The sequence below is a fragment of the Malaclemys terrapin genome, chromosome 21 (assembly GCF_027887155.1).
Source record: "Malaclemys terrapin pileata isolate rMalTer1 chromosome 21, rMalTer1.hap1, whole genome shotgun sequence".
Taxonomy (NCBI): Eukaryota; Metazoa; Chordata; order Testudines; family Emydidae; genus Malaclemys; species Malaclemys terrapin.
This window is the reverse complement of record NC_071525.1, coordinates 3,392,307-3,462,136: the sequence shown is the minus strand read 5'-3', so window position 1 is coordinate 3,462,136 and position 69,830 is coordinate 3,392,307. Positions and strand designations below refer to the sequence as shown.

General features: G+C 52.7%; 3 protein-coding genes and 1 pseudogene across 4 annotated transcripts in view; 1 reads left to right on the top strand and 3 right to left on the bottom strand.

The window, feature by feature from the left end:
• Positions 1-12,671: 12,671 nt before the first annotated feature.
• Positions 12,672-26,807, bottom strand: ETV3 (ETS variant transcription factor 3). The gene is made up of 5 exons (XM_054010728.1): positions 26,701-26,807; positions 24,410-24,472; positions 23,106-23,343; positions 20,290-20,405; positions 12,672-17,540 (listed from the first exon to the last, which is right to left on the bottom strand). Exons 2-5 carry the CDS (start codon positions 24,453-24,455, stop codon positions 16,342-16,344), a joined length of 1,599 nt encoding a protein of 532 aa, XP_053866703.1. The 5' UTR covers positions 24,456-24,472; positions 26,701-26,807; the 3' UTR covers positions 12,672-16,341.
• Positions 26,808-41,954: 15,147 nt separating this feature from the next.
• Positions 41,955-58,387, bottom strand: LOC128827046 (signaling lymphocytic activation molecule-like). The gene is made up of 7 exons (XM_054010744.1): positions 58,306-58,387; positions 51,481-51,822; positions 48,747-49,043; positions 47,522-47,641; positions 46,063-46,157; positions 44,814-44,911; positions 41,955-42,506 (listed from the first exon to the last, which is right to left on the bottom strand). The coding sequence occupies exons 1-6, from the start codon at positions 58,364-58,366 to the stop codon at positions 44,819-44,821; spliced, it is 1,008 nt and encodes a 335-aa protein (XP_053866719.1). The 5' UTR covers positions 58,367-58,387; the 3' UTR covers positions 41,955-42,506; positions 44,814-44,818.
• Positions 58,388-64,209: 5,822 nt separating this feature from the next.
• LOC128827045 (hepatocyte cell adhesion molecule-like) overlaps positions 64,210-69,830 on the bottom strand; it is a 16,330-nt gene continuing 10,709 nt past the window's right edge. The window contains exons 5-7 of one of the 2 annotated variants that reach the window (XM_054010742.1): positions 68,983-69,071; positions 66,572-66,696; positions 64,210-65,168 (exon numbers count right to left, since the gene is read on the bottom strand). In XM_054010742.1, coding sequence (XP_053866717.1) covers positions 66,580-66,696; positions 68,983-69,071 — 206 coding nt within the window. In that variant the 3' untranslated portion in view covers positions 64,210-65,168; positions 66,572-66,579. Of the gene's footprint in view, positions 65,169-66,571; positions 66,697-68,982; positions 69,072-69,476; positions 69,817-69,830 lie in introns of those variants that run through there. The other variant, XM_054010743.1, reaches the window with a different exon arrangement.
• LOC128827576 (U2 spliceosomal RNA) lies at positions 68,257-68,347 on the top strand (annotated as a pseudogene).

The window sequence follows — 69,830 nt, the reverse complement described above, 5'->3', positions numbered from 1 at the left end:
CCCCTAGAGATTCCATTCTCTTTACGCTGAGGCCACGTTCCGCCGGTCCAGCGGCAGCCCGGGGCCGTGAAATAGGTGTACATGCCACAGCAGGACCCTCGGAGTCAATGAGAACCCGGCCTGGGAATCCAACTCTCTGTTCTCGTTTTTACCGATTCCTGGACACCGCTCTGGCAGTCACTTACGCCGCCGCTCGCTCCAGGGCACCTCGACGCTGCCGGGCAGTACGAATAGCCCACCCCAGCCCGAGAGCCAGGGCCACCATGCTTCGAAAGCTTGAGCTGTGAAAAGAAAATAACCAGAGCAGCAAGTCCCTGTCCCCATGGAGCTGCAGGAATCAGATGAATTGTCCGCCCCTTGGACTGCGGGTGCATTTCAGGATTATGGTACCTGAGCTAGGAATTGGGCCAGAGGTGTTTTTAATTACCTTGCATAAGACTGGCTTATACAAGAGGCTTTGACTGGATGAAAGGGGTGGGGTTTTTTTGGTACCTGTAAAGTAGGGCTGCTTGAATGTCAGTGTGACCGCGTTCACACTGGCCCAGAGCTTTGAGCCTTCTAGCCAACTCAGGAGCGACACCTAAACCCAAACTGAGGCCTGAGCCCTGACCAGCCCCTGACCCAGCTGGACAAATCCTGTTATTACTTATCTGGGTCCAGCCCCAGGGGCAGCACTTTGGAAAGGCAGAGAGTCAATTAGGCAGGCAGGGAGATACTGCAGATGGAAGGATAGACAGATAAGAGTGTTGGCGGAAGGACAGATAAAGACACTCTGTGAAGGGTAACTAGCAAGATGGATCCTACAGGAGGCGGGGCGGAGGTAGCGGTGCACTATACTAAACTGCCTAGGAGGCACCAAACACCAGCCCGCTCTGTCCTGGCATCACAGCCCAGCACGGAGGGGAGGCCCTCCGGGGGCAAGCGTGCACTGGAGAACGACACCCCCCCACCCACACACACACACCGCACTCACCCCACAGTGGTGACTCCTACTGTGGGGCTGGGCCCAGCTCCCTGCTCCACTTCTGTTTGGCCCGGCCACTCCTCTGTCCCAGTGGAAGGGTGTCCGGACCAACCCTAACACGGGGCCAGTTCACACTGGTTAATCTGCATCTGATTTCTGAGAGTGCAATTGCACCCATGGACGCCGGCTAAAGCCGCCCCTGGTAGGATGGTCGGAGAGATTCTGTAGCTGGAACAAGAGATTGAAAACGTGGATGAGAGAGAGATTAGAGAGAGAGAGCCAGAAGGATAAAAACTGGTCCCGTCCCTGTGGCTTTATCTCATCCAGGGAAATTTGAACTAAACATGGGGCCTGATTCTCATTTACACGAAAGCTGTCGCGCCCGCCTCTGGCATCGGAAAGGAGCCCTAAAGCGGGGGCCTCTGTAATTTTGCCCTTTCAGAGCAGTGTGCACTGACCAGGGACAGCTGGTGACGGAGTTTTGTTAGACTTGGTCTCTCCACAGACAATGGTGCTGGAATAATGACTCTGGGGAGGGGTGTCGTTTTCACAGACATTTATCCTGGTACAAAGTTACCCTGCTCTCAAGGCACCGACTCCTCGGCCAGGTCCTCCCCTCCCCCTTTCACAGAGCGGGATCGGAGGCACAGAGATGCTAAGAGATTTGCCCAAGATCAGCTTTGGCGAAGCAGGGAACAGAACCCTCCTTCTGAGCCCCATGCCGGCCCATCCTACCTGCTCCAGGTGTACCAGTGATTGGAATCGAACGACCCGCTCCCCCAGAGACACAGGCAGGACTTGTCTTGCTAGCTCCCTCACCATCGCCTGTCTTCCCCTGTCTGCTGCGCGGGGAGGAGGCGATGGGGAGAGCGGTGTGTTTGGGCGGGCAAATGAAAGGCGGGTAACGTTTCCCCTCTCAGGGGAGATCTCTAAATTAATAGCAGGGATGCTGGCTCTTCACCCTCGCCGGGCAGGATCGATCTGCGGTTAGACCAGCTTTCACTCTCGAGCCCTGCCATCCTCCGCTCCGGAAGCTGCCTCCTCCCCCTCCCAGCCCTCTTTACGCAGGACATGGGCAGGGGCCAGGTGGTTCTTTGCTGGCTCCCGGTCAGCCCCGTGTTTAGCAGACAGACAATTCACAGGCCTTGATCTCACCCTCACCCCACTGGATGCGGGGCGGTTAGAAGGGGAAGGTTACTTCCTGAATTACCCCTGCAACTGGGCAGCGGTAGAGGCCATTCAAAAGTGCCAGCCCACCAGCTGCCCACAGACGCGGGGGGCAATTCCAAGCGCCTGTCTGAGGGAGGATGGCTCAGGGCTTGGGGTACTAACTTATGAGATGGGAGACATGGGCTCACTTCCCTGCTCCGCCCCAGACTTCCTGCATGACCCTGGGGGAGTGACTTAGGTGCTCTGTGCCTCAGTTTCCCCAGCTGTATGATGGGGAGGATAGCACTGCCCTGCCTCACCTCGGGGCTGCGATGATGCATATAGCTGAGATCAGGAGGTGCTTAGGGACTATGCTAATGGGGGGCAGATAAGGACCTTCGGCAGACTGATAATCACCCAGCCTAGCAGCGCCAGAGAGGGATTAGAGGTAGATCTAGTCAAAAGTTTTCCATCCCACCTTTTCCCTAAGGAAAACTGTCCCTTTGCTGGATCAAGTTTCCATGGAAACTGTCTATTTCCAATTACATTTTTTAGGTTTCTGTAGGGTGAAAAAAACCTTGAAACTTGCAACGTTTTTCTGCCGGACAGCTTGATTTTTCAACTGCCTCCCAAATCAACATTTTAGTTTTCAACGAAAGCTAAAAAAAAGTCCAAAGAAAAATGTTAATGAGAATGAAAATCATTGTGATGTCACCACATTTGCACGGGTCCAGAGGCATGGGGGTGGGGCAGGAATCCCAATCAACTCTCACGGTCAAGTCCCAACCTGCTTCCCCATCCCTGTGGGATTTAGGAGGGGGGTGAAGATCCCTTGACTCATCATTCAGAGGCCCTGCAGCCTGGTTATATATTTAGGAATAATTCCCCCAGCTCCGCAGACCGAGTCAATACTGAAAGCATAACTCCACCCAATCACTTGTTTTCAAAACATTGCAAAGTTAATCCAATAAATTCTTCACCCAATATGACCCCCTTTGTCTCTGCAGAACTCCAGCTGCCGGCGAAGATGCCACAGATAATTAGCAGCTCCAGAGAGACCATGTAAACATTAGGAATTGCAATACTTCATTACAATTATCTACATCACGGGGCACCTGGCAGCCCGTCATGGACCAGGACCTCAGAGGGGTACGTGCAGTACAAAAAGAAAACAACAAGATTGCAAGCTCTTTGGGGCATGGGCTAAGTACCTATCTTAGCTCCGTCCAGCCCAGTGTCTTGCCTGTGCCAGCACCAGCTACTCGACGGGAAGGCACAAAAAACCCTGCCGTGGTCCTATAGCTGAAAATCTCCCTGCCCCATCACGAGTCCCCTGAGTCACCCAGCCCCTTGTGCGGTTCCTCTTATCATGAGATTAATGAGGCAGCCTGGGAAAGACAATTCCCCAGTAAACATGAACGCTGAGGGCAATAACCACCCCTGGATGACATAAGAAATTAGCGAAAGGGAGGCAGCATCAGAGCGAAACCATCCTGGCCACAGTTGCTCACTGCACGGAGTGAGATGGGTGCCATGCAGGGGTACCAGCAGAGACATGCACATCTCGCAGGGGAACCGTCGGCCTGGGTGTATTTTGCAGCCGGGCTTTCATTAACAACTCCCTAGTAAATACCTTCCCGTTTAACTCCACCTGCTAGGTTAGCGATTGTTCCCTTCATGGCATACAAACAGAAGTTAGATTAAAGCCACAAAACTCTCTTTCGGGAAGGTTGCAACGTAACACACAGGAACCAAAAAAAACCAGACAAGACAGAGGCGCACAACTCACCCCAGTCTTTGTAGACTAACCGCTGCTAGACCTAGGTCGCATGGCTCCCTACAGAGCCCCGAAGCTTGCAAGCAGGACCAGGAAAAACTCCAGAGCATTTAAAACTGAGGGCGTACAATTTTAGCAGTTTTCAATGCACCACAATGATCAGTGCCTAGCAGGTCACTTGCCTCCAGTGGATTACATCTGTATTATGGCAGGACCTCGAGGCTGCGACCAGGAACAGGGCCCAGTTGTGCAGAATGGTGTCTGAAGTTGCCAGGTGTTCCAGGTGCTGAAGTTTTGTAGGATCAGGCCCCTCAAATATTTGGTTCCTTTAGTCTGACCAAGGACCTGTACTTTGTTCCTGCATCCAAAGTTCTTGAAGTTAGCAAGGGCTCAGTGCCCGAAGGATGCATAAATCAGGCCACTAATTTCCAGCCTCCTCCTTGTTTGCTGCCCACAAATCTGCCGCCTTGCTTACGTACTCCTTGCAAAACAGCTTCTTCAGTTTGCGGGAAGACTATTACAAACAATCCAGCTGCTCTGGCCAACAAAACATTTGCGTGAATTACGCTTGGCTGCCTGCTCCTTTCTGAACAATGGGAGAGAACGGGGTTGTCTTGGCCGACTTCCAGTTTGGACATGGAGAAAGCTCTCCTGGCATTTCTGGAGTGGGCATTTTCAAGGCCCTTAAATCCAGGATTAAGGGACCACCCTCCCAGCTCTTTCTTCCATGGGGTTGCACTTCAACCATCGTTTGAGGTGGAAGTAATCTACAGGCTAAGGAACATCTTGGACCTCTTCTGTTTGAAGAAGGCACAAAGGTCTGATCCAACGCTCGCTGAAGCTAATGGAAAGACTCCCATTAACTTCCACGGGCTTTCGGTGGAAAGGTGGCGAGATGCAAACCCAATTCCTACACTTCTGGTCCCCCATTGTGGCATAACGTTGCTGGACTTGTTTAAAGGCGATCGGCTCCAGGAAAGAAAAATTTAAGTTGTGCTTTTTTTTTTTTTAGTTTGTTTATGCTGCTTGTTTATAAAGACCAAAGCGGTTTTCAAGACAGTGAAATAAAATAGAGGGTTTTAACGTTAGAAATTCAGGTCTTGTCTTCTCAATTTTCCTGAAAGACTCTGAATGACTGGAGAAATATACCGTCTTTACTAAGTTAGTGCACCTATAGGTACCAGTAGCTACACCAATATGAATCCCTGTTAAGTTCACAGAGAAGCTAGAGAACAATCTAAATACTCTTGCTGGAAGGTTGCAACGTAACACGACTTTATTTCTTTGAATTCAGAATGGCTACACACAAGAACCCAAAAACAGAGAGGGGGGAAACAGGCTGCACCCTAGGGCAAATAGGCACAATTCATCTCACCTGGCTCTAGGTTAGTTCTCTGCAGACTGACTAATGGCACACTTGGCTAGAGCCCCTATCCCGAAAGCATATCCAGGGAATGTGCGCGCAGGCGCACACACACACACACACAATTCCAAACAGTCCACAAAACACTGCAATCCCCAGTGCCGATACACTGCCCTAAGGTAAGACCTGGCAGCCCCATTTCGTGCCACTGAAGCACTAGTAGAACTACATCAATAGAATTACCCTGGAGCAAACAGCCCTTGTCTAAACAAGCCTATGCTAAGATCAGGCCATCACAACTACCAGCGGAGTACGAGGAGTGATCGAGAGGCAAAAAAAATATTTTATATCTAGACGTAGAAACTCTGGCCCCACTTCTCCATCGCCTTGTGTCCTTTGCAGTCCTTTACCCCAGTGCAGAGCAGGTGTGCAACGCTACCGTGCTGTGGTCACACCAGGTAATGAAGAATCATGCCCTGTATGCAGTTTTTGTGAGCACCTATAGAAATCAGCAGCCTGACAAATAGTTGGCAGGAAAGATCTGTTAGAGATCCAGAGCCCTTGGCCGCAGGGCAGGGCTGTAAGTCCAACACCAGCTCTCTAGTCCTCTGAGGAGACCTCCAGGGAAGCCAAGGAGGTGAGATTTGATATTCCTGTTATTTCTAACAGGACAACAAAAATCTTCCAGGTCCTGGCCTGGGACTCAGGACACCTGGGTTCTTTTCTTGGCTCTGTTGTATAACCTTGGGCAAGTCGCTGCTCTCTGTTCCTCAGTTCCCCATCTATACAATGATAACCACCCTTCTTTGGCTACCGTGTCTATTTGCAGTGAGAATTCTTTGGGGAAGGGGATGTCTCTTGTCTCTCTCTCGGTCTGTGCAGCACTCAGACCAATGGGCCTCGGGATTAGCTAGTGGGTCCAATTGCAGGATCGGGACCCCGATTAGTGCAGTTCTGTTAGAATCATTTCGGCTGATTTTTATCTCAGCAGCTTCCCTTCAAAGGGCCAGACAGGATTTTCAAGAACTTACTCCAGATTTACACCAGGGCAATCAGACTCTGCCCCCGGGTATGTCGTAAGAGATAAGTAGGGCTGCAGAAGAGGATGTCCGGAGACCATCATGATACCTTTATTTCCTAGGGCACTATCGGACTGGAATGATCATTAGCGCTCACATGCGTGAAACTCTCGGTGTATTTTGGAAGGGTCTGTCCCGGCACGCCAGGTGTTGTCTTACAGCCAGATGAAATAAATGCTGGTTAAGGCTACCAAAGCTTCATCCTCCTCTCACCCCATCTCTTTCTTTAATCTGCGGCGTCCGGGAGGTCTATGACAGATGAGAGTTAAAAAACAGAGCGCGCGCGCAGTGGGGAGGGGAGACAGAGAAAGCAATGCAGTGTTCAAATGAGAACTGAGATAAAGCAATTACCTGATCAATACGGGTGAAATTGAGTAATCTAACAGATCAATAACACCATCCACTCTCTCCCCCATGCCCTCCATTGCCAAGCAGAGGGTGCTAACTGCTTTCGTGCTGCTTTGCAATAACCCTCTGGCTTTGACCGAGTGAGGCGGAGGAGCAGGTGGAAAGGGGGGGTTATTCAGTGAACCCAAATCACGACCCATAACACGTATGGGGGAAAAAAACCTTGACGTGGTTTCTGTATCATTATCCCGATTTTGCAAAGGGGGAAGATGAGGTGCAGAGGTAGGCGTGGAACCCAGGTGTCCTTTCTCCCACAGTCCTCTGCTCTCACCATTAGATCACACTCCCCCAGAATCAGGAACAGACCTCAGGAATCCCGATCCCGTGTCTCCCCCCCCAAAGCAGGGAATAGAACCCAGGGATCCAGATTCCCAGACCCCTGTTCTCACCACTAGACCGTGCTCCCTGAACCACACATAGGACCAGGATTTTACCCCCGATCCCCTGCAGCCACTATTAGACAACACGCCCCTCTTAGAGCGGAGACAAGCACCCAGGAGCCCTGACTCCCACCCTGTTCCAACCTCACCACGACTTCCTTTGCCCCACCCAGTCAACTTTTAGACCACCATGCTAAGCCAAACAAGGTGCATCTTCTCCTAACCCCCTAGAGCAACTGCTTGAGTAAGCAAGCTACTTAATGCACTAAGTTTGAATTCCTGGCTCTTGGCTGTGCCAATATCTGGAAAGGAGGGGGGAGCACCGGGCTGGAAAAATCTCAGTTGGTTTAAAAATCTTCAGCTGAGCTCAGTGAAGGGAAAAAGGCTCTTAAATCAGCGGCGTGGTCACCTTGAGGCTCATGAGAACAGCTGGGAGAGCTGGTTAGAAAAAAAAATCATTCCCCCCCCATCCCGAAAATTTTTTAAAATGAAGTTTATTTTGTCAAAATATCCCCTTTTCAATTGAAAAAAGGGAACCAAACCATGTTAGAAAACAGTTTGTGGTTTAAACATTTCAATTTGATTTTAAAAAATGGTTTTTCATTGAAAAAGTGGGAAATTTGGTCCAAAAAGTGCAAGTTTTCTGTCGCTTGCTGTCAAAACGCAGCGATGATGGAAAACTTTTAGCCAGCTCTAACCGCCAACCAGATCTCTGGGGAGCAGGCCGAGTCCAACACCTCGTACTGCAATCAAGGAATGAGAGAGGGGGAAATTAACTTCCTGGGGGGCCTGATTCAGAGAGGTTCTAAGCGCCCAATGCTCAGGCAATGATCTCCACATTACAGGTCGCTACACGCGTTGCTAAAGCATCCATCACCATAATAGAGATCTACATCACACATCTGCACGCACAAAGAAAGCTCCTGGAGAGAACGCAGTTCTCCACCTCCCCGCGGACTTTTGTGTTGGAAAGCATTTTGTCAAAGATTTTGGAAAAAATTAGGATAACACCACACTGCCCTGCCTCACTGGGTGGGGCCGGGGAGAGAGGGGTTGTGAAGATTGTGAGGTGCCCAGACACTATGATAATGGAGGCCAGATAGGTACTTTAGGCCCCATATGCAAGGCAGAGAGAGATTTAAACTACAAACATTTAGATCTAGATTCAGATTTTAAACGCCCAGGGCAATTTTGATGCAGGGCTTTAGCTCCCTTTGCAAACCAGTTTAAGATAAATGGCAGGAAATCAGAGTTATGTAAGGGACCAATTTGACCCACACATTTTAAGCAAAATGTCCCATTTCACGAGCACCACTCACCATGTTGATCTAATTTCACACAAGTGCGTAACACAAACTTACAAGGGTTCACCCTACACTTGGCTCCAATTGTCATTTAGGGTTTGTCTACATTAGGAAATTGACCAGTGAAGCTATATTGGGGTAATAATTATTCTGCTACAGCTCTGCTGGCCAACCTCCCCATGTAGACAAGCTCTTACATTAATGCTCTTTTTAGCAGGCTGCCCATGGAAAGGAGCCTTGAAGTGGCTGCAAATCAGTTACATTAACATTAAGGCCCCTTTGCACCGCTAGAGCACTCTTAATTCAAATAAAGATCAGGCCCTTTGTCTCATTGTGGACCATTGCAATCTTTGTGTCTATTTTATTATTGCCTTTCAGTGCTAAAGAACACTGATTCATACACAACGCAATGCTATTATTGGAAACACTTAAGGTGTTTCAAATATGCATTCTGTTTATATTTGACAGACAGCAAATGCTATTAGGGTTACAAAAACTAATTGATTTGTATAAACCTTTGAGGATTAACCAGAAAAAAGATAGTGCTGTGAGCAGCCCCTATCAAACCCTAATACATATGTCCTTGTAATGAATGGGTATTTAATTAACATGCAATTCCTATGAATTGTGCATTTAAAACCGGAATGTAAGGCCTTTGCCAAACCACGCACGGGCAACAGAAGGACAGGCCGACTGACATTGCCGGGAATTTCTTTGCTTCTTAAGAGAAAATTTTGCATGGGGGCAGCTGGTAAGGGTTGGATTTTAATGACCTGAAATGCAGCATTACGGTTCTATTTGTGCTGAAGCAATTTACAAGAGAATGATAAAGGGGCATTGAAATGTGATCACAGAGAGGCACGGTACTGTGATGTAAGTACAGGGCCAGGAACTCCCAACGTCCCATCCCCTTCTGACACAGATCTCCTCTAGGACCATGAACCAGTCACTGGGCTTGATTCAGTCACTACAAGACTCTTGGACATCACCCCCGACTCCACTTCAAGGCCATTTTCCACGGCTAACGTTTTAAAGATGCGATTTTTAAGCCAGTTTAGGTTTACTTTAAACAAGCTTGAGCTGAGACCACTGCCTGTTGCATCAGCCTGTATTGTCTCATTGTTTCCTTGTGCCCTGTATCAATTTGTCGTCTCTTATATAGAGATTGCAAGTCCTTAGGGGGCACAGATGATCCTTCTGTCCGTGTATGTACAGAGCCTAGCACCATGGGGTCCTGGCGCACAATGGAGGTTGCTAGGCGCCACTGCTTGCTGCACGTCGCTTCGTGGACACTTATTTAGATTTAAACTGGACTTCTGTGTGTTTAAAGTCTATTCGGAACTTCTTTAAGCTAAATCAAAATAAGCTTTCAAATGACAGGCATTGGCTGGAACAGAAAGTGAGTGTGTGCTCATGGAGATATTAAAACTACGAGTGGGTTTAACCCTGGCTCTATTGTACTCTGTCTGCACCAGCCATCCCTTTTACCTTGGCCACATCACACCTGTTGGAAAAAGCCTGCACTCCACAGCCTTCTGTGCCGACGTCCAACATTCGCACTAGCGATACCACTCAGTCTTATCTGGAGGGTGAAAAGGCTTCTGGCTACTGACCATCCAACATCAGGTTCCCAGTGGTGGTGGGCTGAAGCCTATTGCACCAGGAGAATCTCACATCAGTACCATCACTGAGCAATTAAGGCCTCTTCCTGTAACCAAGGAGAGCATTCCATGGATTCCTGCTGCTGGGATCGTTGCTAGCTGTTGGCACAGTCCTAGGCTTAAAAGACACGTTTCATCCTTTTACCTGCCAACCTTGTGGTCATCAAGCTACACCACAGCACGTAACTCATTGTATTCATGGCCGGAAATCTCACCAGGCAAAATTTCAGATAGTCAAATGAAACAGTTAAGAGTTTTCCTTAGAGAGAGTCCACAGCGCAGTTATAGGAATGAGGGGGAAATGCTTGACCATATTACTAGCACCTCAGTGATACAGCTCGTTAGGGCCAGGTGTCATCTGGAGGATACCCCACCTCTTAACATAAGAGCAGCCAAACAGCCAGACTGGGTCAGACCAAAGGTCCATCTAGCCCAGTATCCTGTCTTCTGACAGCGGCCAATGCCAGGTGCCCCAGAGGGAATGAACAGAACAGGTAATCGAGTGATCCATTACCTGTTGCTCATTCCCAGGTTCTGGCAAACAGAGGCTAGGGACACCATACCTGCCCATCCTGGTTAGTAGCCATTGGTGGACCTATCCTCCATGAACTTATCTAGTTCTTTTTTGAACTCTGTTGTAGTCTTGGCCTTCACAACATCCTCTGGCAAAGAGTTCCACAGGTTGACTGTGCGTTGTGTGAAGAAATACTTCCTTTTATTTGTTTTAAACCTGCTGCCTATTAATTTCATTTGGTGACCCCCACTTCCTGATTTACTTTCTGTACACCAGTCATGATTTTATAGACTTCTATCATATCCTCCCTTAGTCTCTTTTCTAAGCTGAAGAGTCCCGATCTTATAAATCTCTCATACAGAAGCCGTTCCACGCCCATAATCATTTTTGTTGCCCTTTTCTGAACCTTTTCCAATTCCAATATATCTTTTTTGAGATGGGGCGACCACATCTGCACGCAGTATTCAAGGTGTGGGCGTACTGTGGATTTATATAGAGGCAATATGATATTTTCTGTCTTATTATCTATCCCTTTCTTAATGACGCCCAACATTGTTTGCTTTTTTGTCTGCCGCTGCACATTGAGTGGATGTCCTCCATTATATGGGCTGCATGTCTAGTCCTTCAGTAGGTCTTTAACAGCTGCTTATCTCTCCCAACTCTATGTCGGTTAGTGTTATTCAGAGTGCAGGGTTAAAACAGCAAACAAAAAATACCCTGTATATGGGAAGGCTTGGACAAAGGTGCTAGAGATGGGCACAAGAACACAATGCACTTAAACCCAAGGATAATTACGACAAGACGATGGGAAGACTGCACTCAAGATGAATTCCTGCCATGCAGCCAACTGCCTCTCGCACCTCTTCAGCCTCGCTCAGAGAGAGCGAGCAGGTTAAAATAGGACATTGGCAACAAACTGCACAATTCCAAAATCAGAGGCGTTCCAGTACACGAATGGCGCCAAAACTTAACTCACCACACGCATCCCGAGAGAAGCCTCCACCTGTACAGTTTGGACAGTCGCCAGTCACTGGAAATTCAGGTTTGAGTTTGCTCGCCAGCTAGGAGAGAGGAGGGGAGCCGAAACACGCCACTGAGGTCACACACTTGAGTTCTCTGGAGAGGGGGGAAAATAGATACAGGGCAAACTCGTTCTGCTGGCGGACATGAGGCGCATCATCAATATGAACAGCCAGAACGCACTGTGCGTCTCCACGAAGCAATGTTCAGAATGACCTGGAAATAACATACAGCCTGCTGGTGTCGGCTGTGAGGAGCAGGCCGCAGTTTAGGGCAAACCAGAGGAACCGCAAGGAGCAGAGCACGAAGCTGCCGGATTACAAAGCTGCACGCGTACCAAGGAGAGAGTAGTCATGGTGACAGTCAGAAGAGGAGGCATATTCAAGGGTTTAAGGGAGCAATGACATGGCTACTGACAGTGCACTGTGGAGAAGGAAATACTGATCTCCATTAGCAGGAGGAGAAAGGAGGGGAGGGTTGTTAGAGAAATGCATGCGACAAGATTCTGTATGCAAGTGGCATTTAAGGAAGCCTGTAAAAATGGTCCTTGGCTAAGGCACAGGACTGGTAATCAGGACACCTGGGTATTACTCATGGCTCTGCCACACAACCACGGTCAATTCACACACACACACACACACACACACACACACACACACACACACACACCCTTGTGCCTCAGTTTCACCATCCCTAAAATGCAGATAGTCATACTGACCTTTTGTAAGAGAACTTTTCCTCTGCAAGTCTCAAAGTGCTATATAACAGCTAGGCATCAGAGTGCCGAGTTCGGTCTGGTGGTTAAATCAATCGACTGGGAAGACCTGGATTCAGTTTTCACTTCTGCTGGAGACTTCTTGTAAGACAACGGTTGAATCACTTAATCTATTTGCTTCCCAGCTTGTAAAATGTGGATGATTCTTCCCCATATCTCACCACGCATGTGAGCATCCATGCATTAGCGTGTCTGAGGCATGAAGATACTCTGCTAATGGGCACCAGAGAGACAGACAATCTGACAAAGCACAAATAAACTAAAAAAAACGTTGTTGACTTATTTAAAAGGTTTATTTAACTTTTTAATTTGAGGTAAAATACTTTTTTTTTCTTTCAACTTCCATAACAAAATACAGAGCTATCAGATACCCCTGGAAAAAAATCTGTATATTATACATATATTTCTATAACATTACATCATATATATATATAATATATATATGCAAACTTTGAAGACTTTATAGAAAGTGGGACAGCTAAAGGCACTGCACAATGGAGAATTTAAAGACTACTTTACATTTTTATGTACATATACACACACTTCATTCTGCTTTCAGTGGACAGCTGGCTCAAGCTAACAGAGTCAGATGTGTATGCATCCATATTAATCCCTGCTGAATCAACTCTAATGAAGTCAAAGAACATGCCTCACGAGAAGTGAATTTTTTTAAAAAAAACTTTCTATCAGTAAATACTTTTTCTCCTTAAAAACACACTAAAATTTAACAGGTTTTTTTTTTTTTTTAAACAATCTGATTAAAAATATTTCAAACCAAGAAATCCTTTTTAAAACCCACCAGGAACCATAAGAGGAAAACAAAAGAAAAAAGTTACTTTAAAAAATAAACACATAATTATAGAATAAATAAAAAAATAAGACAACCAAGCAATGGGTTTAACCTGTCTTGTAGGTGAAGACAGTGACCGCTTGTCACGAGGGTTTTAATGCTTCGAGAGGAGGCCATTCCTTTCTCTTCACCCACACAGTATTGTAGAGAGGTTAAGTTCCCTATGTGGAGCAGGGCAGTATTAGCCAAATACCACCCCTAGCTAGTATAGCCTTGCAAAACCCAACTCGCCCTTCCCTGGGGGATGTGAGGAATAATTTTCATTACTGAGCAGACTGACCCCCAGGGTTTGACAATTTTGCAACACGGAGGGGAGATGCTCGGCTAACATTCCCACCCTCATGCTTTGCCCTGACAACTCTCCCCCCCAAACCTCAGATTACAGCTGGTTGTCTCATTACAGTTCCTTTCCTACAGATTCTCTATGGCTAAACAAAGCGAAAATGGTTTAAAACATTAACATGCTCTTGATTAGTTAATACAGGTGGACGCTGAGATTTCAACCATTTAAACTTTAAAAGTTTAAATATTTGGCACATTGGAATATATATATATTTTATTTAAAATGTATTTATAAGCTTCCTCCTTTAAGCTGCTGCGAGGCAATGTTAAGTCTGGTCAGGAGGAACACCTTTGCAAAGAGGTGTCTTCCGGAGCCAGCTAGGGAACAGGGGAACGCTGCCTAATGGGCTTTGCCGCCCCCTTCTCCAAAGCTGAATACATCACCCCAACGCCGATGTACCCGGCGTTCACTGGTCCATTGTCCTGAGAACCTGAGTCCTTTATCCCTGAACTTGGAGATCCCAGTTTGCAGTGCAATGACAATCGACCCTCCCACCCCCAACCCAAACTGATTGCAAACTTTTAAAGCCAAATGACATTTTAAATGTAGCTTTACCTTTCATTTGGAAAAAGAAGTGCGAAACGGGTGATTTTATTCCCGCTCAAACGGGAGCAGCATCCCTTGATTCTGGCACTTGGGTATGACGGGGCTGAAGATATGCATTACTGATTCGAAAGGCCTCGAGTTTCTATTCCTGAGTTCATACTGACATCTGCTGGCCCGCTCTTCGGGAAAGGGATGTTCCGAAAGCCAGGGAGGCCTTTCCCTTTCCCCCCGTGCTCACTTCCAAATTTGGAGGTAAACCTCGATGCTGAAAAGGCAACCCTGTGGGGGAAGGATTACGGCCAAGAACTGGGAGCTAGGAAGTCCGTGGGTTCTAATGCAGCGTGCACAGATCAGGCAGCTGGGAAAGAAGTGGGAACTGCACCATGGCACAAATGCTGCAACTAAGCGGAGCTGCCCCCGTAAAGAGCTCAGAACCCCTTCCCCTGATTTACACACGTTTCTGCCAGTGCCTCTCAGGCAGTAGTTACCAAACAGAGCAGTTCGTCTAAGAATGCTCCTTGTACTTTGTACAGTATTCTGCTTAGGCAGGGTCTTACTGTCAGGTTTTCAACTCCAAGCTGAGCAGGCAAACTTCCCTCTTAACCATGTAGACCAGGTTTATATTTGCGTAATAGCGTATGCAAGTCATACTCTGCTCACACATACTGCCCCTGCCCCTCACAACAGTTGCTAAGCTCTCTATTAAAGTAGCTTGCCTGCTCAAAACTGTTTTCCTAGACGTGCATGAATAAACGACAACACTGTAGATGCGACTTTATCCCTGCCGAGATCAATCGTTCAAGTTCCTTTCAAGGAATCATTAGAAATTAGTCCCAATGCAACAGGAAAGAATCACATTCCTCGGTGTAATCCGAAGCCCAGGCCAATTAGTCTAATGAGAAACATAGCTATCCAGGGAACCAGCAGGTTTATCGCAAATAACGTGGCAAGATTTACAAAGCAAGTTCTGAGTAGCCGCCACCACCACCACGCACCAAACTACTGGCATGCTCTACAGCACCAGCTTGCCCTCTAAAATTCACCTCTCTTGCCCCCACTGGAACATTGTCTTCAATGCCCCCCTGCCCTGTTCCTGTCCCTCCACGCAATCCTTTATATCCACACCCATCGCAGTCCATCTAAACAACGTTTTCCTTCCAATGGTATTAAAAGTGAGACAGACCCCCCAATACCAAATGGAAACCCAACCTCGGTCAAGGTGATCCAGATGTTATACAAGTTTCTTCTGTCAACAGACCCTGACCACGTAAAGTGTATCTATGTACTTAAGGCATGACTCAAAGTGATAGGGGAACCAAACAATAAAGGGAGTAGATTTAACAAAGCTCTCATTCCTTTTCCATGAACTCACCACAATCAAATTAGAGGGTTAATCTTCCAATCACTTCCCCACCTCACCCAGACTATTAAAAAGAAGAAAAACCTAGGGTACATTTTAATGCATTCTATTAAAGGCATTAGGTTATTTTTCCCACTCCACTACTCCCTTCCCTGAAAGATTTGACAATTGCTCATGGCTTTTTCAATATTTCAAGAAGGCTGCAAGAACGACCATTGCGTCTTCAAGTCCTAATGAGAGCTGTTTGTCAGAAATACAGCTCGACTCAAAAACCACCGACTGCTGAGTTTTCAGCAGCTTCCTCCTCCTGATGCCAAGCTGTTTTGGTTTTTTGTGTTTGTCTTTCTGCAATCTCTGTTTCAATTTAAAGACAGTGCAACATTCCCGTCCGCCAAACCCGCTGAAAAGAGCGACAGCTCGTGATGCCGACCAAAACAAAACAAAACAAAAATCGCATCCCCGATTGAACTGTTTAGGAAATCTTTTTCCACGGCCGCACCCGACGCCATAAAAAGAAACTATAGTCAGATTCTTGCTTCTATAAATACTAGAGAATATAAAGTAGATTATGTCTGGAGTTCGTAAGCCTCACTGGAGACTGTGGCTTGGTCTTTCGGGAGTTTGCGTCAGGCCTCGACCTCACGCACAGAAGAGGTTAGCGCCTCCCTCTCCTAACCAGGACCAGCAGAGTCTCACCTCCGAGTCAACAAATTAAAAACAAAACAAAAACCCAAAGTCCTAGTCCCTAGAATTATCAAACCATTCTAGTCCCCCGCCCCCGCCGCAACATTGCTACATAAATACATGGATTCTAACACAAACGGACTGTAGCGCTTTCCAGTTAGTTCCTAGGTGTCCGAGGCAGACGTGGCTGTCACTGCCTTGGGCGGTGGGACGAGGCGCGAGGCACTCAGCACGCCGTTCCAGTGCAGCTTCCCGTTCTGGTGCTCCTCTGGGCCTTCAGCCTGCCGGTCACCATTCCAACGACGTTTCAGACGCAGTTTTGGTGGCATCAGGGCATCCTCTCTCTTTTCCTGCGCCCCAGTGTCTCCCACTGGCTCTCTGGATGGCTTCTCTCCACCTCCTTCCCCTTGCCCCTGGGATTCTTCAGTGGGGAAGTTTATCCGGGTAGGTGCGGGTGGTGCGGAGGGCCAGGACGGGGCAGCTGGCCTGGCAAATACAGCCCCTCTCTCTCCTTCCAGGCTGGTGTTTGGCATTACCATGCCAGGCCCTTCCTCCTCCTCCTCACTTCTGTCCTTCCCTTTGGCTGGTGGCTCTTCATTCTCAAGCTCCTTGTCCGCTATGGGCTCAACTTTAACCCTGGGCGAAGCAGGAGCGAGCTGTGGGGCAGTCGCCTCTTCAGTGCTTTCCAGTCTCTCTCTGTTCTTCCGTCCCACAGGTGGAGGCTGTAGCTTGATCGGGAACTGGGGCTGCTCTTCGGGATGCATCTGGCACTGTAGTGGTGGGACCATGAGCCCCGGATAGCGGGGGAAAGTCCGCGGGCTCAGGTGGTAGTTGAAGACCGAGCAGGCTTGTGAATGCAGGTAGTGTTTCATTTCCTCGGGGTTGAAAGAGAAGCAGCTGCTACCTGTGAAGGGGCTGAGACCTGGCGAGGGGCTGTAGGAGAAGAGGGTTGGAGTCAGAGACAAGGCAGGTGAGATTGGGACATTTAAGACCCCACCGCGTCCTGGAAGAGGGGACACGGCAAAAGGACTGTGAGGATCCGGGTAGATCCCAGGCCTCGTGAAGAGAGGCAGCATGACCTCCGGCTTGCGCTTCGGGTTATTGATGCTCCCCGGGCCCACGGCATTCCGAGAAGCCATGAGATCCACGCCACGCCGCCAGTCTGAGGAGACATCCTCCAACTCCGGCACGTCCGGCTTCCTGTCGCCGCTGTCGTTCAGAGGCTCCTGGCTGGCTGGCCCCAGGGATCCACCGGAGAACCGGCTGGGCTGGGCGTCCGCGGTGGGAGAGTGGCTGTCCAAGGGTGGGAAATGGAAGCGGGACGAGGCGGTGGGGACGGGTGGGGCACTCTGTGGGACGACACCTGTGCAAGGGAGAGAATGAGAAAGGAGGGTTAGGAACCCATGTGGCCAGGGAGGAAAGTAATCTACTAATAAATAATAATATTGAGCTATACCTATCTCATAGAACTGGAAGGGACCTCGAAAGGTCATTGAGTCCACTCTCCTGCCCTCACTAGCAGCACCAAGGACTGATTTTGCCCCAGATCGCTAAGTGGCCCCCTCAAGGATTGAACTCACAACCGTGGGTTTAGCAGGCCAATGCTCAAACCACTGAGTTCCACGACGGAACTTCAAAACCCACCCGTTTGTGCTTTTCCAGAATGGAAGAGATTTGGTCTCAGACGATTTCCCCAGTAATATTGCTACTCAAACAGGTTCCTTTTGCCCACCATTTCAGACAACTCCCATCTGAAGGCTTGAGAAGACCCTTGTGCTTAATATTTGCTATTGCTAACAGAAGTCTGATTAAAGCAGTTTTGTGCCTGCTCTCACCTCAGACACAAAGAGACCCAAGTACCTCTACCCGGTAAAGTGCACACAACAGAAAGGAGAGAGGGGGAAATCTGATTCCAGTGCCCCAAACAGGTTTAATATCCCAACCCCCACCCCCAGCCAGGAGGAAAGAAAACAGGTTGTAATTAGACAGATGCATTCCAATTCTCCAAACTATTTTTTTTTTTAAATGCATGCCCCAGGGACAGGAGGGAGTGGCGGCAAACAGGAGCAGTAGTGAGCAATGTTGGGGTGGAACTGCTCAGACTTGTTGCTGTCGTAATTATAGATCTGCAGTGCAGCTCCACGCTACATTTTATATCCCTCATGCTTGGGTTCAGGGCACCTGGAAAATACATTTCTTCCCTACATGCGACACTTCTCACATGGGGGAAGCACCTCTACTTCATTGGCGATTTCTACTCCTCCATTGGCTCCTACCCCAGGGTGGATGTTTTCTTAAAGGACAGGCTCTTTGAAACCACAGTTCTGGACTTTCATAGTTGAGGCTGCCAAATGAGGAGTTAGACGCACAGTGGCTGCACTGCCAGGATCTAGCTAGGTATTTATGAAAGTGCCCCAGTCATCATGGTAGCTAAGCACAAAGTACGACAGTAAGGATAACAAACATCTCTCTCTCAGACTATCATCCCCCGCTTTGAATAGCAGCCACCACTCATTCTTCACAAACACTATCCCCTTTTCTTTGTTAGGCTGATCTTCAGCCATTCGTCAGGCCGGCATGGCGCTCTGAACGTGGCCAGGCGAGGGTCCCTTCTGATCCAACTTCTTGCAGCATTGAGTTCTGCAGTTTAGGCCCCAAACGTAATGGCTCCCAGAAGCGTCCCACTGATCATGTTCAACATGATCCCGCCGATGAGCGGCGGGGGAGGGGGGCTGTTTAGGTATGCAGGCGCCATTCTACACCCACCAATGGCACTCTCATCCTTCAACATTAGAAGGCATTCTTTCCTGGGGTCGTGCGCTCCCTACGATTCCAGGGTTAGCCCTCAATCATATGAGGATCTTAGATTCCACGGCAAAACCCACCAGAATGGAACTCAAGATGGATGGACCCTCTTACATAATTGCCGCATTAATGCTGGCATTAGCCCAAACCCTGGTGTGGAACTTATACTCAGGAATTATTGACTCAAAGACAAGAGACTCAATGCCCCAAACATCCCAATGGCCAAAACTGAAGCTTCCTGTCTAAGCACCTTGCGGCTGCCCTGTTAAACCATTGTGGATTTGGGTCACCACAAGAGTTCAGGAACTCCCGTGACTCACAAGTCAGTCAAAACCTACCACTGGAAGCTGCTCTGATGTGCACTTGATAGTAAATTCTCCTGAAAGCCAGAGCAATTTAGCCAAGAATTGTTCTGCTTGACACAAAAGGGGCAGGAACAAAGCAATCAAGGACCGCTGTCAGCACAAGAGCTGGTTTAACTGCTCTTCAGGAGAGCAGAGAGTTCTTTATCGCTGTCTTTAGGCTGTGAACATTTTGATAACATTTACATGCAGCCAGTCCCGGAGACCTCTGGACATCGTAACAGGAAAGGTCACATTTATACGGCACCATAAACGTACAGGGTGCTTTGCAAGCACGTACGACAAGGTCCCTGCAATACAACTGAAACCTTCTATTATCAGAAGGACAAGACACTCCAATAAAACGGCGAGCGAAGCAAATCCCCAACATCCAATAAAGACAACCAACCAAGGTTACATAGAAAGCCAATATGCCTCGAGCTTGCCTTAAAGGAGGGGTCCCAAACGCGGTGCCCGAGGGTGCCATGGGGCCCGCCACGGTGTCTAAGTGCACCCGCGTACTGGCCGGTGGATGAGCATCCGCTGAAATGCCGCCGGCAAGCAGCATCATCCAGAGGCAACGCCTACTGACACTGCTGCTTGTCGGCGGCATTTCGGCGGATGCTCGTCCGCCGCCACGGTCCTCCGTGGCTTGTCGTCTGGCATGCGCCAGATGAAAAAGGTTGGGGACCACTGCCTTAAAGGCCGCCACAGGAGGGCAAACGGAGGGGAAGTGCACTCCAGTTTAAGTATCATCATAGTACTGACATTCCCACCATATTAGCACTGATTGCTTGGAAGCCTGGACAAATGAGAGATTGCGGAAGGAATCCGGGCAGATCGCTGGGTGGGATTTTAGCTGCCTCCCTGCACTACAGGCATGTCACAGCATAAGCTCAGCATTCCATATGCTGCCAATCAACGCACATCGATTAGGGTTTGACAGGAACCCCGTTTCCAGCTTACCATTGGGCCGTATGTTAATAAATGGATAGTTGGGCATCACCAGCTTGTTGAAGTTGAACTTGTAGGTAAACCTTTTGCCTTTTGTCTTGTGAAGAATCCTCTTGTTATAATAATATCTGTCAAAACAAATGAACACACTATCAAGAGCTCTGCCAGTCAGATGCAATACAGTTAAATGTCTATTGCTTAAGCCACTCTAAGTAGAAAGAAGGCAAACCTATGTCCAAGTTTCAACGGTCTACAAAGAAATAAAGCTACTCAGAGAAGAAGAATAAAATTAAGCACATGAAAATTGAGGCTGTCGTCAGGAAAAGTTTCCAAAGAAGAATAATTCCTAGCTCGTCTATAGCTCTTTTCAGCCATTGGTCTCAAAGCACTTTGTGAAGGTTAGTATCATTATCCACTTTTTACAGATGAGGAAACAGACAAAGTGACTTGCCCAAGGTCACCCAGCAGGCCAGTGGCAGAGCTGGGAATAAAACCGTAGATCCCACTGCAGTGCTCTCTCAACTAGGCCTCCCAAATGGTGAGATCAGTGACACTGCCTCCCAACACAGGGCTTCCTAGACTGTGGCTCCCAGAGGACTTGCTGGCAGCCCAGAGAGCTGGCCGGGCACATGGTACTGGCTCGTCATTTCCAACTGCTAAATTCCATTAAAGATAGCGAAGTACGTGGACCATGGTCCGGGGTATGGGGCAATGGATGGGCATTCAGGAGACCTGGATTCTGTCCCAAGCTCGACCACTGAATTGCCTGTGAGCTCGGGCGAGTGATTTCCCCTCCGTGGTCTGCTTGACCCATCATTGTAGCAGGAACAGTAATACGCATCCTCCTTTGATCACTGCTGCAAGTGAAGAGGAACTACTAATAGGCAGAGCCGCTACTCAGCTATCCAAGTGCTGCACGTCTGCGAGGAAATCAGCACCTCCCCCCGGCCATCAACTCCAATGGGAACCATACCTGCTTGCACCAGGGTTAACCATGGCCCTCGGGCTCCCAGTGGCCATGTCTACACTATGAGCTTGGGGTGAGATCCCAGCGTGCGCAGGCATGCTCTAGCTCACATCAAGGTAGCACACTAAAAATCGTAGCGTAGCCACGGTAGCGGCGAGCGACGGCATGGGTTAGCCGTCAAGTTCGCACCTGCGGGGTTAAGTGGGTTTGCACTCAGAACGGCTGCCTGGGCGACCACGGCTACACGACTGTTTTTAGAGCTAGTGCATGGCAACGCAAGCAGGAAATCACAACCCTAGCTCATAGTGTAGACCTAACCAGTACACCGAAATACTACACACGATTCACCCCCACACCCCTTGTTATTTAAAAATCTTGGTTGTCAGCACTTTGTGTTTGCACAGATGGCAAGAAATCAAGCAGCTGGAGTACAGGGAGGGGGTGGGAAGACAAAGGTTTCCTACTTGAGGTGGCTGTTTGTGCCAGCCCTGCTGATTAATCTCACTCCAGTGGAGTTCTAAGTGCGATCGAGGAACCATGGCTGGATCAGGCAGGTGGAGTTTTTTCCACTCCCATACATCAATTGCAGTGTTGGTGTTATTCAATTTATTGTTTCCTTCCTGTTCCATTATGTGTCTGTTTTGTTTGCTTCCTTGTTTATCTTTGCCTGCCCTGCCCAGGAGGGATCAGAGGGCACATGACAGCGAGGCCCATATTATTAGCGAGGTTGGTAACACCACAACGTCTCAGAACGGAGTGCAGTGTTATTTTTATAATGACAGATCTGACCAGGCTACATCTCCCCAGCCAACAGGACTGTGCCCATTTTGAGCTAACTCCTGCTTGAGTTACTTCAAACTACAGAGCAGAGATTGAAAAGCTCTTGAAGGGGGTAAATAAAACTGGTTTGCATTCTGGTGAAGGTTACACAGAGGGAAAGCTTTCAAGAGCTAGGATTGAAGTTGGCAAGGAGAAAAGGTAACAGAACTTTACTAATAGATTCAGAAGTGCATAGTAAAAACTGATCACCACCACTAAACCAAATGACACGATTGGCCATATACTACCCTCTGTCTGGTGCACACTCCTCTGTCAGCAGATTAGAGCTGATTTTACTGCTGCAGCAGGTGCAGAAGAACACTGAGGGGGGCCAATGATGATTATTTATTATTTGTATTATTGTGGCACCTAGGGGGTCAGAGTCATAGACCAGGATCCCACTGCGCTGTGACTTATGTTTATAGATACAACCGCCAGGATAAAGATAAGGGAAATACGATTGTTGTAAAACAACTGATTGTGGGATCAAGAAGGAACCTTAATCCCATGTCTTCACCCTCTAATTCTGTACAAGTAGGAACTGGTCTTAAACAAGGGAGTTGCTTTCTCAGAAATCGTATCACTGACGGAATAATGGAAGAAGCCAATGTTTTTCCCTGCAACACCTCTATTACTCAAGCAGGCGTCAGAACCGGAGGAAGAAGAGAGACAGGAAAGCTCCCGAGAAGTAAATAATCCTGATTACAATGATCTTCAAGTTATAAATGCAAATTTATGACATTATACCCCACAGTCGGGTAGAGGAAAAATATTCTGTTATGTCACAACCCTGTGGCAACCATGTGGCCATTTCCTCCCCATGTCTGTCTAACCTTTTCCAAATACAACTGTATCAACCAACCAGATGGTCCCATAATTTTCCAAAATTTAGGGGCAATTGCACTGGGTGTGTGTGTGTCTGAATTTCCATAATCAACTTTGTACATGAATCAGCCACATCTTCCAGCTATCCTTCCCTGTCAACCCCATTCTGACTATTTCACCCTCGTCAACCATTGTTTTCAAGCATCCTTCCATTCACCTGAGGGCCCGGCTCAGCTTGTCGTAGTTCATTTGCGGTTTGCATTTCCTCCTGCCCCACAGACGCGCCACCTCGTCGGGGTCCTTGATCACAAACTCCCCATACTCGCCCTGCTGCCAGGCGATGACATGGCGGAACTCCTCCTTCTGCAGCAGCTCCAGGATGAAGTGCCAGAGCTGGATCTGACGGGAGCCGGGGCTCGATTCAGTTTTGTATGCCCACTCTGGGAAGTGATAGCCTTGAAGAGAACCCAAAGCAGCAGAGTGAAATAATTAAAAGCCATTAAACCAAAAGAATACATAGCAAACTGGAGCTAGGAACAGAGCTCAGCAACTGTAAGGTTCTGCTTTTCACTGTGTCTAGCAGAATGGGGCTGTGATTTTGCTTACGGTCTCTACACGCTACTATAGTATAAATAATAGGACTAGAACTCAAAGGTCCTGTCCAGCAGTTCTTGCTGTAACAATGCAATACTGCCTTCCTAGAGAAGAAAATGTGAAAAATCAACATTGTGAAACCAAACAGAAGCAAGACCTAAAGATAAAAAAAAGACACGAGAAGAACAAGAAGGAATGAAAAGGGAGCTTTACACTCCAGACATCTTGGCCACATTTTTGAACTTGGGTGTCTAAAATCAGGCACCTAAATCCATATTTAGGCATCTGAACAAGAGGCCTGATTTTTAGAGGTTTTGAGCACCCACAATTTTCATCGAATCCAGTCACCTGCCCAGCCTCTAAGAGAAAACCTTAGTCTACACGGCTTTCAGCCACACTGACAGGTGCTTATGAATGACTGTCAAGTTTAGCTGTGCCAGAACAGTTTTCCACCATAACTATTGGTGCAGGGTTCCCCAGATCATTGTGGACAGGGTGGTTTGGGGTTTTTCTGAGAACTGTGCTAAGTCAAACTGTCTTACGGATGGATGAGATCTGTGTTACCTCTATATCAGACAGTAATTGGGTATGAAAATACTTATAAGGCATAGTGGGGCATGAACCAAGGTCAGAGATCACAAACCCTGCATGCAAAACATCCATAGGAAAATGTATTCAAGTCTTAACCCAGTAACTGCTCTGCGTGATTCTAAATCCAAAACTCACAGGACATCAGACCTCACCTGTACCGTAATTCCAGAGCTTTTTGATATTAACGTTGATGGCCTGATTCCCATCCACACACGGCTCTGACAAAGGGGCCTTTACAATGTCAGAACCACGTAAAGAGTTCTCAGTGTAAATGAAAATCAGGCTTTTAAGAGTTCTCACTGTGCAGAGTCTCACATTATATACACACTTCCTTACCTCCTGCTCCTTCTGGCTTATCCACAATGCTGCAGCCTGCTTTCATTTTCTCCCTCCTGCTGACTGTGAAATAAAAGGAAATAAGCAACAACTATATCAATATGCAATTACCCCCCACAGGACTTTGAATCTTGTTCCTTCCTGTATAAAGCTCCTTTAGACAAAGTAGCCACCCCCAACCGATAATACTCCCAACTCCAAGAGATGGTACCCAGGGTTTCATTGCTATTAGCAGCCGTAATTACTAGCACCCGACTTAAAACCACACCATGTAAACCCAGCATTTAATATCTGCTTCCCTCCTGACCTGCCACTGAAATGTAAAAATGAAACACTACAGCAAGACGGGACCAGGAGACAGACAAAACAAGCCAAACAGTTTGTCTTCTGTTACTAGACAGGCCTGAGTGCCAAAACACACAAGCTGCTGAGCTCACCCAGATGTACCAGCAAGAGGGAAAAAATATCCAAACATCTGAATTCCGCTCAAGAATGCACATCTGATTTTAATTTCTTTAGGTCAATTAACCCTGTGTTAAGAACTACCTGCATGTGCTTTGCCTGATCACACAGAGCCTAGCCAAGATGTAGGCATTTCATGTTCCCAAGAATATTCTGAGGTACAGGACGTAAATACACAAGATCCTACTACCCATGGCATTATTCAAGCAAAGAAACATCAAAAAGCACTGCAACTGTCTGGTGGGGGGAAGGGAAGGAATGTGCATCTCTATGCAAGTTGGAAGATAAGTGGGGGCCAGAACTAGCCCTAGATGTGTCTACACAGTCCCTTGTGAACAGTATCCACCATCAAGACTGTGGAAACTAAATCCAGTTTAAACCTTGTTTCAGCCCTTCTTAGGGATGACTGATCATTTGGTTAAAGATTTATACTTCCTCAATGAAGTTTCCTGTTAAGATCTATGTTTAGAAACGGTAAAGCTAAGGAAAGTAGGGGAATTGGAGGTAGGTGAGAATACAGTGTTGCCCTCTAGAACAGGGAGAATCAGTCGGTTTCTTTCTTCTACAATAAGTTAAAAAAAAAACCACAGTTCCCTATAGTCTACATTTCCAGCAGGTAAATAATGATTGGAATTGGCAGGGTTACAGAATTCATCAGTATTTAATTTATGCACATAACCCTGTCTGCTGGGGGTTATTATGGGTGCAACGCCATTTTGGGAGGAGGTATCCTATAGCCTAATATTGGAACAACCATGTTCAATTTCTATGGAACCTTCCTTTGGGGACCTCGAAACATTTATATTAATGCACCCAAACCTCCGCACTGCCACCGTGGGTGGAGCAGGACAATTTAAAGTAGGTTTTCCTCTCCCCCCCACCCCAGTGTTTAAACACTCCAGTTATAGGGAGTCAGTCATTAATGAGAGAAAACCAAGAGCCCTAACAAACCAGGATTAGAGCAGGCAATTTCTCCTAACAGAGCAGAAGCTGATAAGGGCCGATCAATGGATTAACCAGCCCAGCCCTAACAATACCCCCGCAAGACCCCAGCACCCTTCTCCTAATACTCACCACACCCATCTCCCCAGGCAAGCTCCTTTGATGGGCCCACACCTTCCTTCTCCCCCATGCCCTAGGAATTTCCTGCGCCCTTCTAGTGAGTGGCTTGTCAAACCGCCCCACAGCGAACCGCCCCCAAATACCCCCGGCCAACTCCTTAGGGGCCCGCTTGGGAACTGACCCGGTCCCGCAGCCCCCAAATAACCCCATCCCCACCCAGAAACACAACCCCCCTTGGACACCACAGACTTTCACCGCCCCCACTGCTCCCTTCTCCAGCCTCCCCCCCCCCAGAGAGCACCCCCATCCTTGCTTATATATCCCCCCTCCCCCAGCCCCCCCCCATGAGCCCCAGAAATTCTCCCCCATTGAGCCTCGGCCCCCTAATATCTCCAGAGACTCCCCCCCCCCCCCAGGCTCCCCCATTAGTCCCAGGGATCCCTCCCCTAAGGTCCACGTCTATTCCCCCTTCTCCGTGGAGCCCCCCCCCCGTCAACCCCAACCCCCATTGACCCTCAGCCCCTGATTCCCCGCCCCCGGCCCCCCGTAAATACGGTACCGCCCCCGGCCCCCCGTAAATACGGTACCGCCCCCGGCCCCCCGTAAATACGGTACCGCCCCCGGCCCCCCGTAAATACGGTACCCCCCCCGGCTAGGCCCGACGGGCGGCTGAGGCGGCGGCCCAGGCTGGGGGCGGGAGGCGGCGGCGGCGGCTCCGCGGCCGCCCGGGGGTCGGGGGAAGGGCGCCCCGCCCGCGCCGGCCTCACCTCAGTCCCCGGGCGGCGGCTCTGGGCGGCGGAGTCTGCGCCCGTCCGAGTGTCTGGCTCGCTCGCTCCTTCGCCCGCTGCCTCCCCCTCGCCACCCAGCCCAGCAGCCACCGGAACCGGAACCAGCGCCACCCACCCACTTCCGGGACTGGGCGCCCACACGCGCTTCCGCCCCGCAGTGGCGTCACCGCGCACGCACCGGGCGTCACCTCCCCCGCCGTGCACGCACACACACACACAACCCCCGTCCACCTACCCCTCCAACGAGTGCCCGGAGGGGACAAACTACCCCAGAGAGCGAAGTGGGAGTAGAATGGGAGGGGGAGGAGAGGGGGAGATAAGGGGGAGGGAAGGATAAGAGGGAGGGGAATATACAGAGGGGAGGGGGGAGATAAGGGGAGGGGGAATGGAGGAGGGTTAGAGGGGGATGGAAAGAGGAGGGAGAATAAAGGAGGGAGGGGAAATATACAGAGGAGAGGGGGAGATAAGGGGAGGGAGAATGGAGGAGGGTTAGAGGGGGAGGGGGACATCAGGGGGAATAGAGGGGGAGATGCGGAGGGGAGGGGGAATATAGAGGAGGGATGGGGGAGATAAGGGGAATAAAATGGGAGGGGGAGATAAGGTAGGGGGTGGAAAGGGGAGGGGAATATACAGAGGGGAGGGGAGAGATAAGGGGAGGGGGCATGGAGGAGGGTTAGAGGGGGAGATAAGGGGAAATTGAGGGGGGAGATAAGGCAGGGGGATGGAAAGAGGAGGGGAATATACAGAGGAGAGGGGGAGATAAGGGGAGGGAGAATGGAGGAGGGTTAGAGGGGGAGGGGGACATCAGGGGGAATAAAGGGGGAGATGCGGAGGGGAGGGGGAATATAGAGGAGGGATGGGGGAGATAAGGGGAATAAAATGGGAGGGGGAGATAAGGTAGGGGGTAGAAAAGGGAGGGGAATATACAGAGGGGAGGGGGGAGATAAGGGGAGGGGGAATGGAGGAGGGTTTGAGGGGGAGATAAGGGGAATTGAGGGGGGAGATGAGGGTTGGGGAATGGAGAGGGGTAATGGGGGAGAGGACAGATGGGAGGAAGGAAGAAGGGGGTAGGGCAGGGGAATTTGGGACATGGGAGGGATGAGAGGGGGAGGGATGGGGTTGGGGGCAGAGAGAAAGGACGGGGCTTGGGGGTTGGGATGGGGAGGGAGGAGGAAGGGGTGAGTTGGGTGGGGGAAGGGAGGAGGGGTTGGGGGCATTGGGGGGAAGTAGGGGAACTGAGTCCTCCAATAATGCTCTCTGCAGCAGAGCTTTAATTTAGTATAAGTTTTTTTTTTTTTTTTTAATGAATTCCCCCTGTGCTGGTGCCCCCAGTCCCAGCCCGGCCATTTCACCCTGACAGAAGAAGGTTTGGGGCTGTTTTTCTCCATCTGATTTGCCCAGCAGTGGAAAATGCAGAGAGACTTTTCCACTCACGTTATCCCAATGGCTGCTTTTCGAACTCTCCCCTGTGGGCCAAAGTTGGCACCTGTTTCCCGTCGCAGCACAGAGGCCCCCGTATTGAGCCAGAGGGATGTTGCGCTGGAAGTAATCACGGCATGTAACAGAACCTCACGTCTGTTCTGCGGGCTCTGATCCCAGCAATGCACTGGGTCTATGACTCCTGGAGGGGCAGCGGGGTCTAGTGGCTAGGGAACCGCCCTGGGACTCAGGTGACCTAGGTGCTATTCCCAGCCCTGCTGTGCAACCTTGGACATGTCCCTTCCCCTCTGTCTCCCCTCCCAGCTTTTATCTTATGAGGGAGGCATCTGTCTGATGCTTTTAGGGGGCCCTGTCCATGCACTGCACATGGGGGGCAGCACTCCCAGGGGCTCAGAATGGGGGATCCTTATTCACTAGTCTCAGGGAGCCTTTCCCTTGAAGGATCCACAATCCTTTCCACAATACCCAGGAGGCCTTTCGCTGTCCAGAGGGCGGATGGAATGCACCCAGAGACGGGGCAGGTACCAGGCGCCATGACTTCCCCTGCTCCAGGGAGCCTAGGATAGTCCCAGGGCATGCATGCCAGGGAACGGGCTGCGTGCGTGTCTCCCACGCTCTGGTAAGCGGCAGCAGCACACCCTGGGCTGTTTGCAGCTGGGCTGGCATCCAGAAAACCAGTGCTAACCCACTGAGTCAGACTGCACCTGCACCTCACTCGGGCAGCGCTCGTGCCAGGCTGAAATAGACGGGCCAGCAAGGAACGCACCGGGGAAAGTACCTTTGGTATCGAAGCCCCAGGCGTGGTTCCATGTTTGAAGACTGCAACGTGTCCCCCAAATTCCAGCCCTTCCTCTCTGAGTGCAGAACCAATCTGCTGAGACCTGGCACGTAAATCCGCTCATTCGTTTAGTTAATTCATTTTTAACGGGCCCTTTAAGAAACTCTGCACGCCGAGCCAGACCACCGTTTTCATGTCCTGACAGATCTTAATAATGGAGCGGTGCAACTGATACGTGCTCCCTGTTGCTCCTATAATCTGGTCACCTTCTCCCCGCCCCTGTTTAGTCACCTGTTGCAATGTCCTGCTTTGTGAATTCTCCGGAGCAGGGGCTGTCTTTTTGCTATTTGTGCGATGGGGTTCGGCGGTGCCACTGCACTACGGATAACAACGACCAGCGCACAGGCCTTTCTCTGAAAGTCTCCCATCCAAACATTGACCCAACTCAACCCTGCTTAGTGTGCGAGTCACTAGATCACCGGCCTGGGGAAATCCCGAGTATTGGCTAGCAGCCCGAATGGGTTTCTCTTTCCAGGCCTGTGCTGCGTGCAGAATTGACCAGTTCAAACTGGAGTTACAAAGTGGACAGGTTTGCCCTAGCTGCCTTGCCTCCGGTGAGCGGCCGGGGAGCGTGTATTTACTCACGTCTCAGCCGATAGGAACTCTCTATATAGGCACCAGCCTGTCTATTACACGCCCATCCCTGTGGGGCCCGAGTGCCGCTCAGTGCCTGAGCTCGGTGCTAAACCTGCAGTGATGAAGATCAAAGGTCCTGTCAGGGACAAGTTCCTCACCCATCCAGTCTGCACCTAGAGGCATGAACGGCTGCATTACCTATAGCTCCCCCCATGCCCTAGTGTCTACAGCTCACGCCAAGTTAAGCAGTAGCGGCAAAGCGACACCGATACACGCACAAGACCAGCTCTTAGCCAGGCGGATGGGAGGTGGGATTTTCACCTTTAGGTCACCGGCTCAAAGCCAAACCTGGGACACTAGCAAACGGAAAGCCATCTGGACGTGGGGGCCTGTTGGGTGGCATGAGCTGCCGGGTCTCAGGCTGCTTCTGCGCAAAGAAGTAGCCACCCACCACTGCAGCTGTCGCTCATTCACCCGCTTGCTGGTGACGTCTGCATCGTGTTCTCTGTGGCTGCGGGACAAGTATCAGCACCGCAGTTGTCCCTGGGCCATGGAGACAGAGCTCCTCTCTAGATGACATCTCTCCAGGGCCAGAGGGCAGCGCGACAGTGTAGCTTGCTCTCCTGCCGGCACGGTGTCCCCCTGGGCTGTGCGCAAAGCTAATTTAATTTATAAGACATGGGTCAAATCTGCATAGCATGACCAGACAGCAAGGGTGAAAAATCGGAACGGGGATGGGGGGTAATAGGAGCCTATATAAGAAAAAGACCCCAAAATCGGGACGGTCCCTATAAAATCGGGACATCTGGTCACCCTAGATCTGCAGCTGGCACAAATCTGCATCACCCCCCACAGGAGCCAACGGACAAGGCCTCTGCCAGCCAGAAGAGCGGCCCCTGTGTGTGTGTGTGGGGTGGGTGGGGGAAGAAATTGGGCTTGTTGATTTAAACCTGTTCACGCAGAGCACCCTCCTCCCCAGCTCTCAGGGCATCCTGCAAGCCCCAGGGAGGGGAGAAATGGCACAGGCTCCCTTGTCTGCAGCAAGAGCCCCTTATTATAACACCGGCTCTGATGATCACAAGGTGTATTTCGTGCAGCGTCTGCAGGCCCCAGGTGAGATCAGGGCCCCCCAGGTGCTAGGGGCCACACAGACGCGCAGTTCCAGGCTCGTCCGCACAGGCAGCTACTCAGGGAATAACTCTGTGTGTGGCCAGGCCCCAGAGACAGTCCCTGCCCCGCGGAGCTCACCGCTTGAATAGACAAGGCACACGAAGGAAGGGGTATTCTCCCCATCGGGTAGTGAGAGGGGCCCAGTGTGTGCCTGTAGTTATCACTCAGACCACACGGTGGTGCAGCTGTACCACGAAAGAGACCCCCGGGCTGGGTGGGGAGCTACACCTCACTCCCCTGGATTTGTGCAGCACCTGTGACGTGCTATGCAAATTATGTAATGGGGTCGTTTGCATATATTCAGATTAATTTGCAGATCACCCACACAAATTCCGCCTGCAAAGAAGGCAGACGTTTTAAACAGGGAGCGCAATTCACCACGGGGACAACTGATCTGGGGGCGTGTGGGATTCTCCATCGCGGACCGGTTTCAAATCCAGATGGGGTTTTTCCAAAAGCTCTGCTCCAGGAATTGCTCTGGGGCCGGTCCCTGGGCTGTGCTATATGGGGGGTGCGGGGGGGTCAGAGTAGATGATCACGCTGGTCCCTTCTGGCCTTGGGTGCTATGCAAGGGGCTTGGCAGCTATGGGGGCAGGTAGGGTGAAGGGGGGGTAAATGGAGGATGGCTTGGTGGGTGCTGGGGCGGATGCTGGAGGGTGTCGTGGATGCTGAGGGGTCAAATAGCTGGGGAGGGGTCAGGGGGTGGTTATTGGGGTGGGGGGGATTCTGGGGTTGGTGGTTGTCTGGGAGGGGGTCTGCGGGGGCAGGGGCTCTCTGGGGGAACTGACTGTGGTGTTTTGGGGGAACAGAGGCCTGTGGTCTGTCTGGGGTCTTTCTGGAGCAGGGGTCTTTTGGGGGCCTGGCTGAGGCTTTTCTGGAGGCTGGCATGAGTCACTTTGGGGACAGGGGTCTCGGGGGGGGCAAGGGGTTTAGTCGGGGTCCCTCGGGGGGAAGCTGGTACTAATACTCAGGCCCCCTCACCGCTGCTGCTGCGCCCGAGACGCAGGTTGCCCTTTCTCTGCTCAGATCCAGAACTGCTCCCTCCCTCCAGGTCAGCCCCGGGCCTGAGGCTCTGGTGGAGCCACGGGCAGGCTGACGGCTCTGCCCGAGATGTAAGTGACGTGTGAGGTGGCAGAGACTTGGATGCCCTGAGGATGCAATCCCACAATCTCACACACACACCCCAAGCTCCCCCCACCATTCTCCTGACCCACGATTCCCTTCCCTTTAGTCTCACCAGCCCTTGATACTCAGCCCCACTCGGACATAGGGTCCCCTCAGCGGAGCGTTGCTTGTTGCAGAAGACAGGGCAGCTAACACGAACCACATCTGCATCCTGCATCGCTCGGGCAGGAGAGTGCCAGGCGGCAGCGCTGGGCCACAATAACCAACACCCCCTTGCTCCCCAGGGCCATCCCCAAATTCTCAATGTTCCCACCAGCCGGGAATCTGGCTTTGCCCGGCAGCCATGAAAGGCGCTTCCGGCATTGCCAGCTCCCATGAGCAAAAACCTCAGGAGCCAGATGGATTCTGGAATCCTGATTTTGCAATGCCTGGAGCTGGCGAAACTGCTAATGATTTGTGGGGGCCTCCGATTTTGGGCACCCAACTTGCAGGGTGACCAGACAGCAAGTGTGAAAAATCAGGACAGGGGGTGGGGGTAATAGGAACCTATATAAGAGAGAGACCCAGAAATCGGGACTGTCCCTATAAAATCGGGACATCTGGTCACCCTACCAACTTGCGACCCTTTTCCAGGGGATTGATTGTCAGGGGGCAGGGGGTTTGGTACTCACTGAAAACCAGGCCCCTTGAAGGCATCTCAGCTCACTAGTCATGTTGGACAATCTCGGCCTGAAACAACAAAAAAGAAAGTGCCGCTCCTGCTACGCTGATGGCGTGAGTGACGGAGGACGGGGGGAGGAAAAGCAAAGGTACGGAAGCGGGGAATTGCAAGGTTTCCTCTGAAGACTCAGGCAGCCACGTCTGAGCCTCCAGAACTCAGCAGAACAGCCAGCCAGCTGCAAGGTCTCTGGGGCAGGGACCGTCTCTTTGCTCTGTGTTTGTACAGCGCCTAGCACCACGGGGCCCTTGGCCAGGATTGGGGCTCTGGAGCGCTACCGCAACGCAGGGAGTAAATAATAATAAAAGCAACAGCGGACCCATCCCTGAAGTCAAAACTTCCCCCGCAAAGGAGCGCGTCTGCCAGTTCCCTAGATGACACGGCTGACCCGACCCCAGCTGGTGAAGTGACTCATGAACACTAAACACAGCCAACCACGCACACCGAAAGAGGAAGCGTGACTTGGCAGTGCAGGCCCTGTCCACCGCCGGCTTCCCTCTGCTCCCCCTCCTTGGGGGAGGTACCCACAAAAATCTCAACAAGGGTTAGGCTGGTGGTGAGCTGGTACCACTGCCAACGTGTCCATCTTCGTCTCTCAGATGGCAAGCGCCTTGGGCCAGGGACTGTCTTTTCATTCTGTGTTTGTACCGCACCTAGCGCCACGGGGCCCTGATCCGTGGCTGAGGCTCCCCAGACTAACAGGAATACAAATACGTAACACGCTGCAAAATTACAGGCTAGGAATGGCCTTTTCTTGGCAAACACCTAGGGCTTCGGAGCTGAAGCGTTTATTCAGCCGCAAGGATTGTGAGATCATTAGTATCGATATATAACTATTTAGAATTATTGTAGGAGAGGGGGCAGTCTCTGAGCATGGCATGCCACTGCAGGCCCTGCCTCAGTTTCCCTTCAGGTTCCCGGAAGTATTCCACTCACGGACAGAAGTCTTTTAAACAATACTCTCCCTCTTTGGGGGCCTCATTTATGAAACATAGTCCAGCTCCCAAAAGAATCCCCTTTTCAGCAGCTTGAGTTACAACACCACATCTGATCCAATCGCTCTGCCGTGTGGTGGTACCACTTGAGACCAAGAACTTGAGATTCCCAAAGGGGCTGGGTGTCAAGAATATCCGGAGTGATCCTCGTGAATTCTGGCCGGGATCTCAGACCTCTGGCTTCAGAGTTTAAACCAAGCTCTGACTATTGGAGCCGAGGACGAGACCTCCGGGTGGGGGCAGATTATCCCAGCTCTGGTATTGCAGTGTTCTCCCCCGTTCCTCTGAACCAGCTGGTTCTGGCCACGGGATACTGGGCCGCACGGACCTGGGTCTGAGCCGCTCCGGCCATTCCTACGTTCTTCCAGCCGCCGTAGCGAGGGCCTTGGTTGGTCCTGAACTTTCCGGATTGTTTTGGATGATCTTTACTCTGGTTCCTGGGCCATTTCAGGTGCAGACACGTCCTTCACGTTAGCCTCCTGACCTGCTGGTTCTTCGCTTTGGGACTGGGTTCTTCTGTTGCAAGATGCAAAAGGAAAGAGTCACCCGCTGCCCAGAGGCAGAGCTGACCCATGAAGAGGGGCCGGGAGGGGGGGGGGGCGGGAAACAGCCACCCGCTGTCCGGTGCAACACACATTGCAGCGCGCACGTGAAAACCGGGGCCAAAGCCCCGTGGCACTGGGGTGGGGCTCCGGCTGTGGGGCAAGCTTCCGGACAAGATCCGGCAAAGCCAGAGCCTGAGGGCGGGGTGCATGGGAATGAAGGGGGTGTCTGAGAGGAAGATGGGAGACGGTGGGTGGGGCGGGGTGGAGGTCTGGGGCCGAGAGGGTGTCTAGGGGAGCAGGCTAGGGCAGGGGATGGAAGCAAGTGGGAGATGGGGCAAGAGAGGGCCTGTGGGGGTGAGTAAGGGGAGGAGTGGGGGGAGGGGGCAGAGGATAAGGGGGGTGTGGGAAGCCCCCCCCAGGCTGATCCTCGCCCCTGCTCAGCTCAGTCTGAGCTCCCCCCCTTTTCCTACCCCCTCCCCGCCCGTCAGACCACGGACTCGTCTACTCACACTGGGCTGCCGGGGGAGGTCACACCTCGACCAGAAGCGGAGGTGCCAGTCACTGAACCCGGCATGGGGAGGCTGCCCACAAACCTGGTGCTTGTCCCAGACAGGGGCCCCCAGCGGGAGGCAGCACCTTCCACCGCAGGGGCCGTGTACAGAGCGGCAAGCCAGCCACCGCCACGGGCTCTCACCGCCCCCCATGGCCCAGCCACCCCCTCTGCCCCGCCTGGCATTAAAGCCTAGGTGGGAGGCTCATATGGGGGGTGTGTGTGAAATGGGCTGCCAGGTCTCAGCACGGCTAACACCAGCCACGGCGGGCGGCCACTCCCCCAAGGAACTGGGAATCCAGGCACCGAGCGCCAGGCCCAGCCCTGCGGTGGGGCGAGGACCTCGCCGGCCCTGTTCCGAGGCGCTGAAGGACAGGGCAGCCCCCAGTGCGGGATGAGGGATCCCCGAGGGCGGCTCTAAGTGGTGTCTCTTAGTGACACCCCCCACCCCCCCAGAGCCTGAAGGAGTTGGGATTGGAAGTTCCGCTCGTATCTCTGCACTGGCCTCCCCGCTTCCCTCCCCGAGGGTCTATATGCTTCTAAAAGCCTCCACTTGTTACTGTCACACAAATCTTCCCACCCCCCCTTAACCCTGCCGGCCCCTCCGCCGCACTCCGGGCCTTGAGATGAATTGCAGCCTCGGCCTCGCCATCTGTCTCCTAAAAACCTCTCTGGATTTGCACGGCACGTTAAGGGAGGCTGGGGAAGGATGACTTGGATTCCAACTCGCCTCCAGTGCAATACAGTGAGAGGGAGAGAGAGAGAGAGAGAGAGAGAGAGAGAGAGAGAGCGACTGCTGCCCTCTGCTGAATGGAATCAGAACTGTTTGCCCATGTGTCATATGCCCTGTACTGCAATCAGCTACTGGGGATTCTCTCCCCTCACTCAAGTGGCAGTGGCTGCAATTTTGGGAGCAGCAGGATGTGAATTCTGTGCTCCCTCTCATCAGAAATTCCCAAGTGGCCACAGCCTGGAGCTAACTGCAAAGACCAACCCAGCGACGGGCCTGGGAGCTGGAATCTATTGTGAGCCCAGCAGGACCAGCCCAGCTCTGGGAGAGGAAGCCAGGCTCTGTTCTGGCTCCCTGCTCCTCCCAAGGGTGGTTAACGAAGTCCCGCAGCAGAGTCAGAGTCTGCCCTTGGTGACCGCTGTGCAGCCCCACTGGGGAGGGGGGACAAACACAGCCCAGCCTCTCACCCCCGCATCCCCCACTGGTCTCTCCTCTCCACCTCAGGAGCATCTCCCAGCACTAGTGAGTCCAGGGCAGGTCGCCCGTCCCCTCTGTGACCCTCTAACATCCCTGCCCGGCCCCGTGTAACATTCCCCCACCCACGCTCCCCCCAGTAAACTCTCCACGAGCTGGGCTCAGCCTGAAACCCAACACGGCTCCATCCGGATACCGTCTCTGCTCCGACTGCTCCCAAGCCCTGGTCTGGGGTCTGGAGGGGCCCCAGCCTCCCTGGTAGGGCCACTGCCGGAGACAGGACCCTGGGCCAGGCAGCAGCTCCGATAGGCCGTTCCCACCTGGGCATTGGGAGACGCAGCCTGGTTGAAATGGGAGCCTCGCACCTTTCTTTGGGCGCCTCCTGCTGGCTGACCACAGCCCTTCCCCGCCCCCCAACAGACAGGCCACGGGATGAGCTCCTAGGGGGCGGCTCCTTTTGGGGGGCTGGTGCGTGGCCCAGCCGTGGACGCTTGTCTCCGGGGCCCCACAACCAGCGGAATTTGTGTGCCTTGCATGACGCTTTACACCCCTCCCTTGCATGCTCCAACCCCTAAACCCGCTGCCCTGGGTCCCTGCCACGTCAGTCCAGCCTGGCGTCTCTCCCCCCTGCAGGTCTACAGTAGAGCCGGGGGCAGCCAGCGTGTGCAGAACTGTATTTGCTCAGCTGCAGGCAACCACACGCATCCTCCCGCCCGCGCCTGCGAGCCCCAGCTGGCGGAGCAGGTACGAGGCCACCTCGGCCGTGCAGCACCAGGCGGGAAGTCCGAGGTGGCTCCACGACACACGTACCTCGGGGTGGGCCAGCTTCGCGGAGCTATTCTAGGCCAGCCGGCTGTGGTTTGCGCTGCTCGGCGCTCAGGCGAGCTTGGCTTCTCGCTTTGCTAATTAATGCTCAGCTGGGAGCTGCCTACGTGAACGCCAGGTGCAACCCGCCCCCCCCCCCGCCCCCACGCAAACGGCTCCGCTCCCCCCTGCAGCCTTGTGGCAGCACGCTGCACCCACGGGCCTCCACAGGGCTGCACGGGGTTGGTACCTGGATGGGAGACCGCTTCTGCTGCAGGGAGGGCTAGTGGTGAGACTGGCCGTGGGGCATTCCCTTCTGACTCAGTGATGAGCCCAGCAGGCGCTGTGCTGCAGGGAATGGGGTGGGCGGGTCAGTAGGGGGCGCTCTCCCCTCTGAGGCAGGGCTGACCCCAGTGCCCTAGCACAGTGCTGGACTCAAGGCCCAGACTGGTGGCTCACCTCGCCCACTGAAATGCAGCTACCTCTGGGGTGCAGTTAACCGCGGCTCCACACAGCAGCGAAGAGGGATCCCAGCTGAAAGTGCAGGCGGGACAGGGGGAGTCCCTGCTGGGATTTTGCCCGGACGGCAAGATTCACCCCCCCAACCGCGGGGCTTAGACGTTGGTGCCCCTCCATCCTTTCCCTCATGCCGTACCAGTCCTGCCCAAGTTATCTGGTTCCAAGCCGCTAGGGCTCGTGCACTGCAGGGATGGGTCGTCTCGCCGGAAGCTGCCGATTCCAGATGGCAGAGGCCCGCAGAGATGCTCATAGGGAGGAGGTGCAGCCGGCGGGCAGAGCGACAGCTGGTCCTCTGCTCAGTAATCGCCCTGGTGAATAGAGGCCCACGGAACCGCTCTGCGGGAGCAAACCGCTGGGCTACGGCATGGGCACAGGCAGGGGCTTCAGTTCTGTGCTCCGGGCAGGGGTGAAGCAGGGGGGAGAGCAGTTAAAGTGTCTCTGAGTCACTTCCATGCTTCCTCTCGGGGTGCGGCGGCCGTTATACTGTCCCCACGAGGGCAGAGAATAGCCAGAGTGCAAACGCCCTCCAGCCACGCTCCTGCTCACCCCTTAGTGGTCCTGGGGAGCCGGGAGTAGCCACATCACAGTGTGCTCTGGCCACCCCCTTATACTTGTGGCTGGAAGCCGGGTGGGTGTGGCGCCCTGACGCCCACTTCACACTGGCTGGGAGGACCCCTGGGCAGGGGGAGTTCTCAGGGGTCAGAGCAGCCTGAAGGAGCCGGAGCGTAACTGAGAATCAGGCCGGGGCCTTAGCAGAATCACCCCGTGCTCATGCCGTGACTCACAGACAGGTGCCCAGAGTAACGCCAGTCCCCGGGGCAGACCAATGCCCCGGATGCTGCCTAGGAATGAGAGAGTCAGGGTGACCGGGAACCCCAAAGCAAACTCTGTCACCGTCACCACGCCCATCACCAGGCTGTACTGAACAGGGCTGTGTGCACCGCTGCCCTCTGCTGGTTGGAACCAGCATTGCTCACCTGTGTGTCACAAGCACTATACTGAAAACAGCTTGTGGCGATTCTCTTGACGGCTCCACAATCCCTGCAGAATAAGGGGCGGTGGGGAAGGTTGGGCTGGAAAGAAGGAAGTTGTCCCAAACTCTGCTTCTCTTGCCCCCTTCAAGGATTGGGCCCTCAGCCCCCGACGTTCCCCAGCTCAATTAATGGCCCCCTGGCAGCAGCGCAGTGGGTAGGAGCTGGTCACGAGCTTCCCTCCCCCCTGGCCCTCAGTCGCTCACCCCTTCCTGCTGGATCACAGCAGCGCTCTCTCTCCCTTGCACACTCACACGCAGATTGGCCTGGCCGCACACGCTCGTGCACCAGCCCCACCGCCTCCTGCCCTCCCCCGCCCCACTCCCCCCACCCGCCGTCATCCCCATCCCATGCAGAATCCAGCCTTTGCGGTCACTATTACTGTCAGCCTCGCCCCCTCCCTGCTCACCCCAGCTTCGCAGCATCCTCTAGCCAGCAGGGGAGGTGGGAAACCGCAGGCAGAGGTTCCTCTGAATCCACTCCCATCACCCCCTCTCCCTGCCTGCCCCACAGGCTCCACGCTCTCGCCGTCTCCCCCAGATACACGCGGCTCTTGCTGCAGCAGAAGCACCGGGGTTTCGTGCTGCCTGCGTGGGATGCCCTGGCCCCAGGGGCCTGGTGGCTGCTGCTCAGATCCCAGCGCTGGGGCGTTGCGTGTCGCTCCGTTAATCCTCTTATGAAAAATGCAGAACCCGGGCTCAGGACGCGGCCCAGCGCCACCGAACTCCTGGGTCCCGGCGTAACAGCTGCTATACAGCAGCTCTGCTAGCCAGGAAGGGCAGCCCGCTGGCTGGGGCTAGCCAGGGACTTGACAGACCCAGGATCACTGCTGCAGATACTGGGCAAACGCATCGAGGCCCAGCTCCTCAAAGGTATTTAGGTGCCTAACTCCCCTTGACACCAGTGGGTTCTGTGCCTCAGTTTCCTCATCTACGAACTGAGGCATAAGAGCCCCACCCAACCTCCCAGGGGTGTTGCGGGGATAAATACGTTAAAGATTTGGAGGGGCTCAGATGGGATGGGGACCACAGAGGTGCCGTAGCTAGACAGACCCAATGTTTGGGGCCAGGTCTCTCCCCCAATCCCACCTGCTGCCCCTGAATGTCCCCCGGCCCCCACTTGCTGTCCCCGGGCCCTGACCCTGCCCTTCGCCTCGGACCCTTCCCTTTTCCGGCGGGACCCTCCACCAGCACAGGGGGCCCCCCCGCCCGCAGTCACGGCTCCTGCCCCATGGTGGGCAAGGGGCAGCCCCACCCCCAGGGAGGCTACAGTGAGGGGCAGCTGCCGGGGAGGAGGCGCACATGTGATGGTAGCCCCCCCCCGCCACAGGGCAAGCGAGGGGGCTTCCTGGACCTGAGAGGGGCCCTAGGAGCACGTGCTGTGACAGTGGTGTGGGGCAAGTGTGCTGCCGGGGGGGAAGAGGACTGGGGGGAGGGGGGGTCCTCCTCTCTGGCCCCAGCCCCGGGGCAGCCTGCCTGCACCCCAAACTCCTCATCCACAGCCCTTCCACACAGCCCACACCCCCTGCCCCAGCCCTGAGCCCCTCCCACACCCCAAACCCCTCTTTCCCCGCCCCCCCACACCCAAACCCTCTGCCCCAGCCCTGAGCCCCGTCCTGCATCGTGAACCCCCCATCCCCGGCCCCACCCCACACCCAAACCCTCTGCCCCATCCCTGATCCCCTCCCACACCCCAAACCCCTCATTCTCAGCCCTCATCCCCCTGCACCCTAACCCTCTGACCCAGCCCTGAGCCCCTCCCACATCCCAAACCCCTCATTCCCAGCCCCAGCCCTCATCCCCCCACACCCAAACCCCCTGCCCCAGCCCTGAGCCCCGTCCTGCATCGTGAACCCCCCATCCCCGACCCCACCCCACACCCAAACCCTCTGCCCCAGCCCTGAGCCCCTCCCACACTCCAAACCCCTCATCCCCCCACACCCTAACTTTCTGCCCCAGCCCTGAGCCCCCTCCTGCATTGTGAACCCCCTCATCCCCAGCCCCACCCCACAGCACTCACCCCCGCACCCCAGCCCTCTGCTCCTGGGCACCACCAAACATTATACAAACCTGCCGCCCCAGCATGGGCTGCCCAACCCGCCCCTGGAGTTCAGCAGTCACGGCAGAGACTGGATTATCTCATTGGCAGGGAAGGGCGAGGGCCGGGCCGGGCCGGTGCAGTGGCAGAACCGGACCTGGGGCAGCAAAGCCAGGAACTTGGCTTCATTTCTTTTTTCGCTCCTCCAAGATTAATTTTCTTCCCCACCTGGCTGAGTGCAATCTCTCCCCCTAGGGAACGTTTCACAGCATCGCTCGCTCGCTCCGCCAAACCACGAACGCACCGCGGCTCACAGGCACAGACTGCACAAAACAGACTCTCGCAGCGGGCGGGCAGAGACAGCAGGGCCTAGCGGTTAGAGCCCCGGACTCCTGGGTTCTATTCCTGGCTCTGTCACTCCCTCACTTGGAGGCTGGTCACATCCCCGCTCTGCGGGTGAAAAGAGACCCATGTAACTGTATGTAACCTACTGGGGAGGGGGAATTAGAAATGCCCCCTGGGGCTGACCCACAGAGGCTATGGGGCCGTTTCAGTGCCTGACTATAGAGATGTGATTCCTTAGCTCACGATGTAGCCGCTCATGCTTTTAGCTGCTGGGTCACTGGTTCAATCCCTGGCCTAGCAGCCATCACATAAGCACTAGGGCGGTACCCGTGCGTACATTCAATGCTGCCGTGCCAGGGGTCTGGCCAGGTCGGTTCGGCCGTACCCTGTGCCCATACGGATTCGCCTGTGATGTCCTCTCCCAGCGCCGCGGGGGTTGCCAGCTCCCCTGCACAGCTGGTGAACTTCCTAGCGAGCTCCTATACATCCCAGTCTGCTCCCCACTCCGGCTAACACTGCACCCCTCCACCCCCACCCAGGCCTCCCCCAAAGCCCCCACGTGGCAGCCCCGCAGACCCCTAGCCAACCCCCTGGCCGTAGATCGCCCACTAGGACAACACTGTCCCCACCACCTTGTTCCCCCAACCACACGCCCAACACATGAGCCCCTCCCCAAGGAATGAGCCCCTCACCCCCACTCCGGTAATACCCCCTGGCTCCTGTTCTGCAACCCACCCGCTCGCCAGACACAAAGCCAGCCCTGACGGGGGCCAATGTCCCCGCTCAGAGAGAGGGCATGGGGCTGGTGGCAGGCTGCACGCCGCCCTGAGTGGGGAGGGGAAGGTGGATCCATCTCGCCAGCAGAAAGGATCAGGCCCCTGCCTCCCTCTCTGGCCCACAGCAGGGCTGCAGCAGTCCTGCTTTTCGAGGCAGCAACATGAAAGCAGCGGCCAACACCCCCCAGCACCCCCAAGGGTGACAGAAGCAAAGGGACAAAAATAAACATCCATCAGTCGAAGGCCAAGCCAAGCCCAGAGCAAATTCCAGCCAGCTGCTACCGCCAGCCTGTGTCCAGCCCTTGCAAGGTCACTGCAGCAGAACCAGGCACAGCCAGCCCCAGCCCTGTCTTTCCCAGTTTCCGGGTTCCCTCGAGGGCCCCCACTTCAAGGTTTCCGACTCCTGGTTGTCGCCTGTCCTGGGCGGAGACCCACATCTCGCTCCCCTCTGCCTGGGGGTTTTAAGGCTGCAGAGCCCCCTGGATCACAGCCGCGCTCTGCTTGGCCTCCAAGGACCATGACCAGTGTGTCCCCTGCAGATCCAAGTCACCACACCGCTCTTGCTGGGCAAGTGCCTTTATTCTTAAGGGAAAAGCATGACAGAGCAAACAGACGAAGACCATAGAATAACCTAGACACATGCTCAAAAGCGTCAGCCCCAACCTCGGGCTCTGGTAGGTTCAGTCCTTGAAAACCCACAACTGGGTTTTTCCCCCATGGTTACAAGTTCGTCTGCCTTAGATCCGGAACCAGAGCAGAGATTGGGCAGATCACCTCTTTCTTTCTTGGCCTCACATCACATGTTAGCAGCAGACAATGAGGCGTTCCACAGGGCGTCGCTTCGAAAGGCTGGGGGGGTTTGCAGAACCAGAGTTGGGGGAATTTGCATGAACCTCTCCCTTGGGAGTCCCCCAGGAAATCCATTCCCCTTGTCCCAAGACGCCCTGCGTGTCTGTCCATTTTCAGCAGAGTCTTGCGAACTCCAAGGTCTTACATCTGCCACAGCTGCCCCCTCGAGAGGTGACATACGATCCCAACCCACAAGAACACACACACTTTCCACCTCCTCCAAGGATGTTGCAGGACTTTGCCACACACTTTTCTTGGCGCTCCTATTTTGAAACAAAGCAGACAGAAACAATCATATTTTGCAAGGTCGCTCTGTGTGTATGCGGTGTGTGGGGGGGGAGTGTGAGTGTCTTTTGCTCGGGAATCTCAAAGCACTTCAGCTGAGTTCTACACCAAACCCCTCTCTTGGTTTTTACACAAAACCCCTCCCCTGGAGGTAAAGAAATCTCATTAACAGGAAGCACAGATGAGGAGTGAGTCAGGGGAAATAGGGAGTCCTGGTTTCCATGCTCCTCCTGCTCTAACCATTAGATAACACTCCTCTCCCTTAACTGGGCATATAACCCAGGAGCCCTGACTCCCAGTCCTCCCCCCAGCAGACCACATTCCTTTCCCAGAGGTGGGGACAGAACCCAGGAGTCCTGATTCCCAGCAGCCTGCTCTAATTCCAAGACAAAACTCTACCCCACTAGCTCTCGCCTCCTGCCACGGAGCAGATTTGTGGTTCTTTGAAAGTGTGTGTGTGTGTGTGTGTGTGTGTGTGTGTGTGTGTGTGTGTGTGTGTGTGTGTGTGTGTGTGTGTGTGTGTGTGTGTGTGTGTGTGTGTGTGTGTGTGTGTGTGTGTGTGTGTGTGTGTGTGTGAGTGAGTGAGTGAGTGATCCATTTGGTGCTGACTGGTAACGTGGCCAAAAGTTCCACTCCCACTCGCAAGGCAAACCCTGCTGAGCTGTTCCCAGGCCACCAGCCTGGTGGATGAATTTAGCACCCCATGTGATTTATGGAGAGGGAAGTAAAAAAGGGATGTTTGGGGCAATACAACATGCTCTGTTCTCACAGTGTTTCCAGTGCAAGAGAGTCAGAGAATTCAGGGAAGCACCTACATTTTGGGCAGTGCTATTTCCCTGTTTCTCCTCAGCGTCCCTGCCACATGACCACAAAGGGTTTGTCTACACAAGGGGAAGTCATTCCAGATTAAGGCAGGGCGTGAAATTGAAGAGCTATTCCCGGTTCTCCGAGCTCTGGTCAAGTGAAAAAATATTCCTATGTATCTCCCTGTATGGACATGAGCAGGGCCGACGAGGGCGGGGGGGAAGCCGGTACAAATTACCGGGGCCCGGTGGTCCAGAAGGGGGCCCGGGGCCCGGCTTCCCCCACCCTCGTCGGCCCTGTTTAGCCGGTCCGCCCTTGCTGGGGGGCCCGAAATAATTTTTTCACCAGGGCCCGAACCCGCTCTCGGCGGCCCTGGACATGAGAGAGTCTTATCTTAAATGAGCTTAATCCACTTCCAAAAGCACTCTGGAATTGGAATGTCCACATGGGGAACTATTCTGTAGTAGCTATTCCAGTTAATTTCCCCATGTGGAGAAGTCCTAATTTCTACACTAAGGCCCTGGCAATGTTCCCAAGTCTTAAAGTGGGTTTAACTACAACTGATGCCCACTTTAAGGACTCTTTAAGCAGCCATGGTGGTGCAAAGGGGACTAAGTGTCAATGAGAAACAGACCCGTTATGCTAAGAACTGTATATTCCCCACAGGGCACTTGGATTTGGAAATACCACCACCGTGCCTCATGGGAGTTGTAGTGTGGGGGTCTCGTGCCCTCATTCTCCTGTACGGATCAGCCCTCTGGTTGGACAACATCTCCCACAATGCACCACAGTCGCCTCACTTGCTGATCGCCAGCTATACATGTTCCATGGCCACGGTGCATCATGGGAAACGTAGTCTGGCTGGGGAGCCCAGCCTATACAGCAGAATGGGGGCATGAGGCAGCCAAACTATAAACCCCATGAGGCAACGCGGTAGCATTTCCCAATCAACTTTTTTTCAGTTTTGCGGCTGATATATTTTTGTTTTCGGGTGTTCCGGTTTTTTGACAAAAAGTTGAAAATTTCCACAGAAAACCTACTTTCAACCTCCCTCAAATTCATTTCTGTCAAAAAACAGGTTGTATGGAAATTTTTCAGCCAGCCCGATGTGTAGCACACCGTCTCCCCGCACCCAAAAGCTCTCCTGAGGGTCCAGACAGAGGCCAAATCCCCTTTCATTTAGCCTGGCTGCTCGCAGGTCTAAGTGCCGTTACAGACTGCACCAGGTCAGCCCCGGCCGTCCCACAATGCATGGAGATGCCTTTAGTCTCCCAGAATGCACTGTGGGATAGATACCCAGAGGGCATCGCAGCTGGACCAGCGCTAGCGTGGACAAACCCACCGCTGGTCAGGACAGCAGTCTGAACACATTTCTGGAGCTCTTCGCTCAGAAACCAGTTCCACTCAACTAGCTCCATTAGGAATGGTTCACTTCTGTGGTGTAGACGCAGCCTGAGATTCACCCTAACCACAGCTCTCACCCGGCCTAGGTAACCTGCTCAGAGGGGCCAGCTGGGACCACTCGGATCTGATCATAGATGGTGGTGATCGGCGTCCTCTCGCTCGGGAAGCCAGGGTCCTAAGAGAACAAGAAGAAAAGCCCAAATTCGTTGTCCTGTCTTTGTTGGTTAGTTAGCCCGAACTGGAAATGGCTCTTCATTCATTGAAGGCCCTTAGGAGCTGGGCGTGTGTCCCTGAGTTCGGTAGCTGCATAGATCAATGAAGAGGGAATTCCACGAGTCACAGTCGTTTATCCCCTTGCCAGACACACAAGGACTTCGAGGAACAATGATCTTGTGTCTAAGGGGAATCATGGGCAACGGGAAATACCCCCAGTCATACTGGGCTAGATCTTTACTCAGAGGTTGCTCGGTCCTCACTCACTGCAACTCCTATTGCTGTCAGTGGGACTTTTCCCTACGTAAAAATTCTAGATTATGTAGAAATTCCAATTTTGCCCACCACTGAAATGCAGCCACCCCTGGGGTGGAGGGGTAGCAGCTGTTTCGCATCACACAGCAACACAGTACAGAGATTGCTGGCTCAGCTCTGAAATGCAGCCAGCTCTAGGGTGGGGTGTGGCAGAGGTTTAACAACCACACAGCAAAACTGCTCAGTAGTTTAGGACAGGAAGTGAAGAAGAAACCCCGATCTCCGAAACATCAGGGAGAGTTTGGGAGGCAGAAGGGAGTTACTCAAATCCAAGGATACATAAATAACAGACTGGAGACAGGAGCGAGACTGACACCCTTCCTGGTGTGAGTCATGGGAGCACATTTACCAGAAGCTGCTATCTCTGTAGGGAAACAACAGCTGGCAACTCCGATATTATCTCGCAGCCGCTCAGGATGCTGCTTCCGAACCAGTCACTCTCCAGCAAACAATGCTGATTAATATCGTGCAGGGTCACAGCCCCATCAGTGCAATTTCCTGTGGTTACCAAGGTTCCACCTTATTTGAAACAAAAATTGCAAGCAAAGTACAAAGGCCTGAAGGCCAGCGCGGAGGTGCTCAGAGTCAGGGGTGCTGCAGATAGCCCAGGTGGGCTGGCCGGGTCACCCCGCGACCAGGAGAACATGTGCTGCTGTGGTGTGCTCTGGGGCCAGTGTGATGCAAGTCCACAAGCTGTTCGGTCATTAAGCCCGGCCCTGGCTTTGCCTTCCACTAGAGGTGCCGGGGCCCTAAGGGAGAACTGAAGGCTGCGGGATAACTCGCCCTACGGGAACTCACCTGGTCGTCCCCCTCCGGAGGACTCCTCCTCTTGATCTCAGCATAGTGGGGCTCTGAAAGACATTCCTCCTCCTCCGGGACCGTGGGGACAGCAGCTTAGGGGAGAACGTGAGACAGATCATTATCCTACATTGAGAGGCTGTGGGGGACCCTGCCGGGTCTGGGGATGCGGTGACCACGTCCCAGCCCTAATAATCCCCACTGAGGGCCAGATAATAAATTATCCTCTTTTACAGATGGGGAAACTGAGGCACAGAGGAGGGCAGTGACTTGCACGAGGTCACCCAGCAGGTCCGGGAACAGAACCACAGGTCTCCTGAATCCCAGTCGAATGCGCTATCCCAGAGTCTGCTCTCACTTACACGGGCCTGACTCTGAAGTCAGTCCAGCGACGCTGATGAATTGACCCTTTCAGTGCAATTACTGCAGATCTGCCCCAGCGTAGCTGAGATCAGCGCTTGCCTCTTTGTGTCTGTCCCCTCCCCCCAGGATCCTGCCCAGTCTTGGGTGTGCCGGACCCAGGCCAGCTGCATGGGGGAGTTTTCCCCTCTGCGAAGGAGGATACTGATTGTGGCCCGTCTCACAGGCACTGCTGCAGCAATGTATACAACGGACGGTTGCGTGGCAGCTGGGGATCGAACCGGGGACCTCCAGAGCTAAACGCCAGAGCGGCTACAGGTTCATCAGAGCGGCCGTACTGAGTCAGACCAATGGCCCAGCTACGCAGCCTCCTGTCTTTGACAGTGGCCGGTGCCAGACGCTTGAGGGAATGAACAAAACGGGAGAACTGTTGCGGGATCCAGCCCCTGTCGTCCAGTCCCCGCTTCTAGTATTAGCTTGAGCTAAAGTTCTCCAGGAGGAGCCACAAGAGAGAGGGCCCGGTACCACACTCCCCCCTGTGGGTTACACATGCAAAACGCTCCGGGAACCGCATGCTACAAAGTGTTATTAGTTTAAACACATCTTGAACGGAAATGTGAACACAAAGCCAGCCGTGACTACCAGCTGTAACCCTTTAGTAGCCCCATTGGCTGTGGTACGACTCCTCTCACCAGTCAGCATTACACCGAGCAATAAACATTCGTATGTTGACCCCCTATCATGGATTGTTCGGCAGTTTTGAACCTACGGCTTTCACCTCCGAAACACAATAGCCTCCCACTTGAGCTAAAGGAGTCACTCCAGTAGCTGGTAACAGTAGAAGGCTTTTATCAACCATCCATTAGAGAAGGAGGCAACCCACACTTTACTTGTATGTTCCATGTGCCAGATTGGACCTTTACTGTATAACATTAAAGAGAAGAGAACAAACAGTGTAACCATAAAATACAGGAAAGTGTGGGAGGGGAAAGTGGCTGGCGGAATTACCCATGAATTAGTTAATAATCAGCAATTCTTTATTTGTGACCCATCAGCTGAGTGGGGTCATTAGCGTTTCTATAAGAAGGAAGTTACCTACCTTGGCCGACTGGCTTTTTCCTCCTTTTCTTCCATAGCCACATCCCGACACAGGCTGCTGTGATGATGATCAGACCAACGCAAAGAGGCCCCATCCACATGGCTGTGTCTGTAGCTGTGTCTGTGGCGACAGGTCAGAGATACATGACACGTTGCCCAGCTCGACGCCGACCAGGAAAACACAGGACAAGGCAGCGTCCCCAGAACACCACACTGGAGCCGGGCTGGCTGCACGTGGGAAGAAGGATCGACGGCTCGTTGTCTAGCACTTGATCCCACGCCTGTGGTACCCTTTCTACTGGCTCCAGTGGACTTTGGATCCAGACCATATGGCCAGGTGCTTTGTAAATAAGACACCAAGGTCCTTGCCCTAAAGCGCTGGCAATCTGAATACACCCTAGAGCCGTACGTTTTAAGGCCAGAACGGACCAATCGGATCACACAGGCTGACTTCCTGACCCGTGACCTAAAACTCAGACTTTTTAGCGTACGTCTACACCACAATTCAAAACCCGCGGCTGGCCCAAGCCAGCTGACTCAGCTCGCAGGCTCGGGCTATGGGACTGTCTAACTGCAGCATAGACATCCAGGCTTGGGCCCTAGGACCCTGCGAGGTGGGAGAGTCCCACAGCCCGAGACAGACTGTCTCTATGGCAATAAAACAGCCCCCTGGCCCGCACCCCGGGCATCTGAGTCAGCTGGCACGGGCCAGCTGTGGGTTTCTAGCTGCAATGTAGACACCCGCTAAGTGCCAGGGCACCAGACCTTAGCTGAGGTTTCTGCAAGAGGATTGGCTGCGTGCACTGGTTCTCCACTTGCGAAGTAACTCCCTGCTCTCCATGTGTCAGTATATAATGCCTGCATCTGTAACTTTCACTCCATCCAAAGAAGTGAGGTTTTTACCCATGAAAGCTTATGCCCAAATAAATCTGTTAGTCTTTAAGGTGCCACCAGACTCCTTGTTGTTTTTGTAGATACAGACTAACACGGCTACCCCCTGATACCTGATTGTTGTGACCGTCTCTGTTGGAGGAAACAGGATTCGTGTGCAGTCTTTAAACAAAGAAATGACACTGGAAAATACCCAGGCTCCGCCTCATTGATTCCTCCTGCACTAAGCGGCTCAGCTGTCCTGCCAGACCCCGAATTCTGCTGCGGCTCGGCAGAGGGGCGACCCTATATTAAGTAATAAAAGGCAAGGTTGGGAGGGGCTGTAAATCCCTCACCTCTGCTTTGGCAGATGCTCTGCAGGTCAAGAGAGATGCTCTGCTGGTCCATGGGGTTGCTGGCCGTGCAGGTGAAGGTGGAGTTCATGAGGTTGGGCTGCAGAGACAGATGGAAGGTCCTGCCGTCCGGGCTGAGCTGGTACCGCTTGGGATCGCCCAGGTCTCGGGGTGGGTTCCCTCTACTCCAGGAGACGTTAACCTCTTCCCTGCCAGACACCTGACACTGCAGAGTGACATTGCACCCAGCTGCCGTGCTGGAGAGCAAGTGACTCTTTATCTCTGGCGTTGGCACCGGCTCTGTGTTGAAATCACAAAAAAAAAACTTTATCCCAGAATCCCAGCAATGCCGGGCTGGAAGGGCCCTCAGGAGGTCGTCTAGTCCCATCCCCGGCGCTGAGGCAGGGCCAAGTCAGCCTAGACCAGGCCAGATGGAGCCCCTTATTCGTCTCCTACCTCCAGTGGACACGGAGAACAACCGATCCCGGCCTCTTTATCGCAGCCCTTCACATGTTTGAAGACTGTCGGGTTCCCCCACACCCCAGTCTTCCTTTCCCAAGACTAGACATGCCCAGTATTCATAACCTTTCCTCACAGGTCGGGTTTCCTGAACCTTGTGTCATTTTAGTTGCTCTCCTCTGGACTCTCTCCAATTGATCCGCATCTTTCCTACAGTGTGGAGGGACAGTGACCTCCCGGGTCTGACCTACGCCGCTCCTGTTCAGACACCCCCGAGGGATATCGGCCCTTTTCACAACCGCATCACACGGCTGACCCATATTCACTTTGTGACCCACCCTAACCCCAGCGCAGCAGTTCTGCCGCCCAGCCAGTCAGTCCCCGTTCTGCACCTGCTTTTCCCTGCCTACGTGAAGGCAGGCCCTGCAGGTGACGGAGCTGCCCGAGTGCCAGCTGGCAAGTCACCCGCCGTGTCCAAGCAATAGCAGGATGAACCTGCAGCGCTCGAGTCACCCCAGCCGGGCAGACTGTGCTCATCAGAGCTGGATACTCCCCGAGCAGGAGGGCAGGCAGAGCTGCCATCATCCTCTGCCCCCAGCGACTCCCCCCAGTGGCGGCAGCTGTAAGCCCCACCAGCGGCCCCACGAGACCCCCGCCACGAGAGGCTGCATCCAGGCTTCCTCTGCCTGCCCGGCTATGGCTCTCCCTGGCATGATGCCCTGTACCGGGGGCTACTGGCCTCCCACGATCCCCACGCTGGAGTGGGTAACAGCCTGATGCACCTTTCATTGCTGCAACCTTCCCCCGGGAGAATTTCTCTCTCTGCGGCCCTGGCACCCGCTCTGTGCCAGCTTGGTTAACGTCCCCTCCACTGGGGGGAATGGAATCGACACCAGCTCTAGCTCCCCGTTGCTCCACGGGCAGGAGCCCAGCAAGCTCCCGTGGGCCCGGGGAAGGCAGAGTCTGACCAGCCCCAAAGCGATGGAGTCCCCGGGGGATCACTTGGCCGAGGGGTCAGTGGAGAAGGGAGGGGAGCTGAGTCGTCCCAGAAGCCACGTACGTGTGTCCCAGACTAACGGGTCTAATTGTCCTGGTGGGGTGTGGACAGCCCAGCTCGGGGCCCCGTGAGTGCTGGGCGTTTGGCCAGGATGGAGGGGAAGGGTGATTGCGGATAACGCAGGCAATCGGGGTCAGATTCATAACCCAGATCTCCCCCCAGCCGCTCTCCCAGCTGCCAAGGCCAGGCAGGGCTCTGCTCCCAGAATACTGCCCCACACCAAGGGCAGCGGCTCAGATGACCTGGGCGTAAGCTCAGGATGGGTGGCTGAATAGGGAGGATCATAGAGTAACGATAGATACAGAGACAAAGCGATGGATAGTCAAGCCCCTGCACATGGTCCCTTCTGACCTTGGAGTTTATCATGATCCTCTAGTGCGTCCTCCTGCCCATCGCAGGCCACAGAACCTCACCCACCCTCTCCCACCACAGACCCCTCACCTCTGGCTGAGTTAATGATGGATAAATAGAGAGATGATCCCTAGGTAAATAGACTTTTCTTTTCCCCTTTTCCTCACTGCACTAAGGTTTTATTGCCATAATTTGTCTCGTTTCACAGGTGGCAGCTGTTCTGTTTTTCTAAATGGGGTTTTATGCAAACTGATAAGCTTATTTGCATTAGAAACATACAGGAAGATTACGGAGGAGTTCAATGGAGATGGGCTGAAACCTGACCCTGGCGTCTGAACCCCTTTGGGTTTCAGAGACTCAGTGTGAATCGCTGGATTCATCCTTGAGATTTTGGTTCTAGGTTGGACCCTGTAAGGAAAAGGGGCCGATTTCCCAATGCTGATTCAGACACAATCAAAATCCATCAGGAACAGTCAGTCCCATGAGATTTTGGCCTAAAATGGCAGAAATCTCTCTGAACGTCTTATCTCACGAGAATTCATCCATGCTGGACTGAAATGTGAGAACAGCCCAGCTGAACGGCCATCCTGACGTGACCTTGAACCCGTGGCACCTCTTGTGGTGCAGAGGAGACAGGACTGGGTTGTGAGGGGTATGGAGGGGATATTTTAGTGAGGCTGCTGCACATGGACAGATCCTGTGGTTCCTCTTAAGCCCTATTTGGAAGGAGTAAATGGTGCAGAGACCTTGCGCTGGTCCCTCTGCATGGGGTGAATTTCACCTACGTGCCCAAAAATCAGAGCTTCAACCACTACCCTTGTATTTCTGGAAACTGGGTTCCAGCTAAGAAATCGATTTGTCGTCACTTACCATAGACCGCAAGGAGAAAGGCCAGTTCCTCCATAGTTGCTGGTACTATCCTAATCCGGGCCTCATAAACTCCACTATCGCCCAGCTCCAGAGCCTTGATCCTCAGCGAGGTCTCGTTGTACCTTTCTAGTCTCTGCTGAAATCTGTCGTTGGGATCGGTTCGCTCAAACTTCCCCCCATTGATCTCAGCCAGCTGAATCGTCACACCTGACCCAGCATGAAAGCTCCATTCGATTTTGTTCACATTTTTCCCTGGCGATAGATCCACAGACAGCACGACCGATCCTCCCAGAATCCCATTCACCGGGCGGTGCGGTGTCGGTGCTTGGCTAATTACGATGCCTAAAAAAATGCAAAAACAACCAAAACCAACCAATCCTCCACCAAAAAGGATTGTGATATTTTATCAGGACGCTGCTGAATATGAACAGCTCAAACTGTCACTTCCTTTTCTAACGCTTTGGAATAAAACACAGGGTGGACGGGCCCGTGGAGGACAAGAACGAAGGAGTTAACAGGATAGTCGATCCCTTCACCGGGTATTTCTTTCAGATAAGGCACAGACAGGCTGCGAGTGGTGAGAACATTTCATTCACACCCACCCACACAATTTCACATTCGTCCTTAAATATAACTTAGGCTCTCCCCAGGTTTTTAAATTGTATTTGAGAATCAGGAATAGTTTGTTCTCTGCAACAGAACCTATATTTCTTATACACCAACACAGGTTTTATCTAGTGCAGCCATCCCACGAATGGTAGGTAACCAATAAAATAACCACGCTTTTCACTTGTAGTCTGTAGTGTCATTTTGATCTGTCTTATAATTTGATATCTAAGGTAATTCTGCTGGTGTTAAATACACCTCATCTCACCCCCAGTGTAAAAGGCTGTGGGCGTATTATCTTGCTACACACATTTGTTCTTTGTGTTGTCCTTCCATCGTCTCCCTAATTAACTACTGCAATTTCAACGGGAAGAAGGCTCCTTCTTCACCGACTTCCTCCCCTAAACTACTGCTGTGTTGCTGTGCGCTGTTGAACAGCTACCCCGCTCCACCTCAGAAGCGGTCGCATTATTCCTTATTATTATTTCTATTTCAGCAGCACCTAGCAGCCCCAGTTGAGATCAGGGCTCTGTCATGCTAGGCACTGTATGTAGTGACAGACAGTCCCTGTCCCAAAGAATGTGGAGCCTGCGGTGAGGAGGTTAGGGGGCAGATTTTCAGAACAGCTCTGTATGTTGGGAGCAGAGCTCTTGTGAAAAATCCAGTCCTGTAGGTCTTGAGTCTAGAGCCTTCTCCACACACCTCTCCTTCCTCCCAGGAAGGACCAACTTCTACCTACAGGCCCAAATCACCTCACCCTTACGCAGGCACAGCTGCCATTAACTTGACTCTTAAGGGGAGTTTTGCCTGAGTAAGAACTGCAGGATTTGGCCCGTATTTTATAAAGAGCGCTAGCATGAAACCGGCCGCATGAAAAGTCAGGTCTTCGTGAATTTCAGTCTCATCTGAGCCCGCGTTCTTCGTCTGCCATGCTGCCCTTTGAGGGAGACGCGACAGATGCGATTGCGTATTGAAAGGCAGATCAAGTGACCACATCACAGAGTTTATTCTGCATTAACTCTTCCAGTGGCCAAAATTACAAACTGCTTGTTTCCTGTATTGCAGAGACATTTCCGCGCTCAGAGGCAGGAGAGGGGGGTTTGTGGGGGTTGGGTTGTGCTTTTCTCACCCTTACTGGCCACTGGTAATTTCTTCTCAGCCTCAACTCGGCTATTTGAATCTTGCCCCCCCTGGAAACTGATCTTGATCTACGACCGAGGCCGATCTGGTTTGCAAAGCACAAGCTGAAATGGCTAGCCAAATGCACGACCAAACAAACCACACAGTATGTAATAGAAGCACATGCGACACGCGTGTCCTCACGTGAGATGCCTAGATTTACTGCTTGGGATCTGCAAACATGCTTCCCTCTCTCCGAAATAGTCGTTTAGCTGTGTGGAAAAGGGCCAGGGCGGGATTCTCCTAGAGGGCAGGGCGTTCACTGCCGAATATCTATCCACCTGTACAGATATAGCTCTAGATAGCTGGATGAGTTCGTACCTCGACTTCCCATAGCCACGCAGGCAGAGCCGCTCGGCTTTTCACTCCAGGCCGCCGTGCTGCTCGCACCCCAGAGAAAAGCAGAATTGCCACGTGTGTGTTCACTGCTATTCTAACTGGCGCTCGCTCAGCTGAGTTCACTACACACCTTCAGGGCCGGATTTACGGGCAGGCGACCCAGACGACCCCCTTGAGTACCGGGTTTGGGGGCACTGGGCTCGGGGGGCTGGTTTTGTTGTTAGCGACAAAAGGGGAAAATAGAACGGTTGAAGTAAAATGTTTCGGGTTCTGTAGGTGGATTCATTTGTCATGTTCGGACGTTTCAGTTAGTCTTAAAATGAAGCTGTTTCTCTAAGCTTAGAGGAAATGAATTTTGGATTGGCTTATATACGGCATGAATAAATATCGATTTATATAGCTTGCAAATGTATCATCCTATACGACAGGGATAAATCGTGCATGCAAATTGTGCAAAGTCATGAAATGGGTTACAAATGCCGGACAAAACAAGGCATTCAGAAGTTTAACACATGGAGGGGGGGCGCGGAAGACGCTCCTGGCCTGGGGCGCCGTTCGGTCTGGGGCTGGCCCTGCACATCTCTCTGTGCAGTGGAGACACACGCGTATACTGAAGCAACTGGACCCTGCCCTAGCTGGGGAAAGGGGCCTTCAAATTGGCACAAATAGAATTGACACTAATTTGAATGTCTCGTGACGCTGCCGGAGCGGAGTAAAGGGCCTCGGGTGCGTCTACACTGGAGCTGTAGGCGTCCAGTTCAGGCAGCCGTACCTGTGTGAGCTCAGATCCAGCTAACAGCGTTCGTAGCTCCGATTTCAGACGGGATCCCACATGGGCCGCGCCCAGGCAGCTATGGCTTCCCGGCTGTTGTCAGTGCACCAGCTTGATCACGGCTAGTGGGGGTACATCTACCCGCACCTCCAGCACCAGTGCAGGCATACCCCCGGGGCACGTCTACACAGCAAACAAAACCCGGCAGCAGCAAGTCTCAGAGCCTGGAACAACTGACTTGGGCTGGCACTGCAGGGCTCAAAATAGCTGTGTAAACATTCGGGATCAGGCTGGAGCCAGGGCTCGGAGACCCTCCCCCCTCACAGGCTCCAGCCCGACCCCAAACATCTCTGCTGCTTTTCTAGCCCAAGAGCCTGAGTCAGTGGACCCAGGCTCTGAGACTCGCTCCCTTGGGTCCTTTTTTGCTGTGTAGACGTACCCGGAGTGCAAATGAGAATCAGGCTCTAGGATTTTAAGCAGTGCTTCATTTGTGCCAGGGCTTGCCAAGGCTGAGACCCGGCACCTCTGGGCCTGGCAGTTCAGAGCGCCGGCACCTCTGGGCCTGGCAGTTCAGAGCGCCGGCACTGCTGGCCTTGCTGCAACAGTTATGAAAGTACAAAAATTGCTTGAGCTCCGGCACCTCTTCCATTACAAACTAAGCCCTGGTTTTAAGGGTTTGAAGAGTTAGTGGTGATGCAATGACCAGAGTCCCGTCCGCCCCATGGGCATGGCTGCGTTACACACATGCCGCGTTACTATCTACCTTTTATTTAGAAATGGGACCAATCCAGAACCATTGACCCGAACTTCCTCCAATTCTCAGAAGTTCCGATCAGATTTCACAGCTGGGGCCTCCCTTGGGACAAACTGGATCAGAACCAGATCAGAGCCCCTTCCTTGTGTGTGAGCAAGTGAACACACAGCTCTTGGCTTGGGCCAGATGTAGATCTGATTCTTAACAACAAGTCATTAATTAACGGTTCATTAGTAGGGGGTTTCTAGGGAGCCATTACATTCATTAAACGAGAACGTTTCTACAGCTGATCAACAGGCCCTGGGGAGAACACAAGCGCTGACCCGAACAGCTGCTGTTACCCAAGGGTTTGGACAGCTGCCGTCCCTCAAGACAGGATGGAATTTCAAGGGCCCACCGATCAGTCTGTATTTTTGCAGACAAAATTATAGATGGGCCCAACCGAACCCCAGAGCCAAGAATCCTGAACTCTGGGGCATTCGAATTCCACATCCCACTGTGTCTAACTGGGTCCCCCTCGATACAAAATGAGAGGCTCTGGGGTAACAGTGTGCTCCGGCACACTGCTAACCGGGACAACCAATGATCTTACAGAAGCTCTAGAACCTGGCTGGAGGCCGTGGTGATGGGCAGCATATTAAAGAGGAAGAAGCGTGTGAGCCAGCCAAGCATTTGGGTGGATACATGATCCTTTCCCTATAGACATGTCTCCCTCTCCCTCGGGTTACACAACGAGCTTTACGTCTGCAAGGAACAGGGCTAGAGACAGAGGCCACGTCTACACGCGATCCTGGTTAGTGCACAATACCGGCAATGCGCTCCTAGTGCGGACACGGCTGATAGCAGCAAAGCTGCGCTTTTGCCGGGATCGCTTATTCCACCATTCCTGAACCAAACCAGATACACTGGTAAAACTGTGTCTACACCAGCGGCTTTTGTAGGTCAGGGATCACCCCTCCTCCCACCCCTGGCATAGATGCATCATTGCAAAGGCAGGCAAAGCCAGTACTTGCACTGGTAGCATTAACCCTGCTTGGAACTGGGGTAAACGGCATTGGTGTAAATGGGATAGGGCGGTTTGCCCAGCCTACGGGCAGGGTTTGCCAGTTTGCAGACACCCCGGCGATCTGGGAGGGATTCAGGGCAGTGGGCCGGCTGGAGTCAGTACAAATCCCCCCGTGTGACCCAAACTTTACTTTCTTTTCATGAAAGAGCAGTTCTCCAGCAGTGACATCACCTGCTAGACAAAGCTCACTTGTGCTGGGCCCAAGTAGCAATCTTATAAGATAGCGATTGAAATAATTATGTAAATTAGACTGGCGCCAGCTAATCCCGGGGTGTCCGACGCCAGATCTCAGCCAGGGGAGTCCAGCAAATGAAGATCTATTTCTCTCTCTTTCTCCTTTCGTACTACACAGTGTCAAATACGAGTTAGAAATTGTTGGGGTTTTTTTAAATCCCAGCTCTGTTATTAGGGTGTCCTCATTTAAGATCTGCTTGTCCAATTTGCTTTCAATGTAGAAGAAAAATTCTACCTCAATCCCAGAGCTAACTCACCCGGTGTGAGACCGAGAGACTTTTTCTGCATTTCAGGGGGTGTGAAATGATATGGTCACAGTTTTCTGAATATAGTTTTTTGACCATTTTTTATTCTTGCTATAATTTCCTCATGGAAATTGGATGGATGACAAAGAAAAGACAGCGTCTATAATGGAAACTCAGCTGAAACCTTAACTAGGGAGTCCTATCACTCCATAATCTAGCAGACCAGATAAACTTTTCCATCTTTAGTCTCCTCTTCCCATGGAGCAGGAACCCCCGTCCCATTTAGCAACATGGCATGGGCAGAAAGACCAGACCCTGTTAGCTTAGAACCTGCAATCAGGACATTTGCCAATCTCAGGGGTAAAATAGCTTTTATCAAATGAAGAAATGAAGAAAACAGCAGTTAAAATTTCTTTCCTTCTCAAACAATTCTATGACCAAATTACAAGCCCAGCAAGTAACATTAATCCAAAAATATATTCAGAAAATGTGAGAGTATAATTTAAAGCCCTTATGATTTATTCTGTAGGTTTCCCTTCCAATCGGTTCCACACACATCTGGATGCCCCAGGGCTTGGTTTAATTGTCCTAGGAGCAGTTTTAAGACAAAAGACATCAAAATCTAGGTAAAAAGAAGAACAGGAGTACTTGTGGCACCTTAGAGACTAACAAATTTATTAGAGCATAAGCTTTCGTGGACTACAGCCCACTTCTTCGGATGCATAGAATGGCGTACGAATAGCACGAGAGGTGCTTAGACAGAGGCAGACAGGCATTCTCTAGCAGTCTATACATTTGTAACTCCCAAATCCATTAAACTTTTTGTTTCTCTAGCACTTTCCAAACATCCCCATTTTCTGACATTCTACGGAAAATTCTTTTTTTTTAAAGGGCAGCAGTGGAGCAGAATAAAGAATAAATAAAACACTGATATGAACCTTCTGGCTTAGCTTGTATTGTAAATCTCTCTAGCTATACAACAGCATCCAAAACCTAAAGTACCTAGAGCTTTTGAGCACATTAATGCAAACAAATAAGCGAATTGAATAAATCCACAGGAAAATCCAAATGGGTTACAGGCATAAAAACGCAGCCCAGATCAACCCTCTTTCATCCTCACAGCCAGTCAAGAAACGAACAGTACACAGAAATCAAGGTTTTCCAAGGTCTTCGGTTACTTTTGTTTGACAATTGTCAGAAGATTTTTTGATTGATAAGATTCCAACTTCCCTCTCCAATGTTTCATGCCACTTGCCCTGTTTTCTAGATCCCTAGAACTAAACTTCATTTGGTGATAAAAGAGTTACAAACTAGTGAGCATTTTAAATAGGTTTAGTGAGTCGCCAGATATTATTTACCAAATAATTATTCTGATAATAATCAGCTAACATTCACTGACCATTCAATTCCCCCCTGTTGATTCTAAACTATTGCACATATAGAGAGTAGCTGCTCTGAGTGCATGCACAGAGGATAATTTGCTAAAGAATCTAGTTACTCCCTGCAACCATATGGTTAATGAACCTTGAATCTCCAGCATTTGCTACTGAAGAGAAACTCCTGCTTCCCTGCCCACAGGTGAGTCTTTCCCCTGTGCTGGTAGATTTTAAGCCAGTGATTAGTCACTTACCTGCCAAGAAACTGATCAGCATCAGGAGCAGTAAGGGGACAGAGGGGCGTCTCACCTCCATGTCTTCATCTTTGCCTGTAGCTGAAAGTGCAATCTAAGCTGCGAATACAGGGGGAAGTGCAGCACATAGGACACACCCTGCCATTCTCACCCATTAGACAAACACTGGGGGTGGTCTGGGAATATGCATAAAGAAATCAAATGGCTCGCAAGTAGTTAACCAAGCGTGCAGATCAGAGTGTCAGCCACCAAGCAGTTCAGAATTGGACCTCATCACTAATGAGCCCCACTATTGCACCCTGTCTTGTGTAAAGTGATCACCCGTCTCACGCAGACGGGACAGAAATGAGCACTGGGGTATTTCAGCATCGACATCTGCACATTTCTACTCAATGTAAACGTCGCCTTAGTTGACTCGATTTTAATCTTTTCTCTTCGGGCCAGGTGAATCAGAAAGGCAGCCTGACTCGTCACGAAGGTGGCTTTGCCTGCGTTTGCTTTCCACAGAGACGCGGGCAGCCACATTGATTGGCAGTAGGTTTCTGCTAGCTACCAGAAATATTGTACAGCCATGGCTCCTATCACCCTAGCGTTAGAGCGCCTCTCACACGCAGATTAATTATCCCCATCAGACAGCGACCCCGTTGTCTCCTTTCTACATGCAACTCTCTTGGCATTAGCGAGGTTTGAACTTGAGATCTTCAAGGGAAGACCTCCATGTCTTGAGCTAAAGGTCTTGGGATACTGACCTCCTTGGTAAAGTGCTTTGAGATCTACTGATGAGACGTGCTAGATAAGAGATGTGTACGAGTAGGTCATCACTGACACACACACCCTACCTAACATGGGTTAGCTAATTCACAGTAAAATTCGAGTGGAGACCAGTTTCTGTCACTTTTACCACACTGTAGCTAGGTGAGGTCAACACTGCTGCCCACGTGTGATCTCACCTCACTCCGTAGCGTTGTCCCCATTAGCGTTTTATAGCACAGTAGCTAAATCCATGGTGTGTGTTCGTGTGTGTGTGGGGGAAACGGCAAATCACTCCTTTTTTGGGCAGTGAAGACATGGTCTAAGTCTGTAAGCCGGTAGCTGTGCTCCATGGGCCACCCGTAGCTGGGGGAAACATGACACTTTGCCAGTGTCTCACCTACCACCCACCTAGCTCAGGTGGGAGTTGAGATGAAGTCACGTACCCAAGGTGACAAAACTCAGATCTCCCACGTTCCAGGCCAATGACTTGGCCACAGGACCGGCCTCTTGCAGTCTGGCCTAGATGGGACTGAAATGGGGAAAGCGCCCCCTAGTGCTTCTAAAGGAGCTTTTTAGTCAGCTTTAGGTGACAAAGTGGAAAATCTAGAAGGGGGGGAAATGAAGGGGGTTGAGGAAGGCTGCAGTGAATTTGCAGGTCTCATGCAAATGCAAACACAAAGACACAATAATGACTGGTTAACTACGCAGGGGACACAGGCAATAGAACTTGGAAGGGAAGCTGATCAAAAAAATCATTTTTTCCCCTGTGCAAAACTTCAATTTTCATTAGAAAGGTGAAACTAATCAGTTTTGGCCAAACCCCGAAATATTTCAGATTGGAAATGCTGCTGCTTTGCCTGATGGGAGTTGTAGTTTGGATGCCTTAAATTCCAGGCTCCCTGGTCAGACTACAAATCCCTTTATGCACCATGAATCCCTCCTTCATCAGGGGAGTCCCCGGCCATGGTGCATTGTGGGAGATGTAGGCAGATCAGAAAGCCTCACCCATAGAGAATGTAGACAGGAGGCAACCGAACTACAATTCCCATGAATCACTATGGTAACGTTGCCAAATCCAAATAATTTTGTTTTTGGGATATTAATTTTTTCGATGACAAATCAAAGTCTTCTGCACAAAGCAGCCACTTTTCCTGAATAAAAAAGTGATTTAATCAAAATCCCAGTTTTCCAGCAAAATCTGTTTTTGATGGGAAAAGTTTTTTCCCTAATTAGAACTTTAATCTCCAAAAGGCCATTACTGGTTCATGTACCGTGTGCTGGGTAATCACATGAGGACTTTGTGTAAAACTAAACTTAGCTCCCTCTCACTGCACCGCTGACTGGGATCCGCAGAGGTAAGCCCATGCCCCAAACCCCTGCCCCAGCCCTGAGTCCCCCTCCAAATCCAGAGCCCCCTCCTGCACCCCAAGCCCCTGCCCCAGCCCAGAGTCCCCTCCCATACCCTGAATCCCTCATCCCCAGCCCCACCCCAGAGCCCTCACCCCCTCCCATACCCCAACCCCCTGCCACAGCCCAGTGAAAGTGAAAATTTGCCTAATTTGATTTAATTTGAAAACTGGACACCATCAAATTAAGCCTGAAAAAAGACTGGGAGTGGATGGGTCATTACACAAACTAAAAACTATTTCCCCATACTAATTTCCCCCCCCCCCACTGTTACTCAGACCTTCTTGTCAACTGTTTGAAATGGGCCACCCTGATTACCACGACAAAAGTGATTTTTCCTGCTGCTGCTAATAGCCCATCTTAATTGAATTGTCTTGTTAGAATTGGTAAAGCAACCCCCATTTTTCATGTTCTCTGTGTATATCTATCTTCCTACTGTATTTTCCACTGCATGCATCTGATGAAGTGGGTTTTAGCCCACGAAAGCTTATGCCCAAATAAATGTGTTAGTCTCTAAGGCACCACAAGTCCTCCTGTTCTTTTTTCAGTTAGACAGGTAGGCGAGCCCCACCAGCGAGACCCCTGGGAAAGAATTCTCTGTAGTAACTCCGAGCCCTCCCTGTCCAGTGTCCCATCTCCAGCCATTGGAGATATTTGCTGCTACGTACCCATCGTCCCATCCCCTTCATAAACGTCTCAAACTCAGTCTTGAAGCCAGTGAGGTTTTTTGCCCCCACGGCTCCCCTTGGGAGGCTGTTCCAGAACCTCACTCCTCTGATGGTGAGAAACCTTCGCCTCCTTTCAAGCCTCAACTTGCTGTTGCCTGAGGCTCTTTTATCCCCTCCTGGTCCTGCCCGGGGCCCTGCAGTTCGGGTGTGCCAGCTGTTTGCAGCGACTCCACAGCTCCCTCTCATGACCTGGCTGCGTCCCCCTGCAGTGGGCACTGCTGTCACTTGCCCTGGTTTCCTGTGGCTAGTTGATGGTGGGACCCCGACCTGCTCACCTGTGGGTAGCGGCCTCAGGTCTTTGGCATCTGTGTTGTAGCCTCTGCCCGCTTCGCTCGGCGTTCTCCTCACAGCGGCTGTGTCCTCAGCCGGGCTGCAGCAGACGACCCCTCATGGGTTCTCCAGCCCATCAGTCCCTGTGCTAGGCTACAGTCTTGTCCCCGGGAGGGTGCTGGGAGGCGAGGAGGGGAGAGCAGTGGGTGGCAGGTGCTGAAACCAGCCGAGCTAGGATGGAGCAGAGAGTGGCCTGGGAGCTGCCTCTCTCACCGAGACGTTGGGCAGGGCGGGTTCAACGCGCCGACGCCCACAGTGACCCATGGCACAGCACCCAGAAGGGTCCCACAGCATGGCCACCTGGTGCTGCCAGGTGAGGCCTAGGAGTAAACTTCCCTTGTAGCCACTGGGGGACCATGTTGGGACCCAACTGAGGGGATTTCAAACCTGCCATTGGGTCATGTCCCTGGGGCACCCCGGGGGTGGGGAGCAGGATCCCAGTCAGGATTTCAGGGGGTGCTCCATGTTCTCAAAAGACAGAGGGGGTCACCTCAGGAGGCACAAACCCCCACACCAAACAGGAGAGCGAGAGACATCCCACCCCCTGGGAGCGAGAGGACTGGCAAAGGGTTGGTTGGGCAGGCGAGCCTAGGCAGTGCTAGCGTCGCATACAGGAGGGAGGGGGCGGGAACGGTCAGGAGCAGGGGCCATTGGGACTGGGACCTGAAAGGGGAAATCACCACGGGGAGACTCTACACACAAGCCCAGATTGGCAATGAGGAAAGTTACCAAATACAGAAGGCAAGCTCCGGAGAGCCTGTCCCCGACACGTCACCCATCGGTGAACGGGAACGGCGTCGGGCGGCTCCTACTCTGAAACTGGCATGGCGCTGGCTGTGACTGTCACTGGGGGGTCTGGGCATTGCTGCTTCTCCCCTCCCCTCCCCCTGCGAAAGCAGATAAGGACCGAGCTTCCCATGGTTGGCGCGGGATGCACAAAGCAAGAGAGACCAAGGTCTCTTTTCTCAGCGCAGGAATCCTGGAGCATTTTGGTTCGCACATCACAGGAAATAATAGGGTGAAGAGACACTCCCTGATCAGCCCCCCGATCCAAACACCCCACTGCTCTCCGGCCAAAGGTGCGAAAGCAGCATCTGTCGCCATCCACCGCAGGTGCGGGTGCTCGCTGCTTCAGGAGAACAGGCCCGAAGAGCTCCAAACCCTACTGCAAAGGCCCATCGCCCGCTCCCACCAACAGAAAAAACCCATAGCGCTTGGTTGTAAAGTTGCATACATTTCCTTATATTTGCATGAATAGAGCACAAATCATCCGATGCTTTACTGGACAGGCTAAGCTAACCGGGGACTGAAGCCAGGACAAACGCAGGCTTGGAAACACTTCAGCGGAGGGGGCTACTTCTCCACACATACACACCACCGTTGGGTTTCACAGGAGAGGCCCCTGCTCCGTTCTGTGATATTACAAGAAGGCCTGGAGTCGCCCACTGAGATGAGGGCCTAGGTTCTGCTAGACACAGAGACAGTCAGTCCCCTGCGAACCCCCCAGTGTCAATAGACAGGAGAGACAGGAGGAAGGAAGTGTGGCGATCCTCCAAGCACTAGACCCCTGCTGCCTTCCCCCGCCAGAGCTTTTCCCAGTTACTGCGTGGGAGGTGGGTCCGGGATCAGCGCGTGCCGCCCAGCGCCTCTCCCCCTCTTGCATGTGTCGCTAGAGAGCGGAACAATCCTGGTCACAGCTGCCCAACCAAATCCGGCAGTGAATTCTCTTTTCCTCCCCCCGGCCCCTGACATTTTTGATTTTGGGGGTTTTGATGATTTTCCCTCTGAAGAGCTTCTCTGAACTTAAAGGGGAACTTTCCCAGAATACAGGACCCTTTTGGGCTGGTCTGCCGGGTCCTTTCATGTCTGAGGGTTGCTTAGCAGCTCTGGGAGACGGTTTCCATGGTGTGAGTGCTATAAACAGCAGGGGGGTGGTACTCGGCACAGATGTCTAATTGCAATTAGCCCTTTGATGTAGTAACAGCAAGACCAGGCTCCCAGGAACAGAACACCTTGGGGCTAGCTACCTTCATGAACACCCACTCCTCTGCCATTCACCTCTACAGGGAACCACCACCGTGTGAGCATCTTCGGGCCAAACTGAGACACACTCATTGTCCTTCCCGGTAATTCCCTGCTGCTGAACTGTGTCCTTCTCTTCCTTGGCCAAGCAGGGGGATAAGGGGGAAGAGGGTAAGACCTTCCAGATCTCGGGTCGCTCCTCCCTAGACGTTACCCCTATAAGCAAGAGGGGACATGCTCCCTTTCAGGGACTGCAGTAACTTATTGCTCTGGGGGGCAGGTAAGGCTGGAACCAGACTCCCGACTCCGATTCCTTCTTGAGGTTGCACCTGACGGGGCTCAGCTCCGCCCTGCAGCACGTGCCCCTCAGGCCGAGCTTCAGGGCCTTCCCCACGGCCAGGTTCTGCCACCCTGACTCACTTTCAGTGGCACTTTGCTCCGAGCAATCCTAGTGATCCCAGCGGCAGCATCTAGCCCCGACTCTTTAACCGGGTCATTAATCTCGCTTCTGCCAAGTCACGCTCAGCTCCCTGGATCTTCCTCAACACCTCCCCCAGGTCTCAACCCGATTAGCCCTGGGAAGAGCCTGCTGCGAGTGTGATATTCTGTGCTGCTTTTCTGCCAGCCACGTGTAGCTTTGCCCCTGCGCCTTTCCGCCTTTCTCCAACGGGATCCAGACGGTTCTGCGGCAAACCGCAATCTGACTGCCGTTTACTCAGCCAGTTTCTACCGATCAGTGAATCCCCAGTACCCTCAGTCAGTCAACTGTAAATCAGACACACTCCTATCTTCCTCTCCTCCGCCGATAGTTCCCCTCCCCCCAAGCCACAGCACCATCTGCTCCTATTTCTACTTCAGAAAACTTCCCTTCCTCCAACGATCACAAAGAGAACAGGCCCCCGGATCCGATGTCTCAGTCACGTGTGCATCGACCCTGCAGGGCTAGCATTATCAAACGGAATAATAGATAAATAAATACATGGTGCATCCAAGTCCCTCCCAGCCCACGGCCCTGCCGCATCACGCAGCCAGAACGGTGCCTCCATCCCCGGGGAGCCCATTTTCCAACGTTGCTTCTTCAGTCATGCAGCTAGCGGGCCAGGCTCAGACGTGAGTGTTTCCTTCTTGGCGCGGGCCATTCTGCACCGGGGCGCGTTGCCTCTTGCCACCATCCTGCTCTGCGGTTGGTGAGGGGACGCTGCTCCTGCTGGAGGACAGTGCACCAACCATGGAGACGGGCTCCATCCGGTTGGCTAACGTCCTCTCACGGGGGGGAGAGCCGTGCTGTGTTCTCCCCCGGCCCGCCTTAGCCCGCACGGCCCTTTGCTTTTGCAGGCGCCAGCGCTGAAGCTGCATGTCCTGTTCCCTCCCAGAGTCCGCTCCTCCGCCTTCACTCGGGTTCCTCCTTCCCAAAACAGTTGCTGAGGGCTTCACACACGAGGTTCCGAAACATCAGGGTGGGGTGGGGAAGCGTCACGAGGCAGGCTCCAGAGCTGGAGAAGGTGTCTTCTTCCATTCGGGTTCATGGGTGGAACGGAGACCGTTCGGCTACAGAGTTTGAGTGGGGCACACATTGCACTTCAAAGCCCTTGGTAAGCTCTGATACGCCACCACATCTGGTTCCTGCGGGGAAAGAGAGAAGGCCTGAGTGCCTGGCCGGCATGCCTCCCCCCACCGCCTGTGTCCTAAATTATCGGCATGAAATGACTGATCAGACGGGCCCAGATTCTCCGCTGGTGCCAAACAGCACCTCTCCCCAGAGCTACACGGAGTTACCGCAGCTGATGACCTCGCCCCTCGCAGTACGCCCAGTCCCACGTTCCCAGGAGTGGCCCTTTTGATTGTTCTCTTTCTCTTCCCCACCCAGAGGTGCTGGAACTTGGGGGGCTGCCGCACCCCCCGGCTTGAAGTGGTTTCCATCATATACACGGTTGACAGTTTGGTTCAATGGCTCTCAACCCCCCTCCCCCCATCCTAACCTGCCTGTGAAGGAGATGGGGTGATCGGCCAGGTGGGATGGGAGGGGCTGTTCTCTTCCCTCCCGCCATCCGTCTCTCTGCAGTCGGTGGAAGCTGTTGGAGTTCAGCACCTCTGAAATGCAGGCGCTGCTGGCCAGGTTTTCAAGAGTGTCCCACCCTCAGCCAGCCCCGTTGTCTTCAGCAAGCAGGGAGGGGAGTCTCCATTGTTCTCAAGAAGTGAGGAGACTTCTCCGTTTTCCCAACAGGGGCTGCCGAGCGCTGAGCTCTCTTGAAAATCCAACACCTCCCACTGGGACCCAACACCTGCCCCGTTCCAGGACAGGGGCCACTTCTGAAAATGTGGGTCTAAGGCCTCGTCCGACTTCAGCGCAGCAGCGGGTCGAGGAAAGGACGGATTTGCAACCAGTTCAGTTAAACGGGTGCTAGCGCCCTGTGGGGACACTCGTAATCTGATTTGAAACTGGTTTGTAGTGAGTAAGTTCATCAGTTCCTCATCCAATTCAGCTAAATTGACAAACCGGATTTAAAATGAATTAAGAGCATCCACTCAGGGGCTTGCATTGGTTTAACTAAATTGGTTTTTCAAGTGGTTTAAATTAAGCCACTGTGACTTTGGCTACAGACAAGGCCAGTCCCTTGAGATGTGGCCCTTAGGAGGAAGCAGTTGTCCTAGCAGATAGAGACCTGGGTTGGGACTCAGGAGACCTGGGTTTTATCCCTGGCTCTGCTACTGGCCTGCTTGGCAAGTCACTGCCTCGCTCTGTGCCTCAGTTTCCCCATCCGTGAAATGGGCACAAGGATCCTGACCTCCTTTGTAAAGTGCATTGAGACCTATGGACGAGAAGAGCTAGGCACTAGGTCATTATTCCCATGCTGTAAAATGTCCAGTTCTGGGTAAACAGCGGCAGCTGCAGAAGAGCATCTCAACCCCTGGATGCGTTATCTGAGTCCAGCTCATTCTCCAAACCTTTCCAGGTCCTCCCATGCCCCGCGCTCTCCCTTGGCCACTTCTTTAAACACATGGACAGAAAGCAGCGTCCCCCTTACCTGGGGGCCTATGTGACCTCCTCGGCTGTATTCTCGGGAGTCCTGTGGACCTTGTCGTAGATGGTGGTGATTAGAGGCTCTTTCTGTGGGCTCCGCTCCGTGTTATTTTCCAGGTGACGTAGGGCCTGAATCAAAAGCAGACACGTTTGTTATTGGAAGGACTTTGCAAGCCGTTTTCTCTGCAGATGAATTTGCTAAAAATTCTCCCCCCAAATCAGCAAGGATTGAATGTGCCAAAGCACAGACGTCTAGCACCTGAGCTAGCAGAGCAACTCCATTAACTGGTAACACTTGTAGGTTGTTATCCTCTAGGCAGACCAGAGCGGGACATGACACACAGTGCTGTTACCTTCGCAGCAGTGGACATGGCTTCATCTCACCCCTCCAAACTCAAACCGCTACGCTAAATGAGGAAACCCTGGTAGGAACATTGTTTGTCTGAAGTGTTTGGTCCTCAGTCCTTGCAATGGGTTGATGTGTCTGTAACAACCCCACCATGGGTCCTCAGCATGCATAAACCCAGCACCTTCAGCCTCAAGAAGCACAAACCACATCGACTTGAGCTAAAGCAACAACACTGTTAACCATCAGCAGTAGTAGGTTGTTATCCTCTCTGCATACCAGTCACTAGAGGGACACATGGCACACTTGGGCAGCTGGGGTTCATGTTCACGTAACAATGTCTTGGTGCAGCATGCCAACCTGTGGCTGTACCAGTGCATTCTGGGATCCTGGAGCCACTGATCCCATAGTGCCTTATACTTCTGCTGTCAGCAACGACTACCGGGTAGTTTCCAGCCTGCATTGCGGGACAGGATGCATCTGAACCCTTGGGACTCCTGGCCTCTGCGTCAGTGTATAGACAAAGACGTGTGTGTGTGTGTGTGTGTGTGTGTGTAGATAAAGAGAGAGAGAGTGAGAGAGAAAGTGTGTGTGTGTGTGTGTGTACAAAGACTGTGTGTGTGTGTGGGCACCTCTCCACATTCCCCACATGTGCAGTGCCCGCCCGGAGGGCTCCTCCATGTGCAAACACAGCCAGAGGGCCAGCTGGCCTGCTCCCCTCCCGAAACCTAAACAAGGAACAATAAACAGGCCAGTGCGGATGCGGTGTAGGACGACACACTGAAGGCTCCTACGATCTGTCTTCGCCACACAGCACAGCCGGGCTCTGAGCAGCCACCCTGCAAAGCCCCGCCCAAGTCACTGAGTCCCCACTGGTGTTTGCACTCCCCACCCACGCCGCTAGGACTTCTGGGGACAGATCCCCTGGCCCTTTGCGCTGCTGTGAGCCCAGCCTCTCGGATTCTTTCCCGGTGGTTTGTGGGAAACTTGTCTGTCCTTCTGGGCGTGTAGGGGATTGTGGGAAGGCACCGGAGGGCTAGGCGGGCCGTAGCCTGCAGCAACGCCACAAAGCAGGTGGGGGACCAGCCTGAGTGAAAGCAGCATCTTGGCTCTAACCACCCCCTGCGGAGCCAGCTAGTGCGAGTTTGAAAGTGCCACTGAAGTCAGGTGAGAGGGTTGTGTGTGGACGGGAGGGTGTTAGGGGCAGCCTGAATAGGAGCCATACAAGAGACATACAAGGGTACCCCCCAGCGAGGTAGACATCCGGGGGAGATCACGCCTCCAAAGGGAAGAGAAGAGACAGACACACGGCAGAGAGAGCAACACCCTTCCAGAAAGGACACATGCTCTCTATGAGCTAAGATCAAGCGTAGTACCTGTTCTTATCAGTTTAATATCTGATATGTTCTTTATTTAAAGAATGGAGCAACACACAGAGAAGCTGTACGCGCACCCGAATGACAGCTGCAGCCCTGGAGGAGATGCACAAGCCAGACAGGGGAACAGCGTGCAGCACACAGGAGCATCACGTGTCCACGCACGCACACAACCCAGCCGAGAGAGAAGTCAGGCAGACACTTACGCACACCTCCCCGGGCGCAGAGCCGGACGCTCCCCAGAGGAGATGCGTGCACACAAACACACACACACACACACAGACCGAAGAGCGACACAACGGACAGAAAGGAGCAACGCACACGCCAAAGAGAGAAAGAGCCCACCCGCTACTCCCTCTCCTCCTCGCGCCAGGCAGCTGGTGGTTGACAGAAGTGATCATTTCTGCTGGGCAAAACAGCAGCACCTGTTGGCCGTAGCAAGAGGATGTAACTTCCTGCTCCGGCCCGCAGCTGACACAATAAGGATGTTTAAAGAGGGAGTCAGAATCCCTCTCCTAGAGAGCTCGCAGTCCAAACACACAAAGGGCGAGGATCTCTTTCCGACAGCCCTACCTGCTGCAGCACTTATGGCTAATGTCTAACGAAAGAGTCCCGGCCACCCCCCTGCACAAGGCAGTGCTGGGGCTCGGCGGGGAAGGCTGGGGCTGGATAACCTCAGCTCAGAGCACTCACCTGGTCATTTCCTTCGGGGGGACTCCTCATGATCTCAGCGTACTGCGGGTCGGACGGACTTTCTTCCACGGGGCCCGTGGGGGTGGCAGCTGAGGAAAGAGCAGGAGGTTAAGAGAGGAGCGAGAACAGCAGCCCGGAGCGTCGGGATCTTTGCCCGTCACGTCTGTCGTGAGCTGAGCCCCGCTGCACAGCTCCAAATCCACAGAACCACCCCCACGAAATCACGGGCAGGGAATCCACGCGAGTCCTTCTCCAGAGAAGACACAATCGGCATGTTTGATGTTAAGATGCTAGATCCCAGGTACATTCGGATCCATAGGCACTGACTTCTGCTCCCGCCGGTGGGGCTCGACCCGCCTCTGCCTCCAGCCCCGGCCCCATTCTAACCCCTTCCCCAAAGTCCCCGCCCCAACTCCGCCCCCTCACTGCCCCTATTCCGACTCCTTCCCCAGATCCCCACCCCGGCCCTGCCTCCTCCCCTGAGTGCGCCACAGTCCCGCTCCTCCCCCTCCCTCTCCCTCCCAACATGCCGCTGAACAGCTGTTTGGTGGCGGCAAGGCGGGAAGCGTTGGGAGGTAGGCGGAGGAGCGAGGACGCGGGAGCTTGGCTGCCAGTGGGTGCCCGTGGGTGCTCCAGCCCCAGAGCACCCGCAGAGTCGGCGCCTATGTTCAGATCATAATGAAAAAGGGGTTAAGGCCTTGACTATGCCGGGCATTGGGCCTATTCTCCCCGTGGCCAACTCTCATGAGTTTATCGTGAGCCTCGTGGTAGTTGGTGTGTATCTTAAAGCCCCAGCTCCCGGAGTCATGTGATTATGGGAGAGTCTCAGCGCTCCTAAAAAAAAAAAA

What these genes read in the sequence shown, in the direction of transcription:
- ETV3 (XM_054010728.1), bottom strand. Translation starts at nt 24,455, where the DNA reads ATGAAAGCAGGCTGCAGCATTGTGGATAAGCCAGAAGGAGCAGGAG. An exon ending in TAAGCCAGAAGGAGCAGGAG is followed by an intron (nt 23,344 to 24,409) that starts GTAAGGAAGTGT and finishes GTTCTCTTCAAG; the next exon opens with GCTATCACTTCCCAGAGTGG. An exon ending in TATTAACATACGGCCCAATG is followed by an intron (nt 17,541 to 20,289) that starts GTAAGCTGGAAA and finishes TCCCTTGCACAG; the next exon opens with GTGTCGTCCCACAGAGTGCC.
- LOC128827046 (XM_054010744.1), bottom strand. Translation starts at nt 58,366, where the DNA reads ATGGAGGTGAGACGCCCCTCTGTCCCCTTACTGCTCCTGATGCTGATC. An exon ending in GAGCATCTGCCAAAGCAGAG is followed by an intron (nt 47,642 to 48,746) that starts GTGAGGGATTTA and finishes CTGTCGCCACAG; the next exon opens with ACACAGCTACAGACACAGCC. An exon ending in CTCCGGAGGGGGACGACCAG is followed by an intron (nt 44,912 to 46,062) that starts GTGAGTTCCCGT and finishes TTGTTCTCTTAG; the next exon opens with GACCCTGGCTTCCCGAGCGA.